Genomic DNA, 71,553 nt, shown 5'->3' with positions numbered 1-71,553 from the left:
AAAAACAAAAAGGTAAGGAAATCTGAGACTCTATTCAACACCTTATTGTTGGTGATCGTGCTTCTGTAACAATGAGAGTATCATATGTATGCTCCTGGTTAAAGCAGTGTAGCGTGAACGTCGCTCAGTCGTGTCCGACTCTTTGCGACCCCGTGGACTGTACAGTCCAGGGAATTCTTCAGGCAGAATACTGGAGTGGGTAGCCTTTGCCTTCTCCAGGGGATCTTCTCAACCCAGGGATTGAACCCAGGTCTCCCACATTGCAGGCAGATTATTTACTGGCTGAGGTACAAGGGAAGCCCAAAAGCAAGTCAGTAATTAATGCTAATGTTGTTCTGAAACAAGACTTTCTGTGGATAGAGAAACCATTTATTATTGATTATTTTCCTTGTTTTATTTTTTAAATTGAATCTGTACTTCCTGGCTTGGATGCCAGAGAAGCCTAGAAGCAATGGCAACTTGATAACAGTGATTACCCTGAGGCGTAGCGTGTGAGCTCTAAACACCATCTCCTACCATAGGAACCAGAGATTCCTGAAGAGATGGCTGATTTCAGGCCTGGGCCAAGAAATGCACAAGATAAGCCTGGGAATCTTGAAGGACCAGAATGTTGAGGACCCACAAAGGCCACTAAGAGCTGGACAAAAGGTTTCGGAATCCACACGAAGAGGTCAGAAGTGGGACAATTTTAGCATTACATCAAACTAATGAAACAAGTTAAATATATAAACAGCCAGAAGCTCCAAACACTAGTAGACAACACTTAATTAGTCACCGTGACAGGCTGCTGGGGCACCAGCAGCCTTTCTGGCCACTGAGAAAGGGAAATAATATTTATACTATTTTTGTTTGTATGAGGTATATTTCATTAACTGCAAACAGTTGAAGGAATTTCTTTTTTAATTGGAACATTCCAGGAATTAAACTCAGGAGTGATAGAAATAAGAAATCACTGTTTTGCAACATCCTCATGAAACAATGGAACTAGGCCAGATCACCAGTGGTTGCTAGAATCATGTGACGAATGAGCAAAGGGGAAGTTTATAACAGATGCACGAGGTGGCCAACATCAGGACCTGCCGCATCTCAGCATCTATCAAATTGGGGCAACTAGAAATTATGGCACCTCTTGAAGTGGTGCCACAGGGAATATATGGAACTACACAGGAAGTATTCCAATGCAATTTGTTGATCTCAAGTCTAGATCTAATTACTAGTGTTGAGCTTTTCTAATAGTCATGTATGGGTGTGAGAGTCGGACCATAAAGAAGACTGAGCACTGAAGAATTGATGCCTTCTAACTGTGGTGCTAGGGAAGACTCATGAAAGTCCCTTGGACAGTAAGGAGATCACACCTGTCAATCCTGAAGGAAACCAGCTGTGAATATTCATTGGAAGGACTGATGCTGAAGCTGTAGCTCCAATACTTTGGCCACCTGATGTGAAGAGCTGACTCATTAGAAAAGACCCTGGTGCTGGGAAAGATTGAGGGTGGGAATAGAAGGGAGCAACAGAGGATGAAATGGTTGGATGGCATCACCAACTCAATGGACATGAGTTTGAGCAAACTCTGGAAGATAGTGAAGGGCAGGGAAGCCTGACGTGCTCTTGTCCATGGGCTACGGTCTGTGGGCTGTGCATAGTCCATGTTCGCACATAGTCAGACATGACTTAGGCACAGAACAACAACAACTACCAGTTTTCAGGGAAATACATGGATAAAGGTACAGAGAAGCTATTCTCTAAATTAGTGGTCCCCAGCTTTTGGGCACTAGGGACTGGTGTCCTGGAAGACAATTTTTCTATAGATAGGGGTTGTGAATGTGGTTACTGGATGATTCAAAGGTATTATATTTATTGTGCATGCATTTCTATTATTATTACATTGTGATGTATAATGAAATAATTATACAAGTCAACATAATGCAGAATCAGTGAAGCCTTGATCTCGTTTTCTTGGAACTAGGCTGTCCCATCGCTGGGTGAAGGCAGAATGATGGGAGCAGCTGTGGATACAGATGAAGCCTCACTCACTGGCCTGCTGCTCACCTCCTGCTGTGCAGCCTGGATCCTAATGGGCTAAGACTGGTATCCGTCTATGGTCCAGGTGCTGTGGATCCCTGCTCTAAACCCAATACATCCTATAAGAAAAATGATCCCACCTCCTTCCACTTTTTAAAAAATAAATGGCATAAAAAGGAGACCACTTTATTTATAGTTTTAGAACAACCAAATGCAACATATGTGTACATCCTCTAGATCTTGATATGACTGCTTAAGGACATTTTCTTAGAGGATAGGGAAATTTGAATGTGGATGAGATATTAGATGTTAATTTTATTTGGAACAGATAGCATTTGTGGTTATGTATACTTTGTGAAATAGTCATCTCTTGCTTGAGCTTCCAAGGTGACTCAGTGGTAAAGATGTGCCTGCAACGCAGGAGATGTCGGTTTGAACTCTGGGTGGGAAAGTTGTCCTGGAGAAGGAAATGGCAACCCACTCCAGTATTCTCACCTGGGAAATCCCATGGACAGAGGAGCCTGGTGAGCTACAGTCCATGTCGTCACAAAAGAGTCAGACCAAACAGCAACAATAACAATAATCTCTTCCTTAAAATACTTCAGCAAAAGTGAATACATAGTAAAAAAAAAAAAAAATTAAATGAGGGTCTATAGGAAATGGATGGGGAAACAGTGGAAACAGTGTCAGACTTTATTTTTGGGGCTCCAAAATCACTGCAGATGGTGATTGCAGCCATGAAATTGAAAGACGCTTACTTCTTGGAAGAAAAGTTATGACCAACCTAGACAGCATATTAAAAAGGAGAGACAGTACTTTGCCAACAAAGGCCCATCTAGTCAAGGCTATGGCTTTTCCTGCAGTCATGTACGATGTGAGAGTTGCTGTGAAGAAAGCTGAGCGCTGAAGAATTGATGCTTTTGAACTGTGGTGTTGGAGAAGACTCTTGAGAGTCCCTTGGACTACAAGGAGATCCAACCAGCCCATCCTAAAGGACATCAGTTCTGGGATTTCTTTGGAAGGACTGATGCTGAAGCTGAAACTCCAATACTTTGGCTACCTCATGCGAAGAGTTAACTCATTGGAAAAGACCCTGATGCTGGGAGGGATTGGGGGCAGGAGGAGAAGGGGACGACAGAGGATGAGATGGCTGGATGGCATCACCGACTCGCTGGACATGAGTTTGGGTAAACTCTGGGAGTTGGTGATGGACAGGGAGGCCTGGCATGCTACAATTCATGGGGTTGCAAAGAGTTGGACATGACTAAGCAACTGAACTGAACTGATTTTGGTTCAAAAAGAATAACAAGCCAGATCTGTGTAGTTGCTATAGATTGAATTGTGTCCACTCCCAAATTCAAATATTAAGTCCTTAACTCCCAATGTGATGTCTACTCCCAAATTCAAATGTTAAGTCCTTAACTCCCAATGTGATGGTATTATGAGGCAGGGCCTTTTAGTTCAGTTCAGTTCAGTTGCTCAGTCATGTCTGACTCTTTGCAACCCCATGGACTGCAGCACACCAGGCCTCCCTGTCCATTACCAACTCCCAGAGTTTACTCAAACTCATGTCCATTGAGTCGGTGATGCCATCCAACCATCTCATCCTCTGTCGTCCCCTTCTCCCCTCACCTTCAATCTTTCCCAGCATCAGGGTCTTTTCAAATGAGTCAGCTCTTCTCATCAGGTGGCCAAAGTATTGGAGTTTTAGCTTCAACATCAGTTCTTTCAATGAACATTCAGGTCTGATTTCCTTTAGGATGGGCTGGTTGGATCTCCTTGTAGTCCAAGGGACTCTCAAGAGTCTTTTCCAACACCGCAGTTCAAAAGCATCAATTCTTCGGTGCTCAGCTTTCTTTATAAGCTAAGGCAGGGCCTTTGGGAGGTGATTATCTTGAGATGGGATATTGATGGTTGGGCTGTTATGATGGGATTAGCACCTTTATAAGAAGAGCCACCAGAGAGCTTCCTCTCCTTTCTCTCTCTCTCTCTCTCTCTCTCTCTCTCATTCTCCCTCTCCCTTCCTTATTTCCTCCTCCCACTTTCACTCCCTCCCTGTACCCCATCATATTTGAGCACACAGCAAGAAGAGAAATGCCTGGGAGCCTAAAAAGTGTCCCCACCAGAGACCCAACTGGCCCGCACCTTGATCTTGGACTTCTAGTTTCAGTCTCTGAAACCACTCCGACTAAGGAAGTAATGTAGTTCTTGATGCTGAATGGTGAAATACAGGTTTCATGATACTATGCATTTTCATTTTTGAGAGGTTTGAAATCTTTTTGTAATGAGAAGTTTTAAAAATATTCATTTTGAAATTCCTGTCTTTAGGGACCAGAAAAGCAGAGTCAAGTAGGTCCCTAGTGGCTCAGTGGTTGGAGAACCACCTGCTTATTATTCCAGCTCTTTTCCTGTCATCTGATCACCATCCCCCACATTCATCAACACCCCCTCACACCTGCACCCCACTCCCCTGCTAAGCTGCTTGGTCATCCAGGTGGAGACTGATGAGCCAGGTCAGGGCCTGGAGGTAGAAGCAACGAGGACATTTATAAAAGAATGAACTGGGCCTCCCCCTCCCTGGTTCTTTCTTCTCTAGTGCCATCTGCAGGCGAGGGATAGGGCCTGGGTAGGCAGGGAGCCAAGGAGAGGGTCTCTGGCCATGTTTGGAAGGGAAGGGAAGAGGAATTCATAACCCAATAACCAAGAGGTGGGCAGCTTGCTCAGGACCCAGGAGGGAAGGAAAAAGCACTGGGCAAAGAATGGTACCTACCAGAGGGCCAGACCCACATGAGTCTTCTGGTTAATCTTGCTGGAGGTCATTTCCTTAGTGCTGGAATTACTGCTCTGGATATGGAGGGGATAGAGCCATCAGTTCAGATCGGTTCAGTTCAGTTCAGTCACTCAGTCATGTCCGACTCTTTGCAACCCCATGAATCGCAGCATGCCAGGCCTCCCTGTCCATCACCATCTCCCGGAGTTCACTCAAACGCACGTCCATCGAGCCCGTGATGCCATCCAGCCATCTCATTCTCTGTCGTCCTCTATTCCTCCTGCTCCCAATCCCTCCCAGCATCAGAGTCTTTTCCAATGAGTCAACTCTTCGCATGAGGTGGCCAAAGTACTGGAGTTTCAGCTTTAGCATCATTCCTTCCAAAGAAATCCCAGGGCTGATCTCCTTCAGAATGGACTGGTTGGATCTCCTTGCAGTCCAAGGGACTCTCAAGAGTCTTCTCCAACATCACAGTTCAAAAGCATCAATTCTTTAGCACTCAGCTTTCTTCACAGTCCAACTCTCACATCCATACATGACCACTGGAAAAACCATAGCCTTGACTAGCTGGACCTTTGTTGGCGAAGTAATGTCTCTGCTTTTCAATATGCTGTCTAGGTTGGTCATAACTTTTCTTCCAAGGAGTAAGCGTCTTTTAATTTCATGGCTGCAGTCACCATCTGCAGTGATTTTGGAGCCCTCCAAAATAAAGTCTGACATTGTTTCCAAGGTTTCCCCATCTATTTCCCACGAAGTGATGGGGCCATATGCCATGATCTTTGTTTTCTGAATGTTGAGCTTTAAGCCAACTTTTTAACTCTCCTCTACTCACTGCTAATGAGTTACGGGGAGAGGGACAGCCTTACCCAGGGGCACTTTCATTCCACTCTTGGGATGTTTGCATCATTCCAAGCTGGACAGCAAAGCAGCAAAGTCATCCAAAGCATTTAAAATACTACCTAATTTATCTAATTATCCTGGCTATAAAAGTTACAGTAAAGCCAGAAGCCTATATGATCCATTATAGTTATATAAATTATCAGCCCAAATTTTTGAGACCAGACGTATTTTGCAAACAAATTAGTCTTAATTTGGATATATTTGGTAGAAACGAGTATAATTTATTGTACTAGATATGCTGCTGCTAAGTTGCTTCAGTCGTGTCCAACTCTGTGCAACCCCATAGACGGCAGCACACCAGGCTCTGCTGTCCCTGGGATTCTCCAGGCAATAACACTGGAGTGGGTTGCCATTTCCTTCTCCAATGCATAAAAGTGAAGTCTCTCAGTTGTGTCCAACTCTTTGTGAGCCCATGGACTGTAGCCTACCAGGCTCCTCCGTCCATGGGATTTTCCAGGAAAGAGTACTGGAGTGGGGTGCCATTGCCTTCTCCATACTAGATATATTTTATTGTAATATTTTATATTATATTTTAATGAATTTTATTAGAAAAAGATTATATTTTAATGAATGTTAAATCCAAATTTTGTAAACAGAGATTTGTATTTAGTGACTCACTTCCTAGATAGCTCCTTGCTGTCACCCTCTAGTAAGGTAAAATTCATTGAATTGTTAAAAGGAACCTGTAAGTTTTTTCTGAAGCTTATCTCAGTAATCTTTGGATGAAATGTAGATATTCCGTGACCTGCAATCAAGGGATGATGTTTACTAGAAGACGTAATTTACAGGACTGTCTCTAACCTGGATGGAAGGAGGTTTATAGGGTACTCTTCACTAGCTTATGCACAGTGAAACTGAAGGGAAACTGACTCTTGGATTAATTCCTACTTCCAAAGGCCATACACTAGACAGGAATACAGAGAGGTCTGCTGACCTGAAACTCACCTTAAAATGATGCTCAAACAAAGAAAACCACACCAGGACTAGACAAAGATGACATCAAGATGCTGGACCTGATTTGTGTGATTATATATAATGTTTTTGTGACTTCTAAGACTTTTGCATACCAATCAAATGTTTCCTATCATGGACATGACCATATGCTATTTTAAAGATCGATCCAATGTTTGGTTGTGGCCAGTTACCTCTGTCTAGTATGTCTGTATTACCTTGGTGGATTTCTCCACTCCAAGATTCTTCTTAGATGATCCTTAGAAAATTTATTTTAGCAGAAAGAAAGTTCAGTCTTATCCAAGTCACCATTGGTATTACTAGGTGGGATCCTCTCAGCTGTCCAATTAATAATACCTGTTCTGACCCTGAGCCCAATATGAATTTTCCTCTGAGTTGCTCAGCTTCAATCAGAGCAACAAGCACAAATTAGGAAAGGAATAAAACATCTCACAATTACGGGATGGATTAGTGTGGCTAACACCAGGCGATGGTCATTTAAATTTTAAGGGCCCTCTTTATCTGGGGAACAGTTAAATTCTACTAAGGTAGCTAGCTTAGTAATCCTACGAAACTGGGCTGGAGCCTTATGGATAGTCCCAATATACAATTTCCTGAAAGATAAAGATTGGTACAGAACAGCCTAAGTCAGACGACCCGAGCATATACTGGGCTAGAGCAAGTTCTTGTCTTAATTCTTGCTTATGACTTTAATAATACTGTTAAATGTGTTATTTGTACTTTGGCTGTTTTATGAAATTGTTGTTTCTTGCATTACCAAATGTGTGACTGAACGTGCAAAGAAAACGATGACTACGCTACTTGAAGCAGTCGATAGAAGATATAGTGGTATATGTGATTAGTGATCATAATAGTGTAACTCTAGATATGGGAAGATACAGCAAGAAAGAATTTTTTTTTCCTGGACTGTAACAGATTACGTAAGAGAGATGGTCTAGAGCCCCGTGGTTACTGTTCGGAGACTTAATTCAGGAACAGCACATCGAATGGCCTATCAGCTAAATCACTGCAAGACCGGTTGAAGCTTCCTAGCACATGTGACAAAATGGTCATGAGATGCTTCCTAAGGTAGGGTCGAATTTATTACCCTGAGGTGCTCTTTCAACTACAAATTGGCCCTTGCCATCTACCTCCATAAGGATTAAGTCATGTGCTGCTGATTTTCAACACCCCCTGAAAGGACTTCAGGGTGGAGAGCAGAAATGAGGCACTTTGTGCTTGGGGAAAAACGGGCAGGACAGGTCTTCAAATTGATATTTTCAGGAACTGATTTTATGAGCTGAATTCCTATATCTTCTCTTATCTAGAAAAACACAACAATTCTCCACAGTGAGGACTGTTTCTTGTGAGTAGAAAAGCTTCCCAAGCCCAGTGGAAACCTACAGGAAAAATTCATTCCTGATTGCATGTATTCCCCCTTCACCAAAATCTCATATGTACTGACCTTCCCTCCTGCTTCTTTGGAGCAGTTTCTCAGAGCTATCTGAGGTGCTGTCTCTCAGGCTGCATTTCTCATTTTTCCTCAAATAAAACTTCAGTTGTGACTCTCACATTGTGCTTTTTTTTTTTTTTTAAGTTGACGTCGGTGACCTTTGGCTGGGGTCCAAGTGTGGAAGGAAGATTGGAGGTGGAAAAGTAGCCATTTATTAAGCTCGGTTACCTTGATTTTTGCAATGGCTATTTCCCCATCTGGAATGTTCTTCTCCCAGCTCTTGGCATGCCTAGTTCCTTCTCAACTTTTAGCATCATCTCAAATGTCTCCCGCTCGGAGGCCTTCCCTGACGACTCCAGTCTCTCAGCACAGAGCCTGATTCATTCAGAGACCATAGGCAGTGACTGCATTTGCCTATGTGCTTTTCATGGTCAGCTTGAGAGCTTGAGAATGTGCTAAGACGACATTCGGCACCAGCTTCCCAGCATGCCAGGAGCATGTGTACATTATAGTGTGGCCACATTTCTTTTCTGAAATTTTGATTACTGGACTACAAGTTTCTGCTAGTTCATGCATGAAAAGCAGGCCAGACAAGTGGACAAGCTTTGGATGGTTTGGCTCATGGAAAAAGATCAAGAACTAGGATTCAGGCCACCATCTCCTTGTGCCCAGCATTTGTTTCTGGGGGCAGTCCCCATGGTGTTCCTGCCTTCTAGGCTCCATCTGTGCAGGGAGAATTTTCACACTAGGCTTTAGCACCTTGAAGAAGTGTTCACTGAAAGAATGAATATTACCTAATAGATGAGATCCTTTTTCAGTTTTCCCCTCCATCTCCCACCCTCTTGTCTCCTCTACACCACCCAAACCCAGTAAGGAGAGGCTGGAATTAGACCTGGATTCAAATCTTGTCTCTACTCACAGGCCACTCACAGGCCCTATGGCCTTCAGTGAGATGCTTAATTCTTCTCAAGCTCAGTTTCCTCATCTGTGAATTGGGGACATTCTCTTGCATGTGCCAATGCATGTACCGACTATTGTGAATGAAAAGTGTTGCCTGCTATATAGTAGGAAAACAATGTTACAGCCATACAATTGTCACATTACAGCTGCCCACAATGGTCAGACCAGAAGGAATTCAGGGTGGCAAATGAATGTCCTTTAAGCCCTCATCTATAAAAGCCACCCCACATCCACCAACCGTGTACCTAGAGGGAATGCAGGATGAGAAGAATGTGGATAATTGCTCTAGATAGCTACGGTGCACATCAAAGGCAAGCTTCCAATGGGTCCAGGCTCTCGCATCCTCCCTTACATTGAAAAATGTTTAAATTCCTTGACTTGAGATATTTGACTTCTTTTAATAAACAGTGATCTTTTGATGTTCTGATTTTTTTTGTTGCTGTTGTAGCAAAAAACCCTGTATATCCTGGCTCCTCCTTTACCCCTTCAGAGCAGTCCCTTAGAGCTAGCTGAGAGGCTGCCCCCAGGCTTGAAGTCCCCAGAAAGCTTGGAATTGTCAATTTTTAGGCTGTGCCTTTTTTTTCCGCATTGACACTATCAAAGCATTTGCCAATAGTATGCTGCATCACTGCTACCTACCTTGATTATGATTAAGTGGCTAAGTCGTGTCTGACTCTTTGAGACCCCATGGACTGTAGCCCGCCAGGCTCCTCTGTCCAGGGAATTCTCCAGGAAGAAATACTGGAGTGGTTATTTCCTTCTCCAGAGGATCTTGCTGACCCAGGGATCGAACACAGGTCTCCTGCATTGTGGTTAGTCTCCTTACCGACTGAACCACCAGGGAAGCCCCTACCTGCGTTATGTTGATGTAAACAAGCCGTAGGACCACAGTGAATATGAGGGAGTATGGAAATGTAAGCCAGCGTGCATTTACAACGAAGAGTTGACAATCTGTACAACAGCACTAATGATACACAGGACAATATAGAAAAGGGGAACCAAAGACCATGTCCCAGGGTGGAATGGAGGGGGCTTGATGTTCAAGGTCACATTTAAGAGTGTGAGATTTACTTAGGGTGACGGGGATCTTTGAGTAGGTGAGTGAGATGTTAGACTGGGAGAATGGAGAATGAAGGAAAGTGAGGCTAAAATTTAAGATGAACACAAGAGATTAAAGACCTGAATTGGAAGGAAGTACATTAAAAGAACCTGCAAACTGTGCAGAGGGGCCAGAGAAGATGCTTTTGACAGTGAGTTAAGCTTCCGATCCTTCGTTTCATTGGGAAGTGGGTGTGTGGACAGAAGTGTTGGAGTGCTTGCACTGGAAAATCAAGACCTTGGTACGGCCACGAGAACCAACCTCAAGTCTCTAACAGTTTTTCACAATAAAAGACTACCTTTACTCTATGGTGAATTTTCTGAGTAGAATGAGGACAAAGGTTAAGTGGAGGGAAGGCAGATTTAACTTTAATTTGAGAACACCTTCTGTAATTAACTTACCATTGTTATTTGAACTGTTTTCCAACACCTTACATAAACTGGGCTGTGTGTGTGATATTCAAGAATAATTTCCTTACAGTTCTCAGAGCCTAGGGAAGAGGGAATGAAAAGGTAATACTCTAGGCTAAGAAGGCTGCCGCTGCTAAGTCGCTTCAGTCGTGTCCGACTCTGTGTGACTCCATGGACAGCAGCCCACCAGGCTCCTCTGGCCACAGGATTTTCCAGGCAAGAATACTGGAGTGGGTTGCCATTTCCTGCTCCAAGGCTAGGAAGGGGTGGTAGTCAAAAACTTTGTGGTGTTCTAGAACAACCTGAATAAAGCTTCCACTCTTGCCTGTGTTTTGAAGGCAAAATTAAATGAATTTAAAAGGGGAGGTGGGCAAAAGAGCAGGTACGTGGATGGAAAGGAATAAACACTCTCCAGGGAAAGAGGGGGTGGTCCATGCTGAGGCTGGTTCTCCTCCTGTCACTTCTGCAGGAAGGGGTAGAACTTCTGACTGGAGGTCTGTGGGTACTGTAATCAGATCCCAGAGCATACAGCCTTCAAAGCAATTGATGTGATTCCTTAGGCCTGGCCCTTGTTCCACCTGGACCTTTGGGGGTACCTCTGTGACCTGCCCAAAGACAGAGAGCACTGGCATATTACCTTGCAGCTGGGGGAGGTGGAAATTGATGGTGACACAGCAGCATGTCTGCATGAACATCTTCCCCTCTTGATTTTCCTTTGACACTGCAGTAGTCTGGACATCTCCAAGGATTCTATGGAGGATGGAGAAGAGTGAGGTATATTCTGGTCTGAGGAGTGAGAAGATTGAACTTGAGTTATAGATAAAGGTCTGTTGTTGTTCAATCGCTCAGTCATGTCCAACTCTTTGCAACCCCATGGGCATATATCTTTACCCCATGGATAAAGATATCAGTTTAGTTCAGCTGCTCAGTTGTGTCCGACTCTTTGCGACTCCATGGACTGCAGCACTCCAGGCTTCCCTGTCCATCATCAACTCCCGGAGCTTGCTCAAACTCATGTCCATAGAGTCGATGATGCCATCTAACCACCTCATCCTCTGTTGTCCCTTTCTCCTCCTGCCTTCAATCTTTTCCAGCATCAGGGTCTTTTCAAGTGAGTCAGTTTTTCACATCAGGTGGCCAAAGTTTTGAAGTTTCAGCTTCAGCATCAGTCCTTCCGATGAATATTCAGGACTGATTTCCTTTAGGATTGACTGGTTGTATCTCCTTGCAGTCCAATGGACTCTTAAGAGTCTTCTCCAACACCACAGTTCAAAAGTATCAATTCTTCAGTGCTCAGCTTTCTTTATAATCCAACTATCACATTCATACATGACTACTGGAAAAACCATAGCTTTGATTAGATGGACCTTTGTTATGTCTCTGCTTTTTAATATGCTGTCTAGATTGGTCATAGCTTTTCTTTCAAGGAGCAAGCATCTTTTAACTTCATGGCTGCAGTCACCATCTGCAGTGATTTTGGAGCCCAAGAAAATAAAGTCTTTCACTGTTCCCATTGTTTCCCCATTTATTTCCCATGAAGTGATGGGACCAGATGCCATGATCTTAGTTTTCTGAATGCTGAGTTTTAAGCCAACTTTTCCACTCTCCTCTTTCACTTTCATCAAGTGGTTCTTTAGTTTTTCACTTTCTGCAATAAAAGTGGTGTCATCTGCATATCTCAGGTTATTGATATTTTTCCCAGCAACCTTGATTCCAGCTTGTGCTTCGTCCAGCCCAGCATTTCTCATGATGTACTCTGCATATAAGTTAAATAATCAGGGTGACAATATACAGCCTTGAAGTAGTCCTTTCCCTATTTGGAACCCGTCTGTTGTTCCATGTCCAGTTTTAACTATTGCTTCTTGACCTGCATACAGATTTCTCAGGAGGCGGGTAAGATGGTTTGGTAGTGCCTTTCTTTGGGATTGGAGTTAAAACTGACCTTTTCCAGTCCTGTGGCCACTGCTGAGTTTTCCAAATTTGCTGGCATATTGAGTGCAGCACTTTCATAGTATCATCTTTTAGGATTTGAAATAACTCAACTGGAATTCCATCACCTCCACTAGCTTTGTTCATAGTGATGCTTCCTAAGGCCCACTTGATTTCACCTTCCAGGATGTGTGGCTCTAGGTGAGTGATCATACCATCGTGGTTATGTGGGTCATGAAGATCTGTTTTGTATAGTTCTTCTGTATATTCTTGCCACCTCTTCTTAATATCTTCTACTTCTGTTAGGTCCATATCATTTCTGTCCTTTTTTGAGCCCATTTCATGAGTGCATGAAATGTTCCCTTGGTATCTCTAATTTTCTTGAAGAAATCTCTAGTCTTTCCCATTCTATTGTTTTCCTCTATTTATTTGCACTGATTACTGAGGAAGGCTTTCTTATCTCTCTTTGCTGTTTTTTTTTTTAACTCTGCATCCAAATGGGTATATCTTTCCTTTTCTCCTTTGCATTTTGCTTCTCTTCTTTTCACAGCTATGTGTAAGACTGTCTCAGACAGCCATTTTGCTTTTTTGCATTTCTTTTTCTTGGGGATGATCTCGATCCCTGTCTTCTGTACAATGTCATGAACCTCTGTCCATAGTTCATCAAGCAGTCTATCTATCAGATCTAATCCCTTGAATCTATTTCTCACTTCCACTGTATAACAGCAAGGGGTTTGATTTAGGTCATACCTGAATGGTCTAGTGGCTTTCTCCACTTTCTTCAATTTCAGTCTGAATTTTGCAATAAGGAGTTCATGATCTGAGCTACAGTCAGCTCCCAGTTTTGTTTTTGCTGACTGTATAGTGTTTCTCCATCTTTGGCTGCAAAGAATATAATCAGTCTGATTTCGGTATTGACCATCTGGTGGTGTCCATGTGTAGAGTCTTCTCTTCTGTTGTTGGAAGAGGGTGTGTGCTATGACCAATGCGTTCTCTTGAAAAAACTCTATTAGGCTTTGCCCCACTTCATTCTGTACTCCAAGGCCAAGTTTGCCTGCTACTCCAGGTGTTTCTTGACTTCCTACTTTTGCATTCCAGTCCCCTATAATGAAAAGGACATCTTTTTTGGGTGTTAATTCTTGTAGGTCTTCATAGAACTGTTCAACTTCAGCTTCTTCAGCATTACTGATTGGGGCATAGACTTGGATTACCTGATATTGAATGGTTTGCCTTGGAAACAAACAGAGATCATTCTGTCATTTTTGAGATTGCATCCAAGTACTGCATTTCAACTCTTTTGTTGACTATGATGGCTACTCCATTTTTTCTAAGGGATTCTTGCCCACAGTAGTAGATATAATGGTCATCTGTATTAAATTCACCCATCCCAGTCCATTTTAGTTCGCTAATTCCTAAAATGTTGATGTTCATTCTTGCCATCTCCTGTTTGACCACTTCCAATTTGCCTTGATTCATGGACTTAACATTCCAGGTTCCTATGCAATATTGCTCTTTACAGCATTGGACTTTACTTCTATCACCAGTCACATCCACAGCTGGGTGTTGTTTTTGCTTTGGCTCTGTTTCTTCATTATTTCTGGAGTTATTTCTCCACTGATCTCCAGCAGCATACTGGGCACCTACTGACCTTGGGAGTTCATCTTTCAGTGTCCTATTTTTTCGCCTTTTCATACTGTTTGTGGGGTTCTCAAGGCAAGAATACTGAAGTGGTTTGCCATTCCCTTCTCCAGTTGACCACATTTTGTCAGAACTCTCCACCATGACCTGTCCGCCTTGGGTGACCTTATGTGGCATGGCTCATAGTTTCATTGTATTAGACAAGGCTGTGGTGCATGTGATCAGATTGGTTAGTTTTCTGTGATTGTGGTTTTCAGTCTGTCTGCCCTCTGATAGAGAAGGATAAGAGGCTTATGGAAGCTTCCTGATGGGAGAGACTGACTGAGGGGGAAACTGGGTCTTGTTCTGATGGCCAGGGCTATGCTCAGTAAATCTTTAATCCAGTTTTCTGTTGGTGAGTGGGGCTGTGTTCCCTCCCTGTTGTTTGACCTGAGGCCAAACTATGGTGGAGGTAATGCAAATAATGGTGACCTCCTTCAAAAGGCCCCATACAGGCACTGCTACATTCAGCGCCCCCAACCCTGAAGCAGGCCACCATCTATCCAGGCCTCTGCTGGAGACTTCTGGACACTCACAGGGAAGTCTGGGTCAGTCTCTTGTGGGGTCACTTCTCCTTCTCCTGGGTCTTGGTGCACACAAGTTTCTGTTTGTGCCCTCCAAGAGTCTGTTTCCCCAGTCCCATGTAAGTTCTGGAGGCTCCATAGTGGGCTTAATGGTGATCTCCTCCAAGAGGGCTTATGCCATACCCAGGTCTCTGCACCCAGAGCCCCTTCCCCTGAGACAGGCCACTGCTGACCTGTACCTTCACAGGAGACACTCAAACACAATTCTGGCTCAGTCTCTGTGGGGGCTCTGGGTCCTGGTGCACACAAGGTTTGTTTGAGCCTTCTGAGCATCTCTGGCAGGTAAGGGGTTTGATTCCAAATGTGATTTCACCCCTCCTACCGTCTTGCTGGGGCTTCTCCTTCACCCTTGGATGTGGGGTATCTTTTTTTGGTGGGATCCAACATTCTCCAGCTGACAGTTGTTTGGCAGTGAGTTGTAGTTTTGGAGTTCCCTCAGAAGATGAGCGCACATCCTTCTGCTCTGCCATGTTGCATGGTACCCATGGTTTATACAGCCCATGGAATTCTCCAGGACAGAATATTGGAGTGGGTGGCCTTTCCCTCCTCCCAGGGATCTGTCCCAAGTACCAGTCTTCTCAAACCCAAATGTTCTAAACTGACGATGTTCTTTCTCCCTGCCCTGCTCTGCCAGTCCCTCTCCTACAAATCATCCCATTCTATACCATCTGAATACTACCTATCTCTTCACTTCCTGCTTAAATGGCTGACTTCCGTGATCATATGAGAGTTCATAAAAAAGCAAAAGTAGGTTCCCATTGGGAAGCTGTAGAATTTCTCTGCCTGTGTTTTGTATGAAACTCTGTCATCACTCTAATTGACTGGGACTCTGGGCTGCAATTCATAAATCCTGGACCTTTTCTTTTCCTTTGCAATTCATTTCACTTGTTCATAGGGGACCACACACAGAGGCCTCACATCCAGCCCTTTAGACCAGAGTTCCCAGGTCCACGGATTGAAACCAACACAACCACATGACTGCCAAGGACCAGGCACAGCGTTCAGTTCAAGATGGTGGTGGCAGGTCGTTTGCAGAGACGCTGTGTCTGCACTGTGATCTAGAGCCTGAGGAGCATGCCTGCCCCAGACCCTGGAGCATTCTGCCCTCTTCCTGGTGCTTGCAAAGAACCCAGCTGAGCAGTCCCACCCTGGGCCTATGGGAAGAGCATGCCTTCTAGAGCCCAAACTTAGGCCTCTCCATTGGATAAAGGTACATGACATCCTTGAAAAATGAGTGTGAGGAGAGCATAGCTCTTCAGAACACAGTGCTGGAGCCAGATATCCTGGGTTCAAATCCCAGCTTGGCCATCTACTAGCTGTGTGTTCCTGGACAAGTTACTTACTCTGTCTGTGCCTCATGTTTCCAATGTTTAAATTTGGATAATAACAAACTGAATAAGTTAATATGTGTAGGGTGCTTTGAATCCTGGTGAGTGCTGTATGAGTTTTGTATGAAGCTGTCAAATAAAAAAAAGCACAATGTGAGAGTTGTGTGTTAAGTTTTGTTTCGGGCAAAGTGAGGACTACAGCCTGTGATACAGCCTCTCAATTAGCTCTGAAGAACTTCACTGAAGAGGTGTGTGTGTGGTGGAGGTCAGTGTATACGTGATCTGCTGAAGGGGGATGTGCAGTCAAGCACACATTTCGGCAGAGCCTTGCTGCTAGTCATGAGGAGCAGATGTGTCTTAATGATTTTAGTTCTTTTCTAGGCATGAGAAGATGCAAGAAAATGGGCTCATGAAATCTTCTTTGAAAATATTTCTTTGAAGTCTTGTTCTGCCAGATTTCCCAGAGCACAGAGGGCCTCATTCCTGACCTCCACTTTGACCTCCTGGCAGGGTGTGTTGAAAGTCAGTGAGGTCAGCGGCTCCATCCTTGTAGTACCAGATGGCAAGGGACATTGTTTAGTTGGCTTAGTTAGTCAGGTATTTTGGACTCAAATTCATATTTGTTTTACCTACTGTATGTGAGGAGCTTGTTTGGGCCTTAGGAGCTGCTTCAGGGTCATGTCATGATTTTGGGGACCATCTGGTCTCATCTCTGCTTTTGCAGATGAGGAATCAAGGCCGAGAGAGCAGGCAAGACTTGATCAAGGTTGCTCTAGACCCAGGGAGTTTAGTGACAAAACAGTGAGTGGACTTTGGGCAAGTTGCACTCGTGAGTCAGCCTCTCAGAAACTGTGTGATTGCTGTATGAGGCTGTCCAGCTGTGGAATGAAGGTGCTGCTTTGTGGGACTCCAGGCCTGAGTGGGCTAAGTGGAGATTATCTGACCGCCAGCTTCTTTGTGGGCTGCCTTTCGACTGCTGCCTGGAGGGAAGGCGGGTTGTTCTTTTTGAAATCTAGCTGGCTTGAGGGCTTGGGGAGCTTTGTTTGATCTCCTAGAGTCTTATCACAGCAGATGCCATGGTCAGTGGGGATGATAGTGTGAGGGACTGCAGTGTGATACCAAAGAGGACTGACTAAAACCTGAGCCTGGCCTGTCTTGGTTGAGCAGTTTATCAACAATCACACCAGTCCCTTCATTTTGTTCTTAAAAAGTGTGTGTGTGTGTGTGTGTGTGTGTGTGTGTGTGTGTGTGTGTGTTTGCACAGAGAGGATTAAATGCTAGGGTGAAAGGATCTCCACTGGGGTGAAATGTACTCCTGCACTGGAGGAGGGCATCACAAACCACTCCAGTATTCTTGCCTGGAGAACCCACGAACAGAGGAAGCTGGAGGGCTACAGTCCACAGGGTCGCAAAGAGCTGGACGTGACTGAAGCAACCTAGCACACATGATCTCCAGCTGGCTCATCAGAAATGGTTTCTTGAAAACCGAGAACTCATCTCAGTTCATCAGAGACAGTTTCTTGAAAACAGAAATAGATTCACTGTCTTCCAAAACAATCTATAGTTACCAAAGTGAAAAGGTAGGAGAGCGATAAATTGAGAGTTTAGAACTAACATACACACCCAACTATATATAAAATAAATAATCAACTAGGACCTACTGTATAGCACAGGGAACTCTCCTCAGTATTCTGTATGGAAAAATAATCTAAAAAAGAATGGATACATGTATATGTATAATGGAATCACATCCCAGTGCAGCTAAAACTAACACGATCAACTATAGTATAATACAGTTAGCTGCTCAGTTGTGTCTGACTCTTTGCGACCCTATAGACTGTAGCCCACCAGTCTCCTCTGTCCATGGAATTCTCCAGGCAAAAATACTGGAGTGGGTTGCCATTCCCTGCTCTAGGGGATCTTCCCAACTCAGGGATCGAACTCTGGTCCTCTGCATTTCAGGTGGATTCTTTACCACTGAGCCACTTGGGAAGCCCCACAATCAACTATACTCTGACATAAAATAAAAATTAAATAAAAAAGTCACCTCTAGAGACCTGTGGGACTCTTTAGACTTGCACGATTCTCAATATGATGCTGGAGAGGGCAGAGCAGGTACAGAACACCTCAATATAATCTGATGTTACATTTTCCCTGGTTTTGGTGAACTTTGGCTTCTAGTGGCACCTTTGACTTGTCTTTGTAAGATCTAATACAAGGGCCCTTAGACACTGGGTTAGTTGAAGGCTCAGAGAACAAAACCATTGTCCATCGAGCTTGCTGAACTGCTGGGCATAGTGTGAGACCTAGGAGGAAGGACCAGGACTGAAAAACAGCTAGAAGGATCTGACTTGTGTTCCAAAAAAAAAAAAAAAAAAGAAAAGAAAAGAAAAAATCTTCATAGAGATCTGAAGACTGAACTGGGGATTATGCATACCACATGGTCTAACTTCTTTTGAAAAGTGCTTTCCCAACTCAGGTCCCAAGTCTTTCTCAATAACTCAGCTTCTTAAATATCGTGTCTTCGTTACCTCACATTCTGACCTCCCTGCTCACCTTCCTAACTTCTGTTCATATCACTTCACCATCCAGTCTACCAATGTAACAAGATCCAGTACTGAGGAGCTAAACAAACAGTTTTTAGAAGTGGGTAAAAACAGGATGGGGCTTCCCTGGTAGCCCAGCTGGTAAAGAATCCACCTGCAATGCAGGAGACCCCAGTTTGATTCCTGGTTTGGGAAGATCCCCTGGAGAAGGGATAGGCTACCCACTCCAGTATTCTTGGGCTTCCCTGGTGGCTCAGATGGTAAAGAATGTGGCTGCAATGTGGGATACCTGGGTTTGATCCCGGGTTTGGGAAGATCCCCTGGAAGAGGGCATGGCAACCCACTCTTGTATTCTTGCCTGGAGAATCCCCACGGAGAGAGGAGCCAGGCGGGCTACAGTGCTTGGGATCACAGAGTCAGACATGACTGAGTGACTTAGCACAGCACAGCAACAGGGTGCCTATTTCTACTTTAATAATTTTTGTTTCTGATCAAAGTCATCTGAAGGACTGAGATGGCTAGAACAGGAAGATCTCTTGTTTCCTCTGAAATCCCAAGCAAGAAGGTGACTTCCTTGAACCTGGGGGTGGTGTGTTCACTTTTGCATCCACAAGTCTTAACCGCACAAGCCTTCAGTGTATGTATGTGGAGTGAATGAACAAGAGGAGAGGAAGGAGCTACCTTCTGTTTCTCTCACTTTCACTTTTTGCCTGTGTCAGGGCCCTCTGAACAGGAAAACTGGGGAAATGGAGGCCTGGTATTAGGGACATAGGTGCAAGTGATAGGGAACGAGGGTCACAGTGGGTGGGGAGGCTGAAAAGAGCCAGAAGTGGAAAATTGGAGGAAATAACAGGAGGAGCACTCTTTTCTAAGACCATCTGCCTCAGAATAGTGACGTGGGTCCCAGTTCTCAGTGCCTGAACATTGGAGGGAGGTCACATCTGGTGAGGGGGATGTTTGTGGTCCCCGGAAGTGTGGGCTTGGGCTGCAATGTAACCAGCAGTAGCCATGGCACTGGCGACCCACTCCAGTACCCTTGCCTGGAAATCCCATGGAAGGAGGAGCCTGGTAGGCTGCAGTGACTTCACTTTCACTTTTCACTTGCATGCATTGGAGAAGGAAATGGCAACCCACTCCAGTGTTTTTGCCTGGAGGATCCCAGGGACGGGGGAGCCTGGTGGGTTACCGTCTATGGGGTCGCACAGAGTCGGACCCGACTGAAGCGACTTAGCAGCAGCAGCAGCAGCCATGGCTGTGGTGGCCAGAGGTAGGTGAGCTGGACCTGGGGAGGGGCGAGGACGGGGTTGTGGGCAGCTCTGGCAGACGCTCCCCCATGCGCCTCACTTGGCAGAGGCTGGGATTGGGCAGGAAGGGCACGTGACCCTCTAAAGGACCGCTGCCCGTGCTCTTCGCAGTTAAACCAGTAGAAGGAGGCAGTGCCCAAGCTCCCTGGGCCAGTCGGGCCTCCAGTCCCACGCCACTCCTCATCACCACCTTTCACCCTTCTCCCTGTACCTGAGCACCTTGCTTGCTGCACTTCTGATGAGCTAAGAGCCAATTTGCCCAACGTACAGGTGGGGAGAGAAGGGTAAGAGTGGGGTCTGACTTGCCAGGGGGATTCATTGGCAGAGTGGGGTCTGAGGGATACTCTGATCTGTAACCCTTTGAGCTGTGCACTTCCCCACCGGCCCAGGGCAGTGAGGATATGGCTTCTCAGCCTTGCGTCTGCTCCTGGCCCCTATCCTTTTCCCAGCATCACTAACAATCCCTAGTTCTGGGCCTGCTGGGTACAAAGGTCATTGATGTTTGTGTATCTCCAAGGTATGCCTAGTTCCTCCTGGGTTCCAAGAGTAGTGGTGTGTGTTTGTGGGTTACTGGCAGAGTTGACTCTACACCTCAGTGTTTCTGCCCCTTAGAGAAGTCAGCTCTTTCTCAGCTGCCCAATGTCTGGGTTCCCTCACCCTAGTAATATCCACCCTTAACTCTGAAAACTTCACAGACTCACTTCCTTTCACTCCAGCAGTATCCCAGTAATACTGTTGCTGGCTAGGGACTTTTCCACTCTCTTCATCGGCTGCCTGCCTCTTACCCAGGAGTCCCATTTCCTACTGGTGCACCGAAGATGCTAAACATGTGAGGTCTGTGACTGTCAGCCCTAGAGCTGCTGGTAGTGATGACAGAGGGACTTGGGAAAGAAGACTTTTCTTTGGCTGACTTTCCAGGCCCTGCACAGGCCTGGGAGTTAGGACTTGGGGAGAAAGACTGGACCCTGAAATAAGAACTCGTGACAGTCATATGCCCAGAAAAGCTTTTTTTCCCCTAGATTATCTCAGAAATCTGGCTTGGTGCCTTTGTATTTTCCATTATGCAGAAAATTTTCTTTGTAGATTTCATCTGGGCAGCTTCTGTCCCGCCCCCCACTTAGGGTAGCAGTAGCTCTTATTCTTTTTGCCTTGCTGCCATGTGCTGTTGGCAGTGTTCTGGGGCTTTGTAAACATATGAGATTCTGGGTACACTTCAGGTTAGGTGATGAGCCTATTTTGCGGATGAAGTGAATCCTAGAAGTGAGTCCTAGTTAGGTAGGGTGCTGCACAGTAAGTGACCATGTTGGGGTTTTTACCCCATTGTCTTATTTCCAATCTAATGTATTTGCTGGCTTCTCATTGCAGAGGCTTCTCTTGTTGTGGAGCACGGGCTCTAGGGCATGTGGGCTTCATAGTGACTGCATGTGAGCTCAGTAGTGTGGTTTCTGGACTCTAGAGCACAGGCTCAATAGTTGCGGTGCACGGGCTTAACTGATCCTCGGCATGTGGGTTCTTACTGGATCAGGGATCGAACCTATGTCTCCTGCATTGGCAGGTGGATTCTTGACCACTGAGCCATGAAGGGAGCACGAAGCTGAATTCTATTGATACGAGTTCCATCCAGACATCTTGAGTTTGTTGTTCTCTTGACAGATGTGGTCCCTGGAAGAATCTGAAGTTTTCTCACACCTAGGTTTGTGAGCTCTGTGGAGGTGCATGCTCAGAGGAGACAAAAGAAAGAAAGAAATTAAAGGAGAGAAGGAAGAAAGAAAGAAGGAAAGGATAAGGAAAGAAGAAAACGATTCTTTCTCAGGGTCCGTTAATGAGGAACCAGTCAATCACATGCTGTGGGGACAGGGCCAGGTGACGAATTAAGCCAATTATAGGATGCCATGCCACTGCCAGGATGCTTGGTCCAGGACTGGACACATGATCTGAGATGGTCCATTCAGAGCCCTCCCTTGAACCCTGATGTCTTCTGAGCTTCTTTCCTTATTGGTTAGTTGACTTAGAGAGATAAAGGCATGAGGCAGGCAGCTTGAGACTCTTTCACTAGGTGTAGAAACCTGAGGGAAGAAAGCTGTCAGGCTAAGAGAATCAAAGAAGAGAGAAGGGAAAGCATGAGGAAAGAGTGAACTGATGGCTTCTGATTTCTTGGGTCCAGTCCCTGAGATCTTTGGATCTGTTCTTGTTCCTGTGTCCCAGATACTTGTATCCTTCCAATAAGTCTCCCCTTTCTTGAAGCCAGTTGGAGTTGGGCTCCTCTCGTTTGTGCTTCAGACTTGATTCTAGATCCTGCCCGGTTGTGATGTACCTTCCTGACTCAAAGAGAGGCAGCCATTCATATGAGCTCCATTGAGATGAAATCCTTTATTCTTTGCTGAGGACAGGGCTTGCAGAGCCCCAAACCCTGTGCCTCAGCATCCCTGGGAGGGAGTTTCCTCTGTGTGTGTGTCTTTGGAGTGGGCCTGAGTGATTCCTGAAGCAGCCCAGCATTTACACTGAGGGAGCCAGGCTGAGCCTATAGTTTCCCCAATCAAAAACTGTGAAATATGCTCTCAGGAAGATGTTGCCCAGGATCCAGGTCTCTGAGGGGCTCCTGTCTTCTGTGCCCCCATGAAAGCTGATAAAGCAGATATCTTTAGAAACCTGGGGGAGACAGAAATACACACCAGTCAGCGTGAGCACTTACCTGCCACCCCCCTCAATATCCAGAGCACACAGCTTTCCCATTTTTTCCCCTTCTTTGGGAAGAATCAAGTGGCTCTCACAGCAGCTGCAAAAGTGAGGATATAGGAGCAAGAAGGGCCAAAACATGTGGTTGCCATGACAGAGGGGTGTGGGGAGGGGAGGATTGGGAGTTTGGGATTATCAGATGTGAACTAACATTTGATATTTAAATAATAAAGCCCTACTGTATAGCACAGGTAACTGTATTCAGTATCCCATGATAAACTGTAATGGGAAAGAATATAAAAAAGAGTTGGTATATATTTGTGGGCTTCCCTGGTGGCTCAGTGGTAAAGATTCTGTCCGCAATGCAGGAGATCGATCCCTGGGTTGGGAAGATCCCCTGGAGGAGGACATGGCCACCCACTCCAGTATTCTTGCCTGGAGAATCCCCTGGATGGAGGAGCCTGGTGGGTTACAGTTCATGGGGTCTCACAGAGTTAGGCAAGCTGAAGCGGCTAAGCAGCAGCAGCATGTATATATTTGAATATATATAAAACTGAGTGGCTTTATCTCTGGGCTTTCTATTCTGTTCCATTGATCAATATTTCTGTCTTTGTACCAGTGCCATACTGTCTTGGTAACTGTGGCTTTGTAATAGAGCCTGAAGTCAGGTAGGTTGATTCCTCCAGTTCCATTCTTCTTTCTCAAGATAGCTTTGGCTATTCGAGGTTTTTTGTGGAGAAAAGGGAACTCTCTTACACTGTTGGTGGGAATGCAAACTAGTACAGCCACTATGGAGAACAGTGTGGAGATTCCTTAAAAAACTGGAAATAGAACTGCCTTATGATCCAGCAATCCCACTGCTGGGCATACACACTGAGGAAACCAGAAGGGAAAGAGACACATGTACCCCAGTGTTCATCGCAGCACTGTTTATAATAGCCAGGACATGGAAGCAACCTAGATGCCCATCAGCAGATGAATGGATAAGAAAGCTGTGGTACATATACACAATGGAGTATTACTCAGCCATTAAAAAGAATACATTTGAATCAGTTCTAATGAGGTGGATGAAACTGGAGCCTATTATACAGAGTGAAGTAAGCCAGAAAGAAAAACACCAATACAGTATACTAACGCATATATATGGAATTTAGAAAGATGGTAACAATAACCCTGTGTACGAGTCAGCAAAAGAGACACTGATGTATAGATCAGTCTTGTGGACTCTGTGGGAGAGGGAGAGGGTGGGGAGATTTGGGAGAATGGCATTGAAACATGTATAATATCATGTATGAAACGAGTCGCCAGTCCAGGTTCGATGCACGATACTGGATGCTTGGGGCTGGTGTACTGGGACGACCCAGAGGGAGGGTATGGGGAGGGAGGAGGGAGGAGGGTTCAGGATGGGGAACACAGGTATACCTGTGGCAGATTCATTTTGATATTTGGCAAAACTAATACAATATTGTAAAGTTTAAAAATAAAAAACAAACAAACAAACAAAAAACTGAGTGGTTTAGGTACAGAGCAGAAACTAACACCACACTGTAAATCAGTTCTACTTCAATGTATTTTTTAAACAAAGAACAAGAATGGCCCATAGTTCCCCTCACATACTGCTGTTTCCTTCCTTCCGACTCCTGCTCTCTTTTTTTCTCTGCTAAGAATGCCTGTTTAGCTCTCCATTGGCCACAACCCATTATTTTTTTCTAAAAAAATGTTTACCTTTTTAATGGAGGATAGCCAGTTAACAGTATTGTGATAGTTTCAGGTGGGCAGCAGTGGGACTCAGCCATACATATACATGTATCCACTCTGCCCCAAACTCCCCTCCCATCCAGACTGCCAGATAGCACTGAGCAGAGCTCCCTGTGCTACATAGTGGGTTGTTGTTGGTTACCCATTGTAAATAGCATCGTCACGATGCGTTCTTTATACTCGCTCAGGCCGTCTAGGAAACCTTTCTGGTCCCACACTCACACTATTTGGCCACTCCAGGCTGGGTTGGGTGACTTATCCTGAAGCTCCCCTGGTCTGTATCCCACATCACCCGTCATCTGCCCCTGGACCCTTTGCACAGCCCCCGAGGCTGCCATTTGTAAGGAATCCAATATAGATTACCTCAACCCAAGCAGGCTCCCTTGTTCCTCCATGAGGCTGGGGTGTTTAGGATTTCTGCAGTTCCCTCTCTTCTTCAAAGCCTCCTTTGAGCCCATCAGCCTGCTCTGAACTCCCACAGGGAGCTGACATGAAGCCTCCACCTTGTGCTGGGGCTGAGCAGTCACTGTACACCCTTCATTTACCTTAGCATCCAACTTCCCCACAGAGGGGTCAGTACCCACTCACAGAGTGTGAAGTTGCAGCGAAGTTCTAGGGTAAGCATGTACTTTATGATCTCAATCTGGAGACTTTTGAGTTGGGAAGGGGAGACTGTTAACCCCTATGGTGGGACAGCACAATGAGACTGTCCCCAGACATCCTTCCTGTCACCTGTTCTATTTCAGGGATTGCTAGAGCTGACTTTCCATGTTTCTGAATATGAGGTCTCTGGTTGAATAGAAGCTCGTGAGGACTGAGGCCTTAGAGTTCCCTTCTCCTTGTGACTCCCACCAGACTTCCCTTTCCTCTCACCTGGTTGGTTTTGTGGGAGGCGCTGGCCCAGCCACAGGGGCTCAGCAGCATTAGCCATGGTGTGGCTTGGCCTGTAGAGGGCCCCTTCCTCCCAACAGCAGCCCAAGAGTTCTTGCATATCCCACATTTGGGAACCAGCCCCCAAAGTTGTCCCCTCACCTTCTGGAGGTAGTATTTAGGGGACACTGGGAAGTCCATGCCATTGATAGTGAAGATAATAGGAGGCAGGGCCTTGGAACTGTCACATGAAATCAAGCTGTAAAAGAAAGCAGGAGAGAGGTTGGCCCAGGTGATCCTTGGTGTGTGGGGAGCCCAAGAATGATCCTGTGGCATGACCCTTCACCTGGCTTTTCTCCTTGGGATTGGGGTTGGTGTGTTTGAAGATGTTACAGACCACTTGAGTTGGGCCAGCCAGCACTGAGCTCCCACTGTCCACAATAGCCTGACATCCGCCAGAACAAGCAACCACCATTTTGTTTATGGAGATGCTGAGAGACAGAGGGACAAAGCAGGCACCAGGGTCACTCTGAAGTCTCTTCAGTGACTGCCCCCTGGCTGACTGTCTCCTGAAAAGCCCTTCAGCTCTTACCCTGACTCAGTTTTCCTTTTCTCTGGTCACATCATCTTTTTAACTTTCTTTCAGTTCTTGCCTGCACAGGCTCTTCTGTGTCTCAGGGCCTGAGTTTGTGCTGGTTTCCTTCCTAGAAGGCCCCAGCTCCTTGGTCCAGCTAATTTTTCCTCATCTTCCAGGTTAATTGCCACTTTGTCAAGAAAGTCTTCCCCCGAGACTAGATCAGGCTCCTGTCTTGCTCACTCTCTGTAGACTCTTCCTCGTGTCCAGCATGTACCCAGGTGGTAATTCACTGTGTGTGTGAGTCGTTTCATGCACGTCTGCCTCACTAGATGTGAGGGCAAGTTGGATCCTCAGTGCCTCCCTCAAGTGCCCAGCACACAGGCGATGCACAATGAATGCATGTTGAATGAATGAATGAGGAACACCCAGAGACCTGTATCTGTGTCTCACCAATGACGGGTCGGTCCATACAGTGAAGATGGAGGTGTCTAGGACAGCAGATGGTCAGAGTGGTGGTGGAGGAGATACAGGCTGCCCTGGGAGAGTTTGTCTCCCAGCACCACCCCTCACCTGGCTCAGACCCTGAGGCCCCTGGCAGGGGAGCGTGAGCAGACCCGGGGGCCTCCAAAGAGCAGGGAAGCTTTGGCCTGAGGGCATCACAGAGAACCCCACCAATTATTGCCCCTTGTTCTCAGGCCACTCCTGGATCCCAGCTTCCTGACTCAGTCACAGCCCTGCCCCACTGTGTGCCCGGTTTGGGCGGTAATTAGCACTGGTCAGATGGGGTGTCTCTTCTTATGCTTGCTCTCAGGTCTCAAGACTGCAACCAAACTCTCTTCACTGCTGGGTAACTTCTCTCTGAGGAGACCAGTTTTCCCAGTTTTTCAGGACTTTCTCAGTTTTTCAACTGGCAATTCTGTGTACTGAGAACACTCTAGGTCCTGGGTGGCCCTGGTCAGTAGGTCATCTTAACACAATCCTGTTCAGGTTGGTGAAATGCCCCCTGATCCTCTTTTCACCACACTATAGGGTCCTCTAACCAGGCTCCCCACCTCACGGCACAGGAATGCAGCCTTCCCCCAGGCCTTCTGGACCCTTTCAGGATCCTGGTGAGAGGCCTGATCAGGAGCTCTGGGGCAGTTATGAACCCATGGGTGATGTGTGTTCCTGTGTGTGTGTTTGTGTGCATCTGTGTGTGTTTGTATGTTTGCCTATGTATGTTTTTATATGTGTCTCTGTATGTTTTTATGTGTGCATGTGTGTGGAGCATATGTCTGTGTGTGACTGTGAGTGCATTTGTGTGTGTCTGTATGTGTCCATGTGCATGTGTGGGAGCATCATTTGGGGTGGCCCTCAGAGGGGGAGGCTTACCAGTCCATGGCTATCTGCCATACGTGGGCTTGGGTCACTGGTACCCACTTGAGATCCCCCTTATGGTAGGCATGGTCCACCCCACCAAGCATCAGCAAGCTGCTCTTCTGCGGCCAGCTGAAGAGAGAAGGAAGAAGGGGCTCATTGGAGGAGAGTAACACCAGGCACTGTCTGAGGACTGCGCTTCTTCACCCATCAGAGGCACTGCTACGGTCTCCATTTCACACATGCAGAAACAGATGCTTGGAGAGCTTGAGTGCCTGACCAGGGTTGGTCCCCATCTAATGAGTGTTACAGAAGAGGTTTGAAGCTGGGTAGCCTGGCTCCAACCAGGCCTGGCTCCGACCACCCATCCTTCTGAAGAGGGCCTGGACCTTTCCAGCCACCTAAATGCTCAGATATATCCTCAGAGGACTCTATGCTGGAGGGGTCGGGCTTCCTCCTTGTCTAGCCTGTCATTTTTCAGAAAAGCTGATGTCTGAGGGTTCAGGGTCACCCAGGGTTGGCTTCTCTTGCCTGTGACCTGTGCTGTCTATGGGACTTCAAGCTGAGCAGGCCACCCACCTCCATTCTCCCTGTCTTGAAATTCCTAATATGTTTCGAACAAGGGGTTCCACATTTTCATTTTGCGCTGGTTCCTGCAAATTCTGTAGCTCGTCCTGGGTTCCCAGTGAAATGTTAGTGAGGAAGGAAACATTCCCACCATCCCTCTCCTTCTGCATCAAATTCATCAGCAAATCCTGTTGCTTTTTCCTCCAGCCATATCCTGGACCATTTCTCTCCCTCCTACCTCCACCCCGCTCAACCAAACTGCACCCTTGAATCCATGAGAATGGTTGTGTTCCAGTGAAACACAACCATTTTTTATTGACAAAAACCAGTGATGGGGCCAGTTGTGATCCTGGGGCCATAGTTCTCCTCGGATAGACTATCACTCAGGAATCTTCTGGATGAGGTGGCCTACACTTTTTCATGCAACTGAAAGCATCTTACAGCTTGTTTGGAGGAAAGGCTTGTCCAGCTCAGACTTACCTGCTCAGGAACAAGGCAAAGACAGGTTGAGAAATGACTCCTTGTCTCTTCAGGTTGTCGAAGAGAGGGTTGGCTTCACGCCTGGTGAGGCTGGGGTAGGCCAAGCCCAGGACACCATCATAAGGTGAATTTTCCAGGAACCCATCAATCTTACTCTTGGTCAGGCCAATTGTCTGGTTCTTGGCAACAGCTGTCCCAATCTGTGAGACAGGAGAGTGTTCCTACATAAAGGGTTGGGAGGTGAGGCTGGGCTGTTTGGTGCAAATGCCATTAGCACTGCAGAGAAGAACTGAGGCCTCAGTTGACCTCAGATGGGTAGGACAAGCTGGGATAGGAATTGGGCTTCCATTTGTGTGGGGCTGTGGATTTTAACAACACCTGCTTCTCCTGCAAACACCATCTCAGTGAGTCAAATTGATCTCATGTCTTCCATACAGGTGGGGCAACCAGACTCAGGACAGGACTGAATGGTCCCCCTCTAAGGATACAACAAATAGAGAGCAGACTAGTCTTCTCTTTGGCAACACTATGATCTGATGGGCTTCCCTTGTGGTTCAGACAGTAAAGAATCTGCCTGTTAATGCAGGAGACCCAGGTTCATTCGCTGGGTTGGAAAGTTCCCCGGAGAAGGAAATGGCAACCCATTCCAGTATTTTGCCTAGAGAATTCCACGGACAGAGAAGCCTGGCGAGCTAGGTCCATGGGGTCGCAAGACTGAGTGACAAACGCTTTCACTTTCATGATCTGATGACAAACATGAACTGAATTAATTGCAATGAACTGTGGATTCTACACATGCCCAGGAAGACAGAAGCCATTATGCAGTGTCACTGGCTGGGTTCTAATGAAAATTCTGCCTGGATATCAGGCTTTTGGGGATGTGCACACTTGTGTGTGAGTGCCTGTGTGTGTGAGACAGAGAGAGAGACCGAGACAGAAAAACACAGGGAGAGCATACTCAGGCACTTTGTGTGTTGGTGGGCAGGCCATAGTTTTTGTTAGTCTTAAAGGCCCCTTAGAGTGAGAACCCTTTTATCAGGCCCATCTTACATCTGTGACTCCTGATTCCCCTGCCTGGATACCTGAAGCCCTGTGCTGCCCCAGGGGCCCCAGATCAGTTTTATCCCCTCCCCAAACCTACACCTACTTGAGTCCTGAAGATCAGTGAAGCTCCACTTAAAAAATATGTGACCTTGGCAAGGCTCTCGCTCTGTGCACCTCATGTCCCTCGTCTTTATCCTGAGCTACTAATAGTACCTCCTGCCTGGGGATATTGCAGGATAAAACAAGTTATTACCATGAAAGTGCCCTGTAGAGCCTGTGAATATAAAAGGGGGTGCTTTATTGCCCCTTCTTCCTGCTCCAGCAAAATGAACGTTGGGTAATGGAGATGCAAGTCCACACCCCAAGCCCCTCTCTGGGGTTCGTTGTTTTGGGAGTTTGTGTGTCAGCAGGGGAGCTGTCTCCCCAGGGACAGGGCCCTGCTGGGCAGGTGGCCAACCACTAGGGGATTTTCAGAAAGACAGTCCCTTCCAGCTGGTAGTGCATCTGTTTTGCAGGCACTGGTTGCTCCCAGGACCAGCCCGGACTCAGCCCTTGGTTCCCCCATTACCCGAATAGTTTCACTGGCAAGAACTCCTGTTATCTTTCCAAAGCCATAGTGGAGGTCAAGTTTCCTCCATTTGCACTGGAAGGTGGAGGACATCTTGGGGGTCATATGTCCAGTATGCAACTGCCAACACAAGAGATCCATATCTGTCAGATGCCAAGGATGGAGAAGGGGGGTGGGGGAGAACAAGATGGGTGGGGGGCAGGCACTCACAGCAGGAGGGACTTTGGCAGTAGACAGAGGCCACCCACAAGTCAGACGAGCCCGTGTCAATGATGACCCAGAACTCTCTTTTTTTTAATATAAATTTATTTATTTTAACTGGAGGTTAATTACTTTACAATATTATATTGGTTTTGCCATACATCAACATGAATCTGCCACAGGTATACACCTGTGTATATACACCTGTATATACACAGGTATATACCTAAAGGTTCGTCTAGTCAAGGCTATGGCTTTTCCTGTGGTCATGTATGGATGTGACAGTTGGACTCTGAAGAAAGCTGAGTGCCGAAGAATTGATGCTTTTGAACTGTGGTGTTGGATAAGACTCTTGAGAGTCCCTTGGACTGCAAGGAGATCCAACCAGTCCATTCTGAAGGAGATCAGCCCTGGGATTTCTTTGGAAGGAATGATGCTAAAGCTGAAACTCCAGTACTTTGGCCACCTCATGTGAAGAATTGACTCATTGGAAAAGACTCTGATGCTGGGAGGGATTGGGGGCAGGAGAAGAAGGGGACGACAGAGGATGAGATGGCTGGATGGCATCACTGACTCGATAGACATGAGTCTCAGTGAACTACAGGAATTGGTGATGGACAGGGAGGCCTGGCGTGCTGCGATTCATGGGGTCGCAAAGAGTCCGACACGACTGAGCGACTGATCTGATCTGATACCTACCCCCCGGAGAAGGCAATGGCACCCTACTCCAGTACTCTTGCCTGGAAAATCCAATGGATGGAGGAGCCTGGTAGGCTGTAGTCCATGGGTTCGCTAAAAATCAGACACGACTGAGTGGCTTCACTTTCACTTTTCACTTTTCACTTTGATGCATTGGAGAAGGAAATGGCAACCCACTCCAGTGTTCTTGCCTGGAGAATCCCAGGGACAGGGGAGCCTGGTGGGCTGCCATCTATGGGATTGCACAGAGTCAGACACGACTGAAGTGACTTAGCAGCAGCAGCATACCTACCCCCTACCCCTGTTACCCTCTCAGAAGTACCATATGTTTATTACTGGTTAAAGGAAGTCAATAATTTATGCTAATATTGTTCTGAAGCAAGACTTTCAGTGGATAGGGTAAAGAGGTTCAAACATAAAATGAAAAACCTTTAGTAAAGCCCTATAGCCTTAAAAATTGATAACATAAGTTTGTACTATTTAATTATTTTCCTTTTTTCCCCCTTTTCTTTAAAGGAATCGGTACTTCCTGGCTCTTTCAACTGAAAAGCCTAGAAGGAATGGCAACTTGGCTACGGTGACTATCATGAGGTCTATCATGCGGCCTCTAAATTCTATTTCCCACCTTAAGGTCCATGGATTCTTGAAGAGATGACTGATTTCAGGACTGGGCCAAGGAATGAACAAGATAAGCCTGAGAATATTGAAGGACCAGACATGTGAGCGCCTTCAAAGGTTAGCAAGAGCTGAACAAAAAGTTTAGGAATCCATTTGATGAGGCCGAAAGTGAGACAATTTTAGTATCAGATCAAATCCACCGAAACAAATTAAATATATAAAAATTCAGAAGTTCCAAATGTTAATAGCTAACATGTAATTTGTCACCGTGGCAGATTGCTAGGGCACAAAGTCACCATCATGGACACTCAGAAAGGGAAATAATCATCAATATTTATGTTATTTTTGTTTGTATGAAGCATATTTCATGTAACTATAAACATTTGAAAGAATGCTCTTATTAATGGAAGATTTCCAGGAATTAGATTTAGCAGTGGTAGAAAGAAGAAACCACTGTTTTGCAACATTCTCATAAATTAGTGGATCTTGGCCGAGATCATCTATGGATGATAAAACCGTAAGATGAAAGGTCAAAGGTGAACTTTATAATGCATGCATGAGGTTGGCAACATCAGGACCCAGTGCATCTCAGCATACATCAAAGTGAGGCAACTAGCGATTATGTCTCTTAAGTGATGCCATAAGAAATATTTGTGACTACAAATTAAATGTTCCAATAAAATTTGTTGAACATAAGTCTAGGTCTAACTACCAGTTTTCAGGGAAATACATAGATAAAGGAAGAGAGAAGCAATCCTCTAAATCATCAGTGTCCAGCTTTTTTTGGCACTAGGAACTGGTTTCCTGGAAGACAATTTTTCTAGAGACGTGGTGGAGGGGGTGATTTCTGGATGATTCAAGGGTATTACATTTATTGTGGACTTTATTTCTATTATTATTATGTTGTAATATATAATTAAATAGTTATAAAACTCACTATAATACAGACTCTGTGGGTGCCCTGAGCTTGTCTTCCTGGAACGAGACTATCCCATCTGGGGGTGATGGGAGAGCGATGGGGAGCAGCTGAAAATACAGATGGAGCCTCACTTGTGTGCTGCTCACCTTCTGCTGTGTGTCTGGTTCCTAATAGACCAAAGACTGGTACTGGGCCTGGTATTGGTGTTGTGGACTCCTGCTCTCAGCATAAGACTTGGGACTTTGTATGAGGCACATCACATTTTAAACAAATAAATGATATAAAAAGAAAGGGGGAGAATTTTATTTATTGAAAGTCTTAGAACAACCAAATGCAACATCCAAGTATTCATCCCCTAGACCTAGATTTGAATAAGTAAACTATAAAGGATTTTTTTTTTTTTAGAGGATTAGGGAAATTTGAACATGGACTAGATATCAGATGTTAATTTTATTTGGAAGAAAATAGCACTTGTGGTTATGTACATTTTATGAAATGGTACTCTCTTCCTTGGGGTTCCCAGGAGGCTGAGTGGTAGAGAGTCTGCCTGCAATGCAGGAGACATTATTTTGATCCCTGGGTTGAGAAAAGCCCCTGGAGAAAAATGTTGCAACCCACTGCAGTATTTTTCCCTGAGAAATTCCATGGACAGAGGAGCCAGCAGATTACAGTTCATGGGGCCACAAAAGAGTCAGACTAAACAACAACAACAGCAACAACTACAACAGCAACAATAACAGTCTCTTCTTAAAATACTTCAGCAAACATGAATACATAGCAAAACCCAAAATTTAAATGAGGGTGTGCTTTGATTTAAAGAAATAGATCTGAGTATTTGCTATGGATTGAATTGTGTCCACCCTCAAGTTCAAAAGTTGAATCCTTAATTCCTGATGTAATGATTTTAGGACGCAGGGCCTTTGGGAGATCATTAGGTTGAGATGAGGTCTTAATAGTAGGGCCCTCATGATGGGATCAGGGACTTCATAAGAAGAGCCCCCTGAGAACTTCCTCTCTTTCTCTCTCTCATTCTCCTCTCTCTCCCTCCTTCCTGTCCCTCTTCCTTCTCCCCTCCCTCAATATCCCTCCCCATCACGTGTGAGGACACAGCAAGGAGAGAACTGTCTGGGCCAAGAAGAGGGTTCCCACCAGGAACACAACTGACCAGCACCTTGATCTTGGACATGTAGCCTCAGGTCTCTGACACCCTGGGTGGACTGAGAGAGTAGTGTTGTAGTTCTGATCTCGGTGAGGCAGCAGTGCGATGTGGTGTGAAGCAAGATCTTCATTCCCTGCCAAGGAATTGAACCTGGTAGCCAGGATGAGAACCAGGAATCCTAGCCACCAGACCAGCAAGGGCTAGAGGCTAGAAGCTATTTTTCCTTGGATCTTTGTCCCCCAGTGAAAAATGCCTTTATCATGGAGGCAGAAACTGTAAATGAAGGTACAAAGTTTCTTATTAAAGACATAGAACAAGTGGGAGAGCACACAGAGAAATAAATGGTTTGTACAGATGAGATGGAAGCAAGGCAGAGATGCACACCTGGAGAGAAAGAGGATGGGCCTAGTGAGTAGGAGTTCACTAAAGAGGCAATTAAGTTATTTATACTGGTCCTTTCTTCAGGGTCTTTGTTTTCCTTCAGGCCAATTATCTGATCTCTTTTTCCATACCTGACTCACCCTGGGAACCTCCCCTGGGTGTGCATGCACCCCTCAGCCCCTCAGGATCTGGACGTGAAGGTTTCTGGGAGGATCAAGACTCAATATTTTCATTGTTATTCAGTCGCTAATTCGTGTCCAACTCTTTGTAACCCTGTGGACTGCAGAACGCCAGGCTTCTCTGCCCTTCACTATCTCCTGGATTTTGACAGGAGGATGTTGGAACCCACCAAAAAAAAAAAAAGAAAAAAAAAGATACCCAATGTCACAGGACAAGGGAGAAGCCACAAAGAGATTGTAGGAGGGGCACAATCACGTTGAAGTCAAATCCCATACCCACCCGGTGGATGACCCATAATGGAGAATAATATTGCCAGAGAAGTTCTCACACTTTTGTGAAGGCTCTAGGCCCCACATCAGACTTCCCAACCTGGGGATCTGGCAGAGACTGGGAATCCCTAGGGAATCTGACTTTGAAGGTCAGTGGGATTTGATTATAAAACTTCCACAGGATTGGGTGAAACAGAGACTCTTGGAGGACACAAACAAATCTCTGTGTACACTAGAACCCAGGGGAAAGGAGCCGTGACCCCATAAGGGACTGAGCCAGACCAGCCTGTGAATTTTGAGGGTCTCCTGTGACAGCGTTTGTCAGCTCTGGCCTGCTGTGTGGACAGGGGCACTGGTAGCAGCGGTCCTGGGGGTCTGTGTTGGCATAAGTCCTTTTGGACTTCACCTTTAACCCTACCATAGAGCCTATAGACTCCAGAACTGGGCTGTCTCAGGTCAAACAACTAACAGGGAGGGAGCACAGCTCCTCCAGAACTCTTGCCTGGAAAATTCCATGGACAGGGGAGCCTGGCGGGCTACAGCCCATGGAGTTACAAAGAGTCCCAGCACATCCCAGTGGTGCTCAGACACGACTGGGCCACTGAGCACACAGTGCAGTTTACAAATGATAATAAGACAGCCAATGGTTTCTGTTGTAAATTCCCCAGGCCAATTACTCTTCACACAGTGCTTTCATTAATTCCAATGTTAACTCTCATGTGTTAAGATTTCCATTAAATTTCAATATATGTAAATATTAGAAATAAGCAAATCCAATTCCAAGCATGTATATCGTTCCCAACTAGGGATCAAACCTAGGCCCCCTATGGGGAAGCGCAGAGTCCTAACCCATGGGGCCGCCAGGGAATTCCCTTCCATCATTCAGTTTAATTCACAATAGCTAGGACATGGAGGCAACCTAGATGTCCATTAGCTGATGAATGGATAAGAAAGCTGTGGCACATATACACAATGGAATATTACTCAGCTATTAAAAAAGAATACATTTGAATACGTTTTAATGAGGTGGATGAAACTGGAACCTATAATACAGAGTAAAGAAAGTCAGAAAAACACCAATGTAGTATATTAATGCATATATATGAAATTTAGAAAGATGGTAATGATGACCCTGTATGTGAGACAGCAAGAGACACAGATATAAAGACAGACTTTTGAACTCTGTGGGAGAAGGTGAGGGTGGGATGATTTGAGAGAATAGCACTGAAATATGTATATTACCATATGTGAAATAGATCACCAGTTCAAGTTTGAAGAATGAAGCAGGGCACTCAAAGCCGGTACACTGGGACAACCCTGAGGGATGCAATGGGGAGGGAGGTGGGAGGGGGTTCAGGATGGGGGACACATGTACAGCCATGGTGATTCATGTCAATGTATGGCCAAAACCACTACAATATTGTAAAATTCAGTTCAGTTCAGTTCAGTCGCTCAGTCTTGTCTGACTTTTTACGACCCCATGAATCGCAGCACGCCAGGCCTCCCTGTCCATCACCAACTCCTGGAGTTCACTCAGACTCAAGTCCATCGAATCAGTGATGCCATCCAGCCATCTCATCCTCTGTCGTCCCCTTCTTCTCCTGCCCCCAATCCCTCCTAGCATCAGAGTCTTTTCCAATGAGTCAACTCTTCCCATGAGGTGGCCAAAGTACTGGAGTTTCAGCTTCAGCATCATTCCCTCCAAAGAAATCCCAGGGCTGATCTCCTTCAGAATGGACTGGTTGGATCTCCTTGCAGTCCAAGGGACTCTCAAGAGTCTTCTCCAACACCACAGTTCAAAAGCATCAGTTCTTCAGCGCTCAGCCTTCTTCACAGTCCAACTCTCACATCTATACATGACCACAGGAAAAACCATAGCCTTGACTAGACGGACCTTTTTTGGCAAAGTAATGTCTGCTTTTGAATATGCTGTCTAGGTTGGTCATAACTTTCCTTCCAAGGAGTAAGCGTCTTTTAATTTCATGGCTGCAGTCACCATCTGCAGTGATTTTGGAGCCTCAGAAAATAAAGTCTGACACTGTTTCCACTGTTTCCCCATCTATTTTCCATGAAGTGATGGGACCAGATGCCATGATCTTTGTTTTCTGAATGTTGAGCTTTAAGCCAACTTTTTCACTCTTCTCTTTCACTTTCATCAAGAGGCTTTTTAGTTCCTCTTCACTTAAAATAAATAAATCAGTTAAAAAAAAAAAAAAACTCAGTCCCCAAAACTCCTGAGGTGAAGCAGCTCTCTCAGCATGGAAGAATGCGCCACCTGCTGGAGACATCAGAGGACTCCGCTTTGCCACAAGTCATCAGGGAAATCTGGGTGTGTAGCCTTTATGAGGAGGTCTAGCACTTTCTGGATGGCTCAGATGGCAATGCAGGAAACCCGGGTTCAATTCTTGGGTCAGGAAGATCCCCTGGAGGAGGGAATGGCAACCCACTCCAGTATTCTTGCCTGGAGAATTCCATGGACAGAGGAACCTAGGGGCTACAGAGTCAGACATGACTGAGCTACTAACACCGCAAGCCTCACCAATGAGCAGAAAATTGGACTAAAGATTTTCTGAGTATGGCCCTGCCCGCCAGAGCAAGACCCAGTTTTTCCCAAGTCAGTCACTCCCATTAGAAAGTTCACACAAGCTTCTTATCCTCATCCATCAGAGGGCAGACAGAAGCAAGAACTAAAATCCACATCCTTCAGAATGAAAAGCACAGTTACAGAAACCTAACCAAAGTGATCACATGGATTACCGCCTTGTGTAAGTCAGTGAAGCTATGAGCTATGCTGTGCAGGGCCACCCAAGATGAACTGGTCATAGTGGAGTGTGAAGACAAAACGTGGTCCACTAGAGAAGAGAATGACAAACCACTTCAGTATTCTTGCCTTGAGAAGCCCATGAACGGTATTAAAAGGCAAAAAAAAAAAAAAAAAAAAAGACTCATTATGGCCTGACGTTATCCCACGTCTTTTTACCTACAAGGAGCCTTTCTGCACATGTGTAGCGTCTCCCTTGTCCCAAAAGAGCGGGGAGTGGTGATCCCTTAAACCTTTAACCAAACAGCGTTTTGCTCCTCTTTGTCCTCGCCATGACTATTACCTTAAGGTGTTTACAAGAGGTAAACACTGGCTATTTACCCTGTTTCTGTTATTACTCCCATTTTGGAGGGCAGAGAGGAGGCTGATTGTAAATGCCCTAACTGGATCCCAGCTATCTCTTGTCTCAGAAAATGCTAACAGTTGTGAGTATCCTGGCTGAAGCCCACTTCTTTGTGCCCCATGAACTGCAAATAGGAGGCCAGTTGTAAATGTCTAGCCTGGAGCCCATCTATCTCCTGCAGTTTTTGATGCTGTGTGATGAAATACAGGGCTCATGATAGCATGCTTTTTAATTTTTGTTGTGTTTGAAATCTTTTTGTAATAAGAAGTTTACAAAATATCCATTTTGAAGTTTTTGTCTTTAGTGATGCCCTGAGGGTCCCAGAAAAGCAGTTTTGTGCATGCCCAGTGGTTGGAGACCCACTTGCTCATTCGTTACTCCAGCTCTTCTCCTGTTATCTGATCACCTCACCCAACTCCAGACAACCACCCTTCACATCCCCACCCCACCGCTACCTGCTTGGTCATTCAGCCGAGCCAGTTTAGGGCCTGGAGGTAGAAGGAATGAGGACTATTTAGAAAGAATGAACCATGATGCATGAGACAGGGTGCTCGAGGCTGGTGCACTGGGATGACCCAGAGGGATGGGATGGGGAGGGAGGTGGGAGGGGGTTCAGGATGGGGAACACATGTACACCCGTGGCAGATTCATGTCAATATATGGCAAAACCACTACAATATTGTAAAGTAATTAGGCTCCAATTAAAATAAATTTATATTAAAAAAAAGAAAGAATGAACCATATATTAAGGAAGAGGTAATTGAATAGTAACAGGATCCTCTCAATTTGTTTCTGAAGCTTGTCTCAGTAATCTTCGGATTAAGACTGTATGACCTGCAATCAGGGGATGGTGTGTACTGGAAGCCATAATTTAAAGGACTGTCTCTGATCTGAATGTAAGGGGCTTTTCCAGGTACTGTTAATTAGCACATGCACAGTAACACTGAAGGAAAACTGACTCTTGGATTAACTCCCACTTGCAAAGACCCTACACTGGACTGGTCTATAGAGAGGACTGCTGACCTCCAACTCACCTTAAAATGCTCAAACAGAAGAAGCCACACTTACGCCAGGATGAGAAGATGACACTGGAAGTAGACAGCTTACCCACGATGATAGACCTAATTCTTGTGATCATTTATAATGTCTTGTTGACTTTTTGGACCTTTGCCTGTAAATCAAATGTTTTCTATCATGGACATGGCTGAATGCTAGTTTTAAAAACTGATTCAAAAGAAAAAATCGATTCAATTGTTGGGTTGTGGCTAATTACCTGTGTCAGGCAATGGCACCCCACTCCAGTACTCTTGCCTGGAAAATCCCATGGACGGAGGAGCCTGGGGAGCTGCAGTCCATGGGGTCGCTAGGAGTCGGACACGACTGAGTGACTTCACTTTCACTTTTCACTTCCATGCATTGGAGAAGGCAATGGCAACCCACTCCAGTGTTCTTGCCTGGAGAATCCCAGGGACCAGGGAGCCTGTTGGGCTGCCGTCTATGGGGTCGCACAGAGTCGGACACGACTGAATCGACTTAGCAGCAGCAGCAGTAAGTCTAGATTACCTTGGTGAATTTCTCTACTACAAGATTCTAATTAGCTGACCGTTACAAAATTAATTTTAGCAGAAAGAAAGTTCAGTCCTGTTCAGGCTACTCTTGATATTACTAAGTGGGATCCTCTCACCTGTCCAATTAATAATACCTGCTCTGACCCTGGACATAATATGAATTTTCCTCTAAATTACTCAAACTCAATCAGAACAGCAAGCAAAAATTAGGAATAAAACCTCTAACATTTATAGGATGGATTTATACAGTTAACACTAGGCTGTGGTCATTTAAGTTTTCAGGTCACCCTTTATCTGGGGAACAATTAAATTATACTAAGGGTAACTGGGTTAGTAACAATAGGAAATTCGGCTGGGAGCCTTATGGACAGGGCCAATATATAATTTCCCTGAAAGATAAAGATTGGTGTAGAATAGACTAAGTCAGACGATGTGAGAATATACTGGGCTACACCTAATGCAAGTTCTTGGTTTAGTTCTTACTTATGACTTTAATAATACCACTAGCTCTGTTATTTGTATTTTGTCTATTTTGCAAGATTGCTGTTTCTTGCATGACCAAATGTGTGAGTGGAACTGCAATGAAAATGAAGACTAGGTGACTTGGAGCAGTTGATTTAATATATAGTTGCCTATGCCTTTGGTGTTCAGTCACTCAGTCCTGCCTGACTCTTTGCGACCCTATGGACTGCAGCATGTCAGCCTTCCCTGTCTTTCACCATCTCCCGGAGACTGCGCAAACGCATGTGTGTTGAGTAGGTGATGCCATCCAACCATCTCGTCCTCTGTTATCCCCTTCTCCTCTTGTCTTCAATCTTTCCCAGCATCAGTGCTGTGCTGTGCTGTGCTTAGTCACTCAGTGGTGACCGACTCTTTGCGACCCCATGGACTGCAGCATGCCAGGCTCCTCTGTCCATGAGGATTCTCCAGGCAAGAACACTGGAGTGGGTTGCCATGCCCTCCTCCAGGGGATCTTCCCAACTCAGGGATCAAACCCAGGTCTCTGGTATTGCAGGTGGATTCTTTAACATCTGAGTCACCAGGGAAGCCCTCCCAGCGTCAGGGTCTTCTCTATTGAGTCTGCTCTTCTTATCAGGTATCCAGAGTATTAGAGCTTCAGCTTCAGCATCACTTCTTCCAATAAATATTCAGGGTTGATTTCCTTTAGGATTGACTGGTTTGATCTCCTTGCAGTCCAAGGGACTCTCAAGAGTCTTCTCCAACACCACAGTTCAAAAGCATCAATTCTTTGATGCTAAATCTTCTTTATGGTCCAATTCTCACATCCATACATGACTACTGGAAAAACCATACCTTTGACTATATGGGGACTTCCCTGGTGGCTCAGATGGTAAAGCGTCTGTCTACAATGTGGGGGACCCGGGTTCGAGCCCTGGGTTGGGAAGATCCCCTGGAGAAGGAAATGGCAACCCACTCCAGTACTATTGCCTGGAAAATCCCATGGACAGAGGAGCCTGGTAGGCTACAGTCTATGGGGTCGCAAAGAATCGGACACGATTGAGCAACTTCACTTTTGACTATATGGATCTTTATTGGCAAAGTAATGTCTCTGCTTTTTAACATGCTGTCTAGTTTTATCATAGCTTTTCTTCCAAGGAGCAGGAGTCTTTTAATTTCATGACCACAGTCACCATCTGCAGTGATTTTGGAGCCCAAGAAAATAAAGTCTGTCACTGTTTCTATTGTTTCCCCATTTATTTGCCATGATGTGATAGGCCTGGATGCCATGATCTTAGTTTTTGAATGTTGAATTTTAAGCCAATTTTGCCACGCTTCTCTTTCACCTGCTTCAAGAGGCTGTTTAGTTCCTCTTTGCTTTCTGCCATAAGGCGGTATCATTGCATAACTGAGGTTATCGATATTTGTCCCGGCAATCCTGATTCCAGTTTGTGCCTCATCTAGCCCAGCATTTTGCATGATGTACTCTGCATATTGAAAGCGAGATTAAAGGCAGGAAGAGAAGGGGATGACAGAGGGTGAGATGGTTGGATGGCATCACTAATTCAATGGACGTTAGTTTGAGAAGGCTCTGGGAGTTGGTGATGGACAGGGAAGCCTGGCATGCTGCAGTCCATGGGGTCACAAAGAGTCGGACATGACTGAACAACTGAACTGAGCTGAATTGAACTCTACATATAAGTTAAATAAGCAGGGTGACAATATACAGCCTTGATGTACTCCTTTCCCAATTTTGAACCAGATAGTTCTGAGAAATTGTCCCAAATAAGCAGCAGGGAAAGTCAGTATATACAAGATTTTGTTGAAGGAGGAATACGTGCAAGCAAGCAAATATTTTTCCAAAAGGTTTCTGGGAAAACTTGTCTCATGAAGCTTTTGCTACTCACAAGGAATACTCATCACTTGAAGGGTTTTGGTGTTTTTCTAGATACGAGGAGACCCAGGAATTGGGCTCATAAAATTGTCTCCTGAAAATATCTATTTGAAGATTTGTCTTATCAATTTTTCCTTGAGTACACACTGCCTCATATCTGCTTTCCACCATGAATTCCCCTCAGGGGGAGTCAAAAATCAGTACCTGCTGCAACACAGGGTTTAATCCTTTCCGAGGCAGATGGCTAGTGCCCATGGCAAGTGCGTATGCCATTAGTGATTGTAATAGTGTCACTCTAGATATGAGAAGATACAACAAGAGGGAATTTTTTCATGGACCATACCAGATCCCATGTGGTCTAGAGCCCTTTGGTTACTGTTGATAGACTTAGTCCAGTAACAGCACATTGGGTGGCCTACTAGCAAAATCTTTGCCTGACCTGGAACTGAAACTTCCTAGCACCATGGGATGAAATGGTCATGAAATGCCTCCCAACGTATGGTCAAATTTATGACCATGTGGGGCTTCCCTGGTAGCTCAGCTGGTAAAGAATCAGCCTGCAAAGCGGGAGACCTGGGTTTGATCCCTGGGTTGGGAAGATCCCCTGGAGGAGAGCATGGCAACCCACTCAGTAGTCTTGCCTAGAGAATCCCCATGGACAGAGGAGCCTGGCATGCTGCAGTCCATGGGGTAGCAAAGAGTAAGATACAACTGAGCGACTAAGCACACACGCATGAGGCTCTATCAGATACAAATCGGCAGTTGCCACAGTGCTCGCCATGTACCTCTTCCAGGAATAAATACTGGTGCAGCAGCTGGTGATTTTCAACCTCCCCTGAAGGGAGTTGAGGGTCTAGAGCAGAAATGAGGCACTCTGGGCTCAGGAAAAAGCTGGCAGGACAGATCTTCAAATAGATATCCTCAGGAGGCAATTTTGTGAGCCCAATTCATAGGGATAAAACAAAAAATGATGGTTGGCAAGGACTTGGGGAAGGGAAGAATGGGAGTTAATGTTTAATGGGTACAATGTTTCAGTTGGAGAATGAAAGAATTCTGGAGGTTGATGGTGATGATGCTTATACAACAGTGTGAATGTATTTAATGTCATAAAATTATACACTTTAAGTGTTTAAAATGGTAAATGGTAGCTCAGTCAGTAAAGAAGTCACCTGCAATGGAGGAACCTGGGATTCGATTCCTGGGTTAGGAATCACCTGGAGAAGGAAATGGCAACCCACTCCAGTATTCTTGCCTGAAAAAATCCCATGCATAGAGGAGCCTGGTGGGCTATAGTCCATGGGTTTGCAAGAGCTGGATGTGACTTAGTGACGAAACCACCACCACAATGTTTTACCATAATTAAAGGTAAATAACATATTTTAAAGGTAAATTACATATTTTTACTTTTGAAGTATTTGTGTCTGTGTATTTAAAGTGGATCTTGTTGGCAGCAGTAGATGAGTTTTGTATTTTCTAAAATCCAATTTTAAAATTTCTGCCCTTTAAGGGATGTTTAGACCACATACTTTTAATATGACTATTACTGTAGTTGGGTTTAATTCTCAAGTTTCTTCTAGTCCACTTTCATTCTTCCCCAGTGGCTCAGATGGTAAAGAATCTGCTTGCAATGCAGGAGAACTGGGTTTGATTCCTGGGTCCCTCTGATCCCCTGGAGAAGGGGATGGCAACCCACTCCAGTATTGTTGCCTGGAGATTTCCATGGGCAGAAGTGCCTGCTGGGCTACAGTCCACGGGGTGAGAAGGAGCTGGACATGGCTGAGTGACTAACACATACATGTATTCCACTTTCAGCCTCCAGATCATAGATTTTAATTTGACCTGAGGATGTCAGCTAGGCATTTTCCTTGCAATTCCCTCTGACAGGTATGCTGTGACTCAAGGTTGTGCTCTGCATCTACATGTTGGGCAGCTATCTTGCCTGAATCTGCTCGCTGGGGTGCAGTTACAGTTGCCTGAGGCTCATGCCTAGAGTCTGAGACACATGGGACCCTGGGTAATGGGGCTGGTGGGCAATATGTCTTTTTCCCTCTGGCAATTTTTATTATTACTTGTTTGAATCAATGTATTTATGATGTGCCTCGGTATAGTTTTCCTATTTCTTGTGTTTGGGTTAATTGATTTTTTGTATCTGTGGTCTTAAAGGTTCCATCACATTTGGAAATTTTACACCGAGTTATTCTTCAGGAATTTTCTCTCTTATCTCTTGCTTCTTTGGAACTCCAGTTATATATTTTAGTGTTCTTAGAGTTGTTTCAAAGCTCCCTGTTGCTCAATTAATTTTTTTGCCTGTATTTTAAAAGTTTGTGGTTCCTTTTGTATAGTTTCTGTTGCTGTTTCTTCAAGTTTACTGAACATTTCTTCTGTTGTATCTAATCTGCTGTAATTTTCATTCTGTATACTTCATTCCTAGAATTTTGATTTGGACCTTTTTAATATTTCCCATGTCTTTGCTTAAAATGTTCAATTTTCTTTAGCTTCTTAAATGTATGGAATATGATTGTAGTAACCATCTTAATGTCCTTCCCTGCTAATTCTGTTATCTGTATTTTTGAATGTGTTTCTACTGATTAATTTTCCCCCTCATTATGGATCATATTTTTCACTTCATTGTATGTATATGAATTTTTGATTGGATGTTGGATGTTAGGAATTTTATGCTTTTGGGTGCTGGATTTTTTATTTTAAAAAATATTTCTGGCACTATTTGGGGACACTGTTAATTTCCTGTAAATAGTTTTTTTTTTTTACAGGCAAGCTGTTCAGCTTTGTTAGCTGAGAGGAGACCAGCCTTTAGACCAGGGTTACTTTTCCCCATTCAAGGCAATATCCTCTTCAGCACCCTCTTGATGTCCTGTGAATTATGAAATATTTCCACTCTGTTAGGTGGTGACACAAATTAGTCTTGGCTCAAGTTGAGGCTCCTGGCGCTCCTGAGCTCCATCTGGCGCTCCCTGTTAGCATTGTCTCTTTATCTGTGTCCACGACTCGGTGGCGGGTTCCAACCCATCCCTCTCCCCTGGGGTCCACCACAGCACCTGGCAGATAGTACCTGCTTAGTAAATTTGTAGTGAATGAAAGACGCGGAAGGAATGAGGAATACATCTCTCTTGCTGACGCTTGTCTTGTAGAGTAAAGACCCATACTGAGAGGGTAACAGGTAGGAAGGCCAGAGGACCCCAAGCGGCAGAAGGAAATAATAAACTGCAAGTGGCAGATGTTTTTTCCTTCTCCACACAAAATTCAAAGAATCTTCTTTAAATTCTGTGTTGATGACACATGGTTCTGCCTTGAGCTACCCAATGTGTTTTTCTTATGGAAATGTTTTTTTCCTAAGCTATGTTAACGAAACTATGTATTTGCTTTGGAATCTTTCTTCAAAATGGTTCCACCTAAGACCAATTTTCTTTTTCTTTTCTCAAACCTTGGGCTGTAAATGGCTCAACCAACTAGTATTCCTGTTAATTGTTTTATGGCCAGGGGATGACACACCTCATGCCATCTTATCTCAAAAATGCATATTATGGGAGAAGGTCCTGTGAAACTCCCTCAGCGTTGAGGTGTCTGTTATCTGGTTAATAGCTTTCTAACAGACACAAAACACCTTATTAAATACTAGCAAGGGGGCACTCTTTCTGTCCCCTTCTGATGTCTATGTCAGAAGCTTTCCATATCTCTATTATGCTTTAATAAAACTTTGCTACACAAAAAGCTCCAAGTAATCTAGCCATGTCTCTGCCCCCAGATCAAAATCCTCTCCTCCAGAGGTCACAAATCCCAGTGTAACACACAGCTCACAGCAGCAACCTTTCAATACTATGCATTGAATTGGGTCTGTTTTCCATGTTACTTATTCTTTCTTTTCTTTTCTCTTATCTTTTTCTCTGCCTCTGACCCTGGTGTCCCCATCAGGGCCTCTGCCTCAGGTCTCCAGGTGAGAGAAAGTGATGCTTCCACTCTCACAGTGTCAATCCATGGCAACTCGAACCAAATGGTTTAGAGCTCTACCCCTGAAGGAAGTCAGAAAGGCTGACGGTCCCCCATTATATGAGTGGCATCCTCCCCAGCAGCACTGGAGGCCAATGGAAGGGTCCTGCTGGACCCCAGAGGAGAGGAATGGCTCAGGGATGCACACAGGCCTGAACCTTGGGAAGTGGGACTGGGAAGGACACAGCAGGTATGGGTTGCAGAATGCTGGTGACTAGGGGTAGGAGGAGGAAAGGAAACCATCTCAACTTGAAGGACTTCACTGAGATCCCCCTGGAGCAGAAAGTTACTGCCAATGTTCCTCTGAGACGGGGAGGATAGAAGCTATTTTTTTACCCCTTACCATCACTCTGAAAGGGGGCTTCCCAGATGGCTCAGAGTTAAGAATCTTGCTTCCAGTGCAGGAAGCATGAGTTTGATCCCTGGGTTGGGAAGTTCCCCTGAGAAGGCAGTGGTTACCCGCTCCAGTATTCTTGCCTGAAAATCCTATGGACTGAGGAGCCTGAGGGGCTACAGTCCATGGGGTCGTATAGAGTCAGATATGACTGAGTGTGCAGGCACTGTAACCCTATCCATCTGGATGGGAAGTGGTGGAGTTGGTGGTTCAGTCATAAACTCTTCACTTCTTTGGGGCTGCCTCTCCCCAGTTTCAGCTATGTGGTTCTGGAGGAACTGGTCAAGCACACACAGTCATCACAGGCAGGGCCAGGTGATGAATTAAACCAGCTATAGGACTCCATGCCCCTGCCAGGATGCTTGGTCCAGGACTGGACACATGATCAGAGTTGGTCCCTTCAAAACACTCCCTTGAACCCTGATGTCTTCTGAGCTTCTTTCCTTACTGGTTAGTTGCCTTAGAGAGAGAAAGGCGTGAGGCAGGCAGCTTGAAACTCTCTCACTAGGTGTAGAAACCTTAGGGAAGAAAGCTGTCAGGCTAAGAGAATCAAAGAAGAGAGAAGGGGAAGTGTGAGGGTGTCAGAGTGTGAGCTGATGGCTTCTGATTTCTTGGGTCCAGTCCCTGAGATCTTTGGATCTGCTCCAGTTCCTGCATCTCAGATCCCTAGTGTCTTTTCAATAAGTCTCTCCTTTATTGAAGCCAATTGGAGTTGGGATCCTTTTACTTGTGGTTCAGACTTGATTCTAGATCCTTCCAATTATGATGCACCTCCCCAACCCAAACAGAAGCAACCATTTGTATTAGCTCTATTGAGATGAAATCCTTTATTCTTTTCTGAAGACAGGGCTTGCATAGCACCAAACACAGTTCACCAGCATCCCTGGGTGGGAGTGCCCTACGTGTGAGGGTCTTTGGAGTGGGCCTGAGTGATTCCTGAAGCAGCCCAGCATTTACACTGAGGGAGCCAGGCCAATCTTGTTTTTACTCTGATCGAAAACTGTGAAATATGCTCTCAGGAAGATGTCACCCAGGACCCAGGTCTCTGAGGGGCTAATGTACTCTGTGCCCCCATTAAAGGTTATAAAGCAGATGTCTTTAGAAACCTGGGGGAGACAGAAATACACACCAGTCAGCGTGAGCACTTACCTGCCATCCCCCTCAATATCCAGAGCAGAGAGCTTTCCCATTTTTCCCCCTTCTTTGGGAAGAATCCAGTGGCTCTCACAGCAGCTGCAGAAGTGAGGGTATAGGAACAAGAAGGGCCAAAACATGTGGTTGCCATGACAGAGGGGTATGGGGAGGGGAGGACTGGGAGTTTGGGATTATCAGATGCGAACTAATATATAGAGACTGTAAAACAACAAAGTCCTACTGTACAGCACAGGTAACTGTATTCAGTATCCCATGATAAACTGTAATGGGAAAGAATATGAAAAAGAGTAGGTATACATTTATATATATATAAAACTGAGTGACTTAGGTTTAGAGCAGAAATTAACACAACATTGTAAATCAGCTCTACTTCAAAGTATTTTTTTTTTTTAAAGGAAAAGAATGGCCCATAGCTCCCCATCACACTCTGCTGTTTTCTTCTGACTCCTGCTCTCTTGTTTTCTCCACAGGGAATACCTACTCTTCTCCCCATTGCCTACAACCCATTCTTTTTCTAAAAAAATTTTAATTTTGTATTGGAGGATAGCCAATTAACGGTATTGTGATAGTTTCAGGTGGACAGCAATGGGACTCAGCCATACGTATACATGGATCCACTCTCCCCCAAACTCCCCTCCCATCCAGGCTGCCACATAACACTGAGCAGAGCTCCCTGTGCTACATAGTAGGTTGCTGTTGGTTACCCATTGTAAATAGCATTGTCACAACGTGTTCTTTATAGTGCTCTCAGGCTGTCTAGGAAAACTTTCTGGTCCTACACTCACATTATTTGGCCACTCCAGGCTGGGTTGGGTGACTTACCCTGGCGCTGCCTTGGTCTGCAGCCCTCCTCACCCCTATGTGCCCCCGGGCACCTTTGCACAGCCCCCGTGGGTACCATAGAATCCATTATAGATTTGCCTCAACCCAAGAAGGCTTCCTCATTCCTCCATGAAGCTGGTGGTTTAGAATTACTGCAATTCCCTCTCTTCCTCAAAGTCTTGTTTGAGCCCATCAGCCTGCTCTGAACTCCCACAGGGAGCTGACATCAAGCCTCCACCATGTGCTGGGGCTGAGCAGTCACTGTGCTCCTTTATTCACCGTAGCATCCAACCTCCCCACAGAGGGGTCGGTATCCCAACTCACAGAGTGCAGTGTTGCAGCGAAGTTCTAGCATAAGCATGTAATTTATGATCTCAATCTGGACACTTTCATGTTGGGAAGGGGAGATTGTTAATCACTATGGTGGCACAGCACACTGGGACTGTTCCCAGCCATCCTTCTTGTCACTTGTTCTGTTTCAGGGGTTGCTAGAGCTGACTTTCTGTGTTCCTGCATCTGAGGTCTCTGGTTGAACTGAAGCTCTGGGAAACCTGAGGCCCTTAGTGTTCCCCTCTCCTTGTGACTCCCACCATGCCAGCATGGAGTGGTGTCTCCACATTTAGTTCAGGAGGATGGATGTCCCAGACTGCCCTTTCCTCTCACGTGGTTGGTTTTGTGGGAGGCGCTGGCCCAGCCACAGGGACTCAGCAGCATCTGAGGTGCAGCAATGATGTGACCAGGCCTGCAGAGGGCGCACTCCTCCCAGCAGGAGCCCAAGGGGTCCTGTAAGTCTGAGATTTGGGAACCAGCCTCCAGGGTTGTCCCCTCACCTTCTGGATATAGTATTTACGGGACATTGGGAAGTCCATGCCATTGATGGTGAAGATAACAGGAGGCAGGGTCATGGTGCTGTTACACAAAATCAATTGCTGTAAAAGAAAGCAGGAGAGAGGTTGACCCAGGTGATCCTTGGTGTGTGGGGAGCACAAGAATGACTCTGTGACATGACCCTTCACCTGCTCATTCTGGAGGGGGCTGGGGTTGATGCTCCTCTGGATGCTTCTGACTCTGTCAGTTGGGCCAAACAAAAATGAGCTCCCGACATCCAAGATGGCCTGACATCCGCTGGAACAAGCGATCACTTTTTTGTTCATGGAGATGCTGAGAGACAGAGGGACAAAGCAGGCACTAAGGTCACTCTGGAGACGCCCCCCTCACCATCACTATCCCTTCCTTGACTCTCCTGAACAGCTCTTCAGCTCTTGCCCTGACTCTGTTTTTCTTTTCTCTGGTCACATAATCTTTTTAACTTCCTTTCAGTTCTTGCAGGCACCAGGCTCAGGGCCTGGGCTTGTGCTGGCGACCTTCCTAGAAGAACCTCATCACCGTTGTTTAGCAAATTTCTCCTTATCTTCCAGGTTAATTGTTACTATGTCAGGAAAGTCTTCCCCCAAGACTAAATCAGGCTTTTGTCATTCTCACTCTCTGTAGACTCTTCCTCGTGTCCAGCATGTACCCAGGTGGTAATTCACTGTGTGTGTGAGTCGTTTCATGCACGTCTGCCTCACTAGATGTGAGGGCAAGTTGGATCCTCAGTGCCTCCCTCAAGTGCCCAGCACACAGGCGATGCACAATGTATGTTTGTTGAATGAATGAATGATGAACACCCAGAGACCTGTATCTGTGTCTCACCAATGATGGGTCGGTCCATACAGTGAAGATGGAGGTGTCTAGGACAGCAGATGGTCAGAGTGGTGGTGGGGGAGACACAGGCTGCCCTGGGAGAGTTTGTCTCCCAGCACCACTCCCTCACCCGGCTCAGACCCTGAGGCCCCTGGCAGGGGAGCATGAGCAGACCCAGGGGCCTCCGAAGAGCAGGAAAGCTTTGGCCTGAGGGCATCACAGAGAACCCCACCAATTATTGCCCCTTGTTCTCAGGCCACTCCTGGATCCCAGCTTCCTGACTCAGTCACAGCCCTGCCCCACTGTGTGCCCGGTTTGGGCGGTAATTAGCACTGGTCAGATGGGGTGTCTCTTCTTATGCTTGCTCTCAGGTCTCAAGACTGCAGCCAAACTCTCTTCACTGCTGGGTAACTTCTCTCTGAGGAGACCAGTTTTCCCAGTTTTTCAGGACTTTCTCAGTTTTTCAACTGGCAATTCTGTGTACTGAGAACACTCTAGGTCCTGGGTGGCCCTGGTCAGTAGGTCATCTTAACACAATCCTGTTCAGGTTGGTGAAATGCCCCCTGATCCTCTTTTCACCACACTATAGGGTCCTCTAACCAGGCTCCCTACCTCACAGCACAGGAATGCAGCCCTCGCCCAGCTGCCCAGGCCTCTCTGGACCCTTTCAGGATCCTGGTGAGAGGCCTGATCAGGAGCTCTGAGGCAGTTATGAACCCATGGGTGGTGTGTGTTCCTGTGTGTGTGTTTGCATGCATTTGTGTGTCTGTGTGTTTATATGTTTGCCTATGTATGTGTATTGTCACTCTGCTCATTTAACTTATATGCAGAGTACATCATGAGAAGTGCTGGGCTGGAAGAAGCACAAGTTGGAATCATGATTGCTGGGAGAAATATCAATAACCTCAGATATGTAGATGACACTAGCCTTATGGCAGAAAATGAAGAAGAACTAAAGAGCTTCTTGATGAAAGTGAAAGAGGAGAGTGAAAAAGTTGGCTTAAAACTCAACATTCAGAAAACTAAGATCATGGCATCTGGTCCCATCACTTCATAGCAAATAGATGGGGAAACAGTGGAAAGAGTGAGAGACTTTATTTTCTTGGGCTCCAAAATCACTGCAAATGGTGATTGCAGCCATGAAATTAAGAGACGCTTACTCCTTGGAAGGAAAGTTATGACCAACCTAGATAGCATATTAAAAAGCAGAGACATTACTTTACCGACAAAGATCTGTCTAGTCAAAGCTATGGTTTTTCCAGTAGTCATATATGGATGTGAGAGTTGGACTATAAAGAAAGCTGAGCACTGAAGAATTGATGCTTTTGAACTGCGGTGTTGGAGAAGACTCTTAAGAGTCCCCTGGACTGCAAGGAGATCCAACCAATCCATCCTAAAGGAGACCAGTCCTGGGTGTTCATTGGAAGGACTGATGTTGAAGCTGAAACTCCAATACTTTGGCCACCTGATGTGAGAGTTGACTCATTTGAAAAGACCCTGATGCTGGGAAAGATTGAGGGCAGGAGGAGAAGGGGACAACAGAGGATGAGATGGTTAGATGGCATCACAAACTCAATGGACATTAGTTTGGGTAAACTCTGAGAGTTGGTGATGGACAGGGAGGTCTGGCGTGCTGCAGTCCATGGGGGTCGCAAAGAGTCAGACACGACTGAGTGACTGAACTGAACTGAACTGTATGTGTCCATGTGCATGTGTGGGAGTATCATTTGGGGTGGCCCTCAGAGAGGGAGGCTTACCGGTCCACGGCTATCTGCCACAAGTGGGCTTGGGTCACCGGTACCCAATTGAGAGCTCCCTTGTGGTAGGCGTGGTCCACCCCACCAAGCATCAGCAAGCTGCTCTTCTGTGGCCAGCTGAAGAGAGAAGGGGCTTGTTGGAGGAGAGTAACACCAGGCACTGTCTGAGGACTGCGCTTCTTCACCCATCAGAGGCATTACTATGGTCTCCATTTTACACATGCGGAAACAGATGCTTGGAGAGCTTGAGTACCTGATCAGGGTAGGTCCCCATCTAACAAGTGTCACAGAAGAGGTTCGAAGCTGGGCAGCCTGGCTTCAACCAGGCCTGGCTCCAACCACCCATCCTTCTGAAGAGGGTCTGGACCTTTCCAGCACCTGAATGCTCAGATGTACCCTAGGAGGACTCTATGCTGGAGGGGTCGGGCTTCCTCCTTGTCTAGCCTGTCATTTTTCAGGAAAGCTGATGTCTGAGGGCGCTAAAAATATGGGTTCAGGCTCACCCAGGGTTGGCTTCTCTTGCCTGTGACCTGTGCGATCTATGGAACTTCAAGCTGAGCAGGCTGCCCACCTCCACTCTCCCTGTCTTGAAATCCCTAACGTGTTTCGAATAAGGGGTTTCACATTTTCATTTTTGAGCTGGCTCTTGCAAATTCTGTAGCTCATCCTGGGTTCCCGGTGAAATGTTAATGAGGAAGGAAACATTCCCAGCATCCCTCTCCTTCCATCCATATCAAATTCATCAGCAAATCTTGTTGCCTTTTCCTCCAATATCCTGACACCTTCTATTGCTTTCCCTGTTACCTCCACCTCCCTGGACAAAACTGCACCCTTGGACCCATGAGCATGGCTGTGTTCCAATGAAACCGTATTGATGAAAACCCAGTGATGGGGCCAGATGCGATCCTGGGGCCGTAGTTCTCCTAGGCTAGACCATCTCATAGGAATATTCTGGATGAGGTAGTCTTTAATTTTTCATGCAATTGAAAGCATTTTACAGTTAATTTGGAGAGAGGACTTGTCCAGCTCAGACTTACCTGCTTATGAAAAAGGCAAAGACAGGCTCAGGAATGATTCCGTTTTTATTCAGGTTGGCGAAGATGGGGGTGGTCCCATGGATGGCGAGGCTGGGTTGGGCTAAGCCCATGATGCCGTCATAAGATGCATGTTCCAAGGCCCCACTGAGCTGATTCATGCTGAGGACTAATGTCTGCGACTTGGCAATAAGTCGCCCGATCTGTGAGAGAGGAGAGCGTGCCCACGTAAAGTTTGGGAAGTGGGACTAGAACTGGGCTGTGGGACTGTACATGCCATTAGCACTCTAGAGAACTGAATCCTCAGTTGATCTCAGATGGGGATATCAAGCTGGGACAGGAGTTTGAGTTCCATTTGTGTGGGGCCATGCATCTTAGCAATACCTGCTTATCCTGCAAACAGCATGTGAATGAGTCAAATTGGTCTCATGTCTTCTGTACAGGTGGGGCAACCAAACTCAGGACAGGACTGAATGGTTCCCCTCTGAGGATACTATGAATAGAGAGCAGACTAGTCTTCTCTTTGGCAACACTATGATCTGATGACAAACACGAACTGAATTCATTGCACTGGATTGTGGATCCTGCCTCTGCCCAGGCAGACAGAAGCCCATTATGCAATGTCTCTGGCTGGGTTCTAATGAAAATTCTGCCTGGATATCAGGCTTTTGGGGATGTGCACACTTGTGTGTAAGTGTCTGTGTGAGTGTGAGACAGAGAGAGACAGAGACCCAGACAGAGAAACAGGGAGAGCATATTCAGGCACTTTGTGTGTGTTGGGGGGCAGGCCATAGTTTTTGTTAGTCTTAAAGGCCCCTTAGAGTGAGAACCCTTTTATCAGGCCCATCTTACATCTGTGACCCCTGATTCCCCTGCCTGGATACCTGAAGCCCTGTGCTACCTCAGGGGCCCCAGATCAGTTTTATCCTCTCCCCAAACCCACACCTACTTGAGTCCTGAAGGTCAGTGAAGCTCCACTTAAAAAATATGTGACCTTGGCAAGGCTCTCGCTCTGTGCACCTCATGTCCCTCGTCTTTATCCTGAGCTAATAACAGTACCTCCTGCCTGGGGATGTTGCAGGATAAAACAAGTTATTACCATGAAAGTGCCCTGTAGAGCCTGTGAATATAAAAGGGGGTGCTTTATTGCCCCTTCTTCCTGCTCCAGCAAAATGAACGTTGGGTAATGGAGATGCAAGTCCACACCCCAAGCCCCTCTCTGGGGTTCGTTGTTTTGGGAGTTTGTGTGTCAGCAGGGGAGCTGTCTCCCCAGGGACAGGGCTCTGCTGGGCAGGTGGCCAGCCACTAGGGGATTTTCAGAAAGACAGTCCCTTCCAGCTGGTAGTGCATCTATTTTGCAGGCATTGGTTGCTCCCAGGACCAGACCTGACTGAGGCCCTGGTTCCCATGTTACCCGAACAGTGTCAGTGGCAAGAACTCCCATTATCCTTCCATATCCATAATGGAGGTTGATGTGTTTCCCATCGCCGGACTGGAAGCTGCTGGATGCTTTAGGGTTGTATCTCAAGTGTTTACCTGCCGACACAAGAGATGAGTATCTGTCAGGTGCCAGGGATGGAGTGGGGGGTTGGAGAGGGAGGACGAGATGGGTGGGGGGCTGGTACTCACAGCAGGAGGGACTTTGACAGTAGATGGAGGAAACCCACAAGTCAGATGAGCTGGTGTCAATGATGACTCGGAACTCTTGAGGGGGTGTTCCAATGGTGATGTTGATGACGTAGGCCATCTACAGGGGTCGAGGAGGGAGGTTAGGGCAGACTTGGCTGCCTGGCTACCCTCCGTTCATAGCATCCTGCCTCCCTCTGGGCATCCCAAGGCCTGAAATCACTTTCCAATTGCCCTTCCTCACAGCCTCTGCTCAGAGGTCCCTTCATCTGAGAAGCTCTCCAGTCTCCTCTTTAAGGCCAACCTTATCACCTTCTTCTCCAGGTGGCCCTCCTAGTTCACCCCAGGCCACTCCTGCTAATCTCAGAGCATGCCCTGTCAACAACACGAAGATGGCCCCTTTCTTGATATGTATTCAATTTTTGACTCTCTCTGACTCTCTCTGCCTATGCATTCTTGAACAAGAGATAAGCATCTCCCCCTCCTTTAAAAATGAAACAAAATAAAACAGTAGCTATAGTGTTAGACCTTTACGGAGTCACATACATTAGGGGCTCAGTAAATTGGTGCCTTTTCTGGATCTGTGGAGGGTGAACTTTCTCTGCCTGGGGATTCACACCTGATTTGCAGTTGGTGTTATCTTTTGTTTGGCACATCTCACCATTCATCTTATATCAGTGGCTCACTTAGTTCAGAAAGAATAATCTCCCTGAAACTAATGCCACATTTTTGTCCCAGAAATGGATGTTTACCTGCCAAATGGTCATTGCTGGGCCCCGTTATCACAGACCAAGATTTGAGGATGCGACTGCCTTCTCCTCTGGGAATGGGTTCCTGTTCCCCACTGTGTCTGCCTCCTGCAGGAGCCCCAGCCCCAACATCCCACCTGGCACCTCCAGATGAGCCCCAGTGCTAGGCCAGAGCCTCAGGGGGTGCTGTGGAGCACCATCCTCCCAAGACGCTCACGTTCAAGATTTTCCTCAGGGGATGAGATGAGAACTTGTGGTCAAGAGTAGTTTCCTGGGACAGGCTATAAGATTGTTCCTCCAGGAAATATTTTGGCTTGATTTCTTCCAAGACCACTTCTTGAAGTGTCTTCATCTTCGTCATAGGGATTCTTTTACCAAGCACGGGGAAAAGGAAGAGCCAATAACCAAGTATGAGTGTCATATCTGGCATTGTAATGGCACTGTGCATTTTCTAAGCCTTTTTATGAGTGTCACCTTTTATCAGGATGCCGTGCAAAGACATGTCAAAGACTTAGGTCTGCACACAGGTTCTGTTGTGTAATCTTGGGTAAACCAGATGACCATTTGGAGCCTACACAGATGAAGACACTGACACATACACACAGAAGAGGAGACAGAGCAGAGAGACCTAGAAGCAAATGCAGGAGAAATGCTTTTCTACAGCACCACACCTACAGCTGCACAGGTCATGCACTGAACAGTTCTAAGGAGTGCCATTTTTATATAGGTCATGATATGACTGGTACTCCCAGAGTTATGCAACCCTGCAGGCCTGCCCCATGAACGATGCCCATGACAAGATTCTCATCAATAAGTGAGATCTGAAATTTAAGACTGCCAGGGAATGATTACTTTCTCTTCTAACCCTGATGGGTGGAAGAATAAGAGGACGAAAAGAGAAATCCCAGAAAGAGAGATGATGCCACTTACAGTCCCCATACTTACACGACTATGCACTCTGAGAGGGCCACCAGCCTGAGCAGCACAAGCCACTTCATGCTTCTCTCCTGGGTCCAAGGACTTGGGGAAGTTCGGGTTCTTAGCATACAGTGGTGGCCCAAAGCTCCTAACTATATATGTTCTGACCTGACATAATTGTCCCCTTTAGGCTACTAATGGATCTGATAAAGAATACCAAACTCTTGATAAAATCTTTATCTCTATCAGTTTCTGTGGACATTGGATTAGACAAGTCTCAGAATACATATATTTCTACTGTAACTTGTTCTTTGAGGCTTGAATGAAAAATTAAACTAAACTAAGTATGTGGAGACTCTTGCCAGCTTGGAGACAAAACACTGCTAATAATATGATAAAAGTAAATGCTGGGGGCCATGCTAGACATTCGTGATCTCATGTGGTATACCTAGACATGTCATAAAATGTATGTGGCTGTCCTCAGTTGGAGAGGGGATTGCTAGAAGGAAAAGAAGTCACTAGCAAAGTGAAGACTTTAGGGGCAGCCCAGTGACATATAAGTGGCTTTAGGTAGTGGGACATTGGCACAGGTCAGGGACACCTTTGATGCCAGTCTGTATCAAAGATCTAGGCTGGAGCAGTATGGCAATTGCATGGTTTCAGTATTGGAAGAAATGTGATGCAGGCATCCCCCAGATTCTTTATATCATCCAACAAACATTTAAGGGGAACCCTGTGTGCTCACAACCAAGATAATCATGATGATGGGATCACTCACCTAGAGCCAGACATCCTGGAATGTGAAGTCAAGTGGGCCTTAGAAAGCATCACCACAAACAAAGCTAGTGGAGGTGATGGAATTCCAGGTGAGCTATTTTGAATCCTGGAAGATGATGCTGTGAAAGTGCTGCACTCAATATGCCAACAAATTTGGAAAACTCAGCAGTGGCCACAGGACTGGAAAAGGTCAGTTTTCATTCCAGTCCCAAAGAAAGGCAATGCCAAAGAATGCTCAAACTACCACACAATTGCACTCATCTCACATGCTAGTAAAGTAATGCTCAAAATTCTCCAAGCCAGGCTTCAACAATTCGTGAATCACGAACTTCCCGATGTTCAAGCTGGTTTTAGAAAAGGCAGAGAAACCAGAGATCAAATTGCCAACATCTGCCGGATCATGGAAAAAGCAAGAGAGTTCCAGAAAAACATCTATTTCTGCTTTATTGACTATGCCAAAGCCTTTGACTGTGTGGATCACAATAAACTGTGGAAAATACTTCAAGAGATGGGAATACCAGACGACCTGACCTGCCTCTTGAGAAACCTATATGCAGGTCAGGAAGCAACAGTTAGAACTGGACATGGAACAACAGACTGGTTCCAAATAGGAAAAGGAGTACGTCAAGGCTGTATATTGTCACCCTGCTTATTTAACTTATATGCAGAGTACATCATGAGAAACGCTGGGCTGGAAGAAGCATAAGCTGTAATCAAGATTGCTGGGAGAAATCTCAATAACCTCAGATATGCAGATGACACCACCCTTATGGCAGAAAGTGAAGAGGAACTAAAAAGCCTCTTGATAAAAATGAAAGAGGAGAGTGAAAAAGTTGGCTTAAAGCTCAACATTCAGAAAACGAAGATCATAGCATCTTGTCACATCACTTCATGGGAAATAGATGGGGAAACAGTGGAAACAGTGTCAGCCTTTATTTTTCTGGGCTCCAAAATCACTGCAGATGGTGATTGTACCCATGAAATTAAAAGACGCTTAATCCTTGGAAGGAAAGTTATGACCAACCTAGATAGCATATTGAAAAGCAGAGACATTACTTTGCCAACAGAGGTCTGCCTAGTCAAGGCTATGGTTTTTCCAGTGGTCATGTATGGATGTGAAAGTTGGACTGTAAAGAAAACTGAGTGCCAAAGAATTGATGCTTTTGAACTGTGGTGTTGGAGAAGACTCTTGAGAGTCCCTTGGACTGCAAGGAGATCCAACCAGTGCACTCTAAAGGAGATCAGTCCTGGGTGTTCTTTGGAAGGACTGATGCTAAAGCTGAAACTCCAATACTTTGGCCACCTCATGTGAAGAGTTGACTCATTGGAAAAGACTCTGATGCTGGGAGGGACTGGGGGCAGGAGGAGAAGGGGACGATAGAGGATGAGATGGCTGGATGACATCACCAACTCGATGGACATGAGTTTGGGTGAACTCCGGGAGTTAGTGATGGACAGGGAGGCCTGGCCTGCTGCGATTTATGGGGTCGCAAAGAGTCGGACATGACTGAGCGACTGAACTGAACTGTGTGCTGGGGTCTGGGTAGGACGTTGGAAAGTCAAAGTCGAGTAACACACAGGTGTTCCTTATCCTAAGGAGCTAGCAGTCTAAGTCATTTCTCACAAACCCCTGGCCCAAGAGAAACGAATGATAGTGTTTGGTGGGCATCCTGGATACCTGGCATAACAGGACCTTGCACTGGAAGCTGCCTCTCCTCAGCTCCAACCAGCAGCCTCCAGGCGGGAAAGCATAGCTATTGGCTCTGTTTAGATTGACTCCGTTTAGAGAAGTCTGGATATTTGTGTACTATCTCTTGATTCAAATGCGGACAACTTATCTCTATCTCTTTTTTATTTTGGTTTTCGAAAACAAAATGAGGTAGCTGACAGTTGGCCTCTGGGCTAGATACCTGGTAGTTGACAAGTGGAGTATGTTTTCACCCAGACTGTCCGAGGACAAAGCTAGTGGTAAAACCGAGCTCTACTAAAACAAGGAGATAAGGTGCCCACTCCTGAGGTCAAGGAAGATTTACCTGTCTGCACATGCGCAAGAAGGCTTCTTGGGGTGGAAAAGGGAGGGGACCTCACTCCATAATAAGTGTGGACATGCACCCAAAGGCCTGTGCAGTGGGATCCATCTTAGCAAAAAGTTGTGAATGCATCTTGGGGAGGATCCATGGACCAGTCAGGTGTGAAGAAAGAAAGAAGATAATTGGCCAAGGGTAAACAAAGACCCAGAAGGATTGTCCTACATAAATGATTTACTTCACCTCCACACTGCACTCCTTCTCACGCAGGACACCCGCCCTCCTCTTTGGGTATCGTCTCTGCCTAGTTTTTGACTTACTGTGCTCCTCTTTGTTAGAGAAGATGCCCATATGCTTTCCCTCCCTGTGTGTTTCTCTGCCCTGCTTCTGAGGTGAATGGAACAATTGTTTTCCTATGTGCCCTCCCATACATCGTATCATGTCTCTAATAATAAAATTTGTACCTGATTTTACAGTTTTTGCCTCTTTGAAACATTCTTGCTTTCAAACAGGGGTAAGAACCAGGACCACACTGCTGCTAACCTCTAGCTCCTGGTGGTCTAGTGACTAGGACTCTGGGTTTTCTTCCAAGTTACCCGGGTTTAATTCTTGGGCAGGAAGCAAAGATCTCTCTTCAGGACTGCTCACTGCTCTCCCTCTGAGATCAAGTGGGAGCCAAATGTCAAAAAACTTTGTGCTGAATTCAGATTGCATGCTGTGCAGGTTTTTATTTCTGTCCTAGAAGTGGGAGTAGTGAGGGGACAGAGAGGGGATTCAATTCAAGTTGGTTGATTAAGAGACTGGATGCATATTACCTGTGTTAATTTTCCTTCCATTTGTAAAGAAGGATCAGCAGGGTCATGTAAACCAATAAATTTAATAATATCCATTTGTTGAGGACAAATGGATAGAATTCTACTTCCCTAATAAATTCCATGTGAAATGAGCACAATTGTGCAGTAGTGTGAACATTCTTTGGCATTGCAGTGAAAATTGACTTTTTCCAGTCCTGTGACCACTGCTGAGTTTTCCTAATTTGCTGGCATATTGAATGCAGCACTTTCACAGCACCATGTTTTAGGATCTGAAATAGCTCAGCTGGATTCCATCACTTCCACTAGCTTTGTTCATCGTGATGCTTCTAAGGCCCACTTGACTGCACACTCCAGCATGTCTGGCTCTACTTGAGTGATCACACCATTGAGGTTATCTGGGTCATTAAGATCCTTGTTTATAGTTCTTCTGTGTATTCTTGCCACCTCTTCTTAATATCTTCTGCTTCTGTTAGGTCCTTGACATTTCTGTCCTTTATTGTGCCCATCTTTGCATGAAATGTTCCTTTGGTATCTCTCATTTTCTTGAAGAGATATCTAATTTTCCCCATTCTATTGTTTTCTTCTATTTCTTTGAACTGTTCACTTAAGGCTGATTTCTCATTTCTCCTGGCTGTTCTTTGGAACTCTACATTCAGATGGGTATATTTTTCCTTTTCTCCTTTGCCTTTCACTTCTCTTATTTTCTCAGATATTTGTACAGCCTCCTCAGACAATCAATTTGCCTTGTTGCATTTCTTTTTTTCCTGGGGACAGTTTTGGTCACCACCTCCTGTACAATGTTACAAACCTCTGTCTGTAGTTCTTCAGGCACTCTGTCTATAACATCTAATCCCTGGAATCTATTAGTCACTTACACTGTATAATCATAAGGGATTTGATTTAAGTCACATCTGAAAAAAAAAAAAAAAGTCACATCTGAATGGCCTAATTGTGTTCCCTTCTTTCTTCAATTTAAGTCTGAATTTGCAAATAAAGAGCTCATGATCTGAGCCAAGTCAGCTCCTGGTCTTATTTTTGCTGACTTTATAGAGCCTCTCCACCTTTGTATGCAGGGCTTCTCTGGTGGCTCAGAGGTTAAAGCGTTTGCCTGCAATGTGGGAGACCTGGGTTCGATCCCTGGGTTGGGAAGATTCCCCTGGAGAAGGAAATGGCAACCCACTCCAGTATTCTTGCCTGGAGAATCCCATGGATGGAGGAGCCTGGTGGGCTACAGTCCACGGGGTTGCAAAGAGTCGGACATGACTGAGAGACTTCACTTTCACTTTCACCTTTGTATGCAAAAAGTATAATCAATCTGATTTTGATATTGACTACACAGTTGTCCTCATTTCACATACTAGCAAGGTAATGCTCAAAGTCCTTCAAATTAGGCTTCAAAAATATGTGAACCAAGAAATTCCAGATGTACAAGCTGGATTTAGAAATGGCAGAGGAACCAGAGATCAAATTGCCAACATCCATTGGATCATAGAAAAAGCAAGAGAATTCTGGAAAAACATCTACTTTTGCTTTATTGACCTGCTAAAGTCTTTGACTGTGTGGATCACAACAAACTGTGGAAAATTCATAAAGAGTTGGGAATACTAGATCACCTTACTTACCTACTGAGAAACCCATATGCAGGTCAAGAAGCAACAGTTAAAACTGGACATGGAACAATGGATTGGTTAAAATTGGGAAAGGAGTACATCAAGGCTGTATATTGTCACCCTGCTTATTTAACTTATATGTAGACTACATCAAGGGAAATGCTGGGCTGGATAAAGCACAAACTGGAGTTAAGATTACTGGAAGGAATATCAACAAACTCAGATATGCATATGACACTACCTTAATGGCAAAAAGCACAGATGAACTAAAGAGCCTCTTGATGAATGTCAAAGAAGAGAGTGAAAACCTGGCTTAAAATTCAACATTCAAAAAGCTAAGATCATGGCATCTGGTCCCATCACTTCAAGGCAAATAAATGGAGAAATAATGGAAACAGTGACAGATTTAATTTTCTTGGTCTCCAAAATCATTGTGGACAGTGACTGCAGCTATGAAATTAAAAGACACTTGCTCCTTGGAAGAAAAGCGATAACAAACCTAGACAGTATATTACAAAGCAGAGACATCACTTTGCCAACAAAGGTCTGTATAGTCAAAGCTATGGTTTTTCCAGTAGTCAAGTACACATGTGAGAGTTGGAGCATAAAGAAGGCTGAGTGCTGAAGAATTAATGCTTTTGAATTGTGGTGCTGGGGAAGACTCTTGAGAGTCCTTTTTACAGCAAGGAGATCAAACCAGTCAATTCTGAAGGAAATCTTTGAATATTCATTGGAAGGACTGATGCTGAAGCTGAAGTTCCAATAATTTGTCCATCTGATGTGAAGAACTAACTCATTGGAAAAGACCTGATGCTGGAAAAAATTGAGGGCAGGAGGAAAAGAGGGTAAAAGAGGATGAAATGGTTGGATGCCATCATTGACTCCATGGACACGAGTTTGAGCAGACTCCAGGAGACAGTGGAGGACAGGGAAGCCTGGTGTGCCGCAGTTCATGGGGTTACGAAGAGTCATTACATGACTGAGTGATTGAACAATAGCAATAGGATCCAGGCCTTGCAACTTTTTGTCTGCCAAACCAAACACAGAAAGAGATAATTGCAAAGTGTCTAATCAATCAAAGAACACACAAACAAAATACAAACCACTCAGAGCTCCTGCTCAGCCTGAGATGAACAGGGCTACCACTTAGACTGTTATTCCATACAAAATAAAGGCGATGGTGCTTCATGGTTCCTTCTAGGACTCCCAGGGCCTGGGTGTTTCTATGTGAGGTCTATCCAAGCCTGTCCCCTGCATAGAATATTGGGAGGCTCTCTGGTCCCCAGGTGTGTATAGATGGGGTGCTGGGTCTTATCCCTCATTTTTGCACATTGTTAACACCCAGTTTTTGTGGTTCGGTTCCTACAGAGGGGATTTGACAGCATCTAACACATGACACACACATATGCCCTTTAACTTAGCAATTCTACTTCTAGGGATCTATCCCAAAAATACACTGGCAAAAATACAAGTACCATATGCACAAGCTATTCACTACAACACTGTTTGTAAAAGCAAAATATTATAAATATACCCAAAGTGACCTTCCATGGGGGAGTGTGGAATAAGGCACAGGGATCCCATCACCTGGGTATGATGTGGATGGAGGGAGGAGTGGGATGTGTGAGACCCTCAGGGTGCACTGTTTTTAGTTTTTTGAAAAAGAGGGACCAGAAAAATGCTTACAGTTCTTGCTTTTACATACACAAAAATGTCTATTTTCAATAAGAAAGAGGGGAAGAATAAGCCTAAACCTACTGAAAATATAATACATGGATGAGGGCCAGGGACAGAAGTGATTTTTCTTGTTTTACAGTTTGACTTTGCAACCAGGAAAACACATTACAGATCAAAAATAAATAAATATATCTGTAGAAGTTGAGAACAATTGACAGCAAATTAGCCTGAGTGTATCAAGTTGGTGACATGACTGCACAAAACAAAACATAATTTAAGTGGCTCTAAAACACAGAATTTGACTCTACATTCACAGTGGAATGTCTTCTAATGACAAATACAATAAAAAATACTCTCTCACATCCAAAAGAAAACCAAAAACAAAAAGCAGAATATTTGAGCCTATCCGTCCCCTTATTGTGGGTGATATTGCTTTTGTTATTGTGAAAGTATCATATGCATGTCATTGGTTGAAGCAAGTCAGTAATTAGTGCTAACGTTCTAAAGCAAGGTTTTCAGCGGCTAGAAAAAAGCTTCAAGTCTAAAACACAAAACGGTAGGTAAAGCCCTATAGCCTAAAACTTGATAACATGTTTGTACAATTTAATGATTTTCCTTATTTGTCTTTTTTTACAGAAATCGGTACTTCCTGGCTCTGACAACTGAAAAGCCTAAGAAGGAATGGCAACTTGGCTACAGTGACTATCCAGAGGTCTACCGTGTGGCCTCTAAACTCCATTTCCCACCTGAGGGTCCATGGATTCTTGAAGAGATGACTGATTTCAGGACTGGACCAGGGAATGAACAAGATAAGCCTGAGAATCTTGAAGGACCAGAAATTTGAGGGCCTTCAAAGATGAGCAAGAGCTGAACAAAAAGTTTAGGAATCCATCTGATGAGGGAAAAAATGACACAATTGTAGCATCAGATCAAATCGATGCTAAAAATATTAAATTAAATATTAATTTAAAGAAATTAAATATATTAAACAAGTTAAATTAAATGTATAAAATTAAACATATTAAATATATAAAAATTAAAATATAAAACAAATTAAATATATAAACAAATTAAATATATAACAATCCAACAGTTCCAAATGTTAACAGATAATATCTAATTTGTCACTGTGTCAGATTGCTAAGAGTACCAACTCACTATTCTGGGCACTGGCTTTCCAGTGCTATCTTTGTGTGAAGCATATTTCATGTAACTATAAAGGTTTGAAAGAATGTTCTTATTCACTGAAGGATTCCAGGAATTAAATTCTGGACTGGTAGATAAAAGGAACCACTGTTTTGCAACATCCTCACGAATCAATGGATCTTGGCCAAGATCATCCATGGATGATAAAACCATAAGTGAAAGTGAAAGTCGTTTCTGAATCTGCGACTCCGTGAACTATAAAGTCCATGAAGTTCTCCAGGCCAGAATGTTGGAGTGGGTAGCCTTCCCTTCTCCAGGGGATCTACTGAACCCAGGGATCGAACCCAGGTCTCCCACATTGCAGGCAAATTCTTTATCAGATGAGTTACCAGGCAAGCCACAGAATACTGGAGTGGGTAGCCTATCCCTTCTTCAGCAGATCTTCCCAATCCAGGAATCAAACCAGGGTCCCTTGAATTGCAGGCAGATTCTTTACCAGCTGAGCTACCAGGGAAGCCCATAAAACCATAAGACAAAAGCCTTAAGATGAAAGGTCAAAGGGGAAGTTTATAATGCAAGATGAAAGGTCAAATGGGAACTTTATAATGCATGCATGAGGTTGGCAACATCAGGACCCTCTGTATCTCAGCATACATCAAAGTGAGGCAACTAGCAATTATGTCTCTTGAAGTGATGCCATAAGTAATGTATGGAACTACAAATCTTCCAATGCAAATATTCCAGTTGGAACTACAAATATTCCAATAAAATTTGTTGAACTCAAGTCTGCATCTAACTACCAGTTTTTAAGAATTGCAACTGGAGAAGGCAGTGGCACCCCACTCCAGTACTCTTGCCTGGAAAATCCCATGGACAGAGTAGCCTGGTAGGCTGCAGTCCATGGGATCGCTAAGAGTCAGACATGACTGAACGACTTCACTTTCACTTTTCACTTTCATGCATTGGAGAAGGACATGGCAAGCCACTCCAGTGTTCTTGCCTGGAGAATCCCAGGACTGGGGAGCCTGGTGGGTTGCCATCTATGGGGTCTCACAGAGTCGGACATGACTGAAGCAACTTAGCAGCAGCAGCAGCAGCAGCAGATAAGGAACAGAAAAGCAGTCCTCTAAATCAGCAGTCCCCAGCTCTTTCAGCACTACAGACTGGTTTCCTGGAAGACAATTTTTCTAGAGACCTGGGTGGAAGGGGTAATTTCTGGATGATTCAAGGATATTACATTTCTTTTGAATTTTATTTCTTATGTTGTGATATATAATGAAATAATTATTCAACTGTCCATAATGCAGAATCAGTGGGAGCCATGAGCTTGTTATCCTGGAACGAGACTGTCCCATCTGGGGGTGATGGGAAAGCGATGGGAGCATCTGTAAATACAGCTGAAGCCTCACTCACTGGCCTGCTGCTCACCACCTGCTGTGCGGCCTGGGTCCTAATAGATCAAGTTCTGGTCCTGGTCCTGGTATTGGTGTTATGGACTCCTGCTCTCAACAAAAGATGTGGGACTTTCTATGAGACAAACCACCTAACTCCTCCCACATTTTAAACAAATAAATGGTTTAAAAAGGAAGGAGGAGACTTTCATTTATTGAGTGTCCTAGAACAACCAAATGTAGCATACAAATGTTCATCCTCTAGATCTAGATTTGAATAAATAAACTGCTAAAGATTTTTTTAGAAGATTGGAGACATTTGTGGTTTTCATTCTGTCTGCCCTCTGATGGAAAAGGATAAAAGGAAGCATCACTATGAAAAAGCTCATAGTGAGGTGAGCTCATAGGAGGTGATAGAGCTCCTTTGAGCTCCTTTGAGCTCAAAGCTCATAGGAGGTGATGGAATTCCAACTGAGCTATTTCAAATCCTAAAAGATGATGCTGTGATAGTGCTGCACTCACTATGCCAGCAAATTTGGAAAACTCAGCAGTGTCCACAGGACCTGAAAACGTCAGTTTTCATTCCAATCCCAAAGAAGGGCAATGCCAAAGAATGTTCAAACTACTGCACAATTGCACTCATCTCACATGCTAGCAAAGTAATGCTCAAACTTCTCCAAGCTAGGCTTCAGAAGTATGTGACTGAGAACTTCCAGATGTTCAAGCTAGATTTAGGAAAGCCAGAGGAACCAGAGATCAAATTGCCAATATCAGTTGGATCATAGAAAAAGCAAGAGAGTTCCAGAAAAACATTTACTTCTGCTTCATTGACTATGCCAAAGCCTTGGCTGTGTGGATCACAATAAACTGTGGAAAATTCTTCAAGAGATGGGAATACCAAACAACCTCATCTGCCTCTTGAAAAATCTGTATGCAGGTCAAGAAGCAACAGTTAGAACTGAACATGGAACAACATACTGGTTCCAAATTGGGAAGGAGTACATCAAGGCTGTATATTGTCACCCTGCTTATTTAACTTCTATGCAGAGTACATCATGCAAAATGCCAGGCTGGATGAAGCACATGCTGGAATCAAGATTGCTGGGAGAAATATCAATAACCTCAGATATGCAGATGACACCACCCTTATGACAGAAAGTGAAGAGGAACTAAAGAGTCTCTTGATGAAAGTGAAAGAAGAGAGTGAAAAAGCTGGCTTAAAACTCAACATTTAAAAAAACTAAGATCATGGCATCTGGTCCCATCACTTCATGGTAAATAGATGGGGAAACAGTGGAAACAGTGTCAGACTTTATTTTTCTGGGCTCCAAAATCACTGCAGATGGTGACTACAGCCATGAAATTAAAAGATGCTTGCTCCTTGGAAGAAAGCTATAACAAGCCTAGATAGCATATTAAAAAGCAGAGACATTGCTTTACCGACAAGGTCCATATAGTCAAAGCTCTGGTTTTTCCAGTAGTCACATATTAAAAGTTGGACCATAAAGAAAGCAGAGAGTCAAAAAATTGATGCTTTTGAACTGCGGTATTGGGAGAAGACTCTTTAGAGTCCCTTGGATTTCAAGATCAAACCAGTCCATCCTATAGGAAATCAATCCTGAATATCCGTTGAAAGGATTGATGTTTAAGTTGAAGCTCCCATACTTTGGCCATCTGTTGCTGACTCATTAAAAAGACCCTGGTGTTGGGAAAAATTTAAGGCAGGAGGAGAAGGGGATAACAGAGGATGAAATGGTTGGATGGCATCACTGACTCGACGGACATGAGTTTGAGCAACCTCTGGGAGGTGGTGATGGAGGGAAGGCAGGTGTGCTGCAAGCCATGCGGTCACAAAGAGTCGAACACGACTGAGTGATTGAACTGAACTGAGGGCAATTTGAACATGGGCTGGGTATCAAATGTTAATTTTATTTGCAACAAAATAGCATTTTTGGTTATGTACATTTTGTAAAATGGTACTCTTACTTGGGCTTCCCAGGCATCTTGAGTGGTAAAGAATCTGCCTGCAATGCAGGAGATGTCAGTTTGATCTGTGGGTGGAGAAGATCCCCTGCAGAAAGAAATTGCAACCCACTCCAGTATTTTTCCCTGAAAAATTCCATGGGTGGAGGAGCCTGGCAGACTACAATCCATGGGGCCACAAAAGAGTTGGACTAAACAAGACCAACAACAGTCTCTTCCTTTAAATACTTCAGCAAAAATGAATAAATGGTAAAAAAATAAAATTTTAAGGAGGGTGTGTTTTGCTTTAAAGGAACAGATTTGAGTAGTTGCTATGGATTGAATTGTGTGTAGCCCCAAATTCGAATGTTGAATCCTTAACTACTGATGTGATGGTATTAGGAGGCAGGGCCTTTGGGAGGTTATTCAGCTGAGATGAGGTCTTAATGGTGGGGCCGTCATGATGGGATCAGGGCCTTTATAAGAAGAGGCACCTGAGAACTTCCTCTCTTTCTCTCTCTCATTCTCCTCTCTCTCCCTCCTTCCTCTCCCTCCTCCTTCTCTCCTCCCTCGATATCCCTCCCCATCACGTGTGAGGACACAGCAAGGAGAAAACTGTCTGGGCCAAGAAGAGGGTTCCCAGCAGGAACACAATTGACCAGCACCTTGATCTTGGACATGTAGCCTCAGGTCTCTGACACCCTGGGTGGACTGAGAGAGTAGTGTTGTAGTTCTGATCTCGGTGAGGCAGCAGTGAGATGTGGTGTGAAGCAAGATTTTGATTCCCTGCCAAGGAATTGAACCTGGTAGCCTGGATGAAAACCAGGAATCCTAGCCACCAGACCAGCAAGGGCTAGAGGCTAGAATCTATTTTCCCCTGGATCTTTGTCCCTAGTGAAAAATGCATTTATCACAGAGGCAGAAACTATAGATGGAGGTACAAAGTTTATTGTGAGAGACATAGCACAACAAGCAGGAAAGCCCACAGAGAAATGGTTTGTACAGATGAGCTAGAAGCAAGGCCACCTGGAGAGAAAGCGTGTGGGCAACTGCCTAGTCAGTAGGAGTGCAGTAAAGAGGCAGTAAAGTTATTTACACAGGTCAGTTCTTCAGGGTCTTTGTCTTCCTTCAGGCCAATTATCTGATCTCTTTTTCCATACCTGACTCACCCTGGGAACCTCCCCTGGGTGTGCATGCACCCCTCAGCCAAGATGGATCTGGACGTGAAGCCTTCTAGGAGGAGCAAGACTCAGTACTTTCGTTGTTGTTCAGTCGCTAATTCGCGTCCAACTGTAACCCCGTGGACTGCAGAATGCCAGGCTTCCCTGTCCTTCACTATCTCCCAGATTTTGACAGGAGGATGTTGGAACCCACCAAAAAAAAAAAAAAAAAAAAGACACCCCATGTCACAAGACAAGGGAGAAGCCACAAGGAGATTGTAGGAGGGGCACAATCACGTTGAAGCCAAATCCCATACCCACCTGGTGGATGACCCATAATGGAGAATAATAATGCCAGAGAAGTTCTCACACTTTTGCGAAGGCTCTAGGCCCCATATCAGACTTCCCAACCTGGGGATCTGACAAAGGGACTCAGAATCCCTAAGGAACCTGACTTTGAAGGTCAGTGGGATTTCATTATAAAACTTCCACAGGATTGGGTGAAACAGAGACTCTTGGAAGATACAAACAAATCCTTGCATGCATCAGGACCCGGGGGAAGGAGCAGTGACCCCCAAGAGACTGAGCCAGAGTCTTGAGTTTTGAGGGTCTCCTGTGGCAACTTGTGTCAGCAGTGGCCTGCCTCGTGCACAGGGGCACTGGTAGCAGCAGTCCTGCGAGGTGTGTGTTGGCTTAAGTTCTTTTGGACTGTACCTTTAACTGTACTATAGAGCCTATAGACTCCAGGACTGGGCTGCCTCGGTTCAAACAACTAATAGCAAGGGAGAACAGCCCCACCCATCAGCAGACAATTGGATTAAAGATTTACTGAGCATGGCCCTGCCCACCAGAACAAGACCCAGTTTCCCCCAAGTCAGTCACTCCCATCAGGAAGTTTGCATAAGCTTCTTATTCTCATCCATCAGAGTGCAGACAGAAGAAGGAAGAACTACAATATACAGCTTCCAGAATGAAAACCACAAGTTTAGAAAACTAAGCAAGATGGTCACCTGGATCACAGCTGTGTGTAATTCAATGAAGCTAGGAGGCATGCCAAGCATCACAAGTTGTCTGGGACTCTGAGTGGAGACTTCTGGGGACGCACACTGATGGGGGCTTCACCATCGGCAGTGTCACTGGTGTCACAGCAGGGGGCCAGCCATGTGCCAATGTGTATACTGACTACTGTGAATGCCAGATTAGTAAACAAATGCTATACCGCCATCCAGCGATCACATCACATCCACTCCCAGTGGTCACTCGGAAAGGTATTCAGGATGGCAGAAGGATGCCCTCCATCAAGTCTCAGCTACAGAAGCCACCTTTCCCACACCCCACCAACTGTGTATCTAGGAAACTCAGGATGATAAGAAGGTGGATACTTGCCCTAAATAGCTAAGGTGCATATCAAAGGAAAGATTCCAATGTGCCCAGGCTTTTGCATTTTCCCACACATTGCTGCTGCTGCTGCTGCTGCTGCTGCTGCTGCTGCTAAGTCGCTTCAGTCGTGTCTGACTCTGTGCAACCCCATAGATGGCAGCCCACCAGGCTCCCCCATCCCTGGGATTCTCCAGGCAAGAACACTGGAGTGGGTTGCCATTTCCTTCCCCATACATTGAAAGACTATTAAATTCTTTGAGATATTTAATTTCTTTTGATGAATAGCAATTTTTAATGTTCCAATTATCTTTTGTGTTGCAAAACTCCCATATATCCTGGTTCTTCTTTTACCTCTTCAGAGTGGTACCTGAGATCTGAGAGGCTGCCCTTGGCTTGAAGTCCTCATACAGTTTGCCGAATTAAACAGAATCGTCAACTTTTAGTATGTGCATTTTTTTCAATGGACACTATGAAAGCATTTGTCAGGAGTGACCTGTATCACGGATACCAGTATTATGTTGGTATAAACAAGCCGTAGGACCACAATGAAATATGAGGGAATATGGATGTGTAATCCAGGTTGAGTTTAGGATGAAGACTTGAATATCTGTACAACAGCACTAATGATACACAGGACAATGTAGAAAATGGTAACCAAGACCAGGTCCCAGGGTGGGTTGGGGTGGGGCTTGATGTTCAAATCCACATTCAAGAGTGTGGGATTTATCCTGGGGGTGATGGGGATCTTTGAGTAGGTGACTGAGATGTTAGATTGTGATAATGGAGGAGAACAAGGGAAAATGAGGCTAAAACATAAGATGGATACAAGAGAGTAAAGATGTGAAGAGAAAGGAAGTACATTAAGAGAAACTGGAAGCTGTAGAGATGGGCCGGAGAAGACCCTTTGAACAGTGAGTGAAGGCCATGACCTCTAGCTTCCATTCCTTCCTTTCCTGGAGGAAGGTGACTGTGGACAGAAATGTTGGAGGGTTGTTCACACGGGAAAATCAAGACGTTGGTAGAGGTACAAGGAACAACTGAAAGTCTCTAAAAGTTTTTTCACACACAAAAAAGGACTACATTTATTCTGTGGTGAATTTTCTGAGTAGAATGAGGACAAATGTTAGATGGGAGGAAGGCAGATGTCACTTTAATGTGATAACAGCTTCTGTCATTAACTTACCCTTGTTATTCAAACTGTTTAGAAGAATCTCACACAGATTGGGCTGTGTGTGTGATATCCAAAAATGTTCACTTCCCCCCTGTTCTCAGACCCCAGGGAAGATGGCACGGAAAGGTCATACTCCAGGCTTAGGAACGGAGTGAGAGTCAAGAGATTTTGGCGTTCTACAACTGCATTGAAGAAAGCTCCCAGCTCCCACCCTTGCTTGTGGTTTGATGGCAAGTTAAAGGAATTTAGAAGAGGAGAAATACAAAAGGGTAATTGGTGGGGTGGGAAGGAGGAGGAAGCCCTCTCTAGGGAAAGTGGGGTGGTCCACGCTGAGGCTGATTCTCCTGTCACGACTACAGGAAGGGGCAGAACTTCTACTGGAGGTCGGTGGGTAATGTAGTCTGATCCCTGAGCATGTAGCCTTCAGAGGAATTGCTGTGATCCCCTAGGACTGACCGCTTCTCTGCCTGGACCTTGGGAAGGCAGCGCTGTGGCCTTCTCAGATGCAGAGTCCAATGGCATGCCACCATGTGGCTAGGGGAACTGCTATATGAGGGTGACCTCATGGTGTCTGCACAAACACCACCTCATTTCATTTTCCTTCTGACACCACAAATTGCCAAGGATTCTATGGAGGAGGAAAAAGAGTGGGGTATAAGTTTTCTCTGGCTTGACGAGTGAGAAGATGGAACTTGAGTTATAGATAAGGGTGTATGACATCCTTCCAAAATGGGAGTGAGCAGAGCATAGCACTTAAGAATGTAGTGCTGGAGCCAGATGAAAGAAAAAAAGTGAAGTCGCTTAGTCATGTCCAACTCTTTGCGACCCCATGAACTGTAGCCTACCAGGGTTCTCTGTCCATGGGATTTTCAAGGCAAGAATACTGGAGTAGGTTGCCATTTCCTTCTCCAGGAGATCTTCCCGACCCAGGGATCGAAGCCAGGTTTCCCACAT

The 71,553-nt window shown here is 45.2% G+C and overlaps 2 protein-coding genes across 2 annotated transcripts; both read right to left on the bottom strand.

The window, feature by feature from the left end:
• Window positions 1-22,429: 22,429 nt before the first annotated feature.
• LOC133241723 (pregnancy-associated glycoprotein-like) lies at window positions 22,430-31,329 on the bottom strand. Its single transcript, XM_061407647.1, has 8 exons — window positions 31,256-31,329; window positions 30,034-30,116; window positions 29,830-29,972; window positions 28,218-28,417; window positions 27,186-27,302; window positions 25,584-25,728; window positions 25,400-25,498; window positions 22,430-22,582 (listed from the first exon to the last, which is right to left on the bottom strand). Exons 1-8 carry the CDS (start codon window positions 31,327-31,329, stop codon window positions 22,430-22,432), a joined length of 1,014 nt encoding a protein of 337 aa, XP_061263631.1.
• Window positions 31,330-46,692: 15,363 nt separating this feature from the next.
• Window positions 46,693-55,563, bottom strand: LOC133241871 (pregnancy-associated glycoprotein 2-like). The gene is made up of 9 exons (XM_061407779.1): window positions 55,511-55,563; window positions 54,783-54,933; window positions 53,820-53,937; window positions 53,605-53,726; window positions 52,194-52,393; window positions 51,157-51,273; window positions 48,733-48,877; window positions 48,547-48,645; window positions 46,693-46,845 (listed from the first exon to the last, which is right to left on the bottom strand). The coding sequence occupies exons 1-9, from the start codon at window positions 55,561-55,563 to the stop codon at window positions 46,693-46,695; spliced, it is 1,158 nt and encodes a 385-aa protein (XP_061263763.1).
• Window positions 55,564-71,553: the final 15,990 nt, after the last annotated feature.

The sequence above is a fragment of the Bos javanicus genome, chromosome 29, assembly GCF_032452875.1.
Source record: "Bos javanicus breed banteng chromosome 29, ARS-OSU_banteng_1.0, whole genome shotgun sequence".
NCBI lineage: Eukaryota > Metazoa > Chordata > Mammalia > Artiodactyla > Bovidae > Bos > Bos javanicus.
This window is presented reverse-complemented; position numbering and strand designations above follow the sequence as displayed.

Bases quoted from the DNA above. Each gene is read 5' to 3' on its own strand.
- LOC133241871 (XM_061407779.1), bottom strand. From the start codon at position 55,563: ATGAAGTGGCTTGTGCTGCTCAGGCTGGTGGCCCTCTCAGAGTGCATA. The intron at 53,938-54,782 runs GTGAGCGTCTTG...CGACCCCTGTAG, and splicing joins CCCTGAGGAAAATCTTGAAC to ATGGCCTACGTCATCAACAT. The intron at 46,846-48,546 runs GTGAGGGGACAA...TGTCTCCCCCAG, and splicing joins GTAAATACTATATCCAGAAG to GTTTCTAAAGACATCTGCTT.
- LOC133241723 (XM_061407647.1), bottom strand. From the start codon at position 31,329: ATGATAGACCTCATGATAGTCACCGTAGCCAAGTTGCCATTCCTTCTA. The intron at 29,973-30,033 runs GCCTGCCCCCCA...GGCATCTGACAG, and splicing joins AAGTCCCTCCTGCTGTGAGT to ATATGGATCTCTTGTGTTGG. The intron at 25,729-27,185 runs GTAAGCCTCCCC...TCTGTCTCTCAG, and splicing joins TGGCAGATAGCCATGGACTG to CATCTCCATAAACAAAATGG.